Source organism: Lissotriton vulgaris, chromosome 11 (genome assembly GCF_964263255.1).
Source record: "Lissotriton vulgaris chromosome 11, aLisVul1.2, whole genome shotgun sequence".
NCBI classification, from domain to species: Eukaryota; Metazoa; Chordata; class Amphibia; order Caudata; family Salamandridae; genus Lissotriton; species Lissotriton vulgaris.
In genome coordinates this window covers 562,047,668-562,119,756 of record NC_141699.1, presented here as the reverse complement: position 1 = coordinate 562,119,756, position 72,089 = coordinate 562,047,668, and positions in this window count along the sequence as shown.

The window sequence follows — 72,089 nt, the reverse complement described above, 5'->3', positions numbered from 1 at the left end:
TGTGAGATGGAGCATCTATCTATGTAGGCTGTGATACCAGAAACCAGTTTTAATAAATCACTTACAAGCATAAGGAATAAATAATTAAATCAACGCTGGGATGGAAAAATCCTTTTGTTATTTTTTCAAACTATTGAACAGCTTCCCTCCTTACAATCCTTAACGATTTTAGTGTACAAGAAACTGGCTTGTACAAAGTAGGCACTCCTGAGTTAGTGTAGGTGAACAATTTTGTTTTGAATAAGTAGGATACAGAGATGAAATTTTGAAAGTCTGAAACATGTGATTCATAAACATCAGTCAATCGTGAGAATAAACAAAATGAGTAGCCATTGCTTGTGTTTTGTAATAACTTTCGTTTAATACATTTATTTATAAATGCACAGAGAAAATCATTCTTAGAGTCATTAGTGATTGAACTAAATAACTTATGTGGGATTCCAGAAGAAGGACACGAAGCATTCCCATAACAATTCTCATTAAATCACCCAAAAAATATTTAAAATCCGATCGGGTGAAATCACTGAAGTTTGTGGCATTTTACTTATAAAAGAATAGTCTAACGTCATTAGTAGACTGAATGTTACAGGTAAATCACACTATATTTATGAGTGCACAGTTTGTTTATTGTTTTGATATAATATATAGAAATAGAGTAATCAGGAAAGAGACAGATGAGAGATGACTCTGGAAACTTTTTCATTTGGACCACTGTTGACTGGAGTCGCGGTTACAAAATGGACGAGGTGCGCCTTGCTCTGTGCACAGGTCCATAAGAGAGTACATTATCATGAACTATGTCAGTCTGGGAGTTAATAAGATTCATTTTGAATGCACATATGAGCTACAAACCTGCAAATAAAAAGTGATTGACACCTTAAACTCCAGACCTGCTAGGCCAAATTAGAATATTCAAGCAAAATTAATGGCCGATGGGAGCACTACCTGCCTGGTGCAGTGAACGACCTTTGGCCGTAGCAACCCCACCGCTTCTTCGAACGTTCCGCACTGGTGCGGAACGTTGGAAGTAGTTAACGAGTTAAACCACTCAAAGCCACATGGATTAGGAACTCTTTCATTTTATTTCACACAACCTTTGAACCCAGACAACAAGAAAGCACCAACCTCTCAATAACTTTGACAGCTATGAAACTGATTAGGAAGGACAAACACTTTCAAGAGACCCTTTTGTCTACTTCTTGGGCGAACAGAGCTGCGTTTTATTGGTCTTGCAAAAAAATAGTTTGCATCATTCGCTGTCTGTTAAGCTATAAATAAGTATTGGTAAGGTCAATAGATCTGGTATTGGTTGCCAGACCTTTGGCTTTGTCAATGTCTGTTGTTTTTTTTTTTAACGTTCTTTTTGAGGTTGCTGCTGGGCCCTCGCCAATTAAAAAGAAAAAGAAAAATATTGGCTAAAAGCAAAAATATTTTTTGGTCTCGTAATGCACATATTACCATAGTACTCCCTGGCACTGAAGGGAACTATTTTGTGTGCAGAAGTGCTCTTATGAAAGAGCACAATGCGTCACTCCCAGTGAAGTTAGCCAATGATTGAAGTGGGCTGACCTGATGGCCCATGCTGTATGCTGAAGTAGGCAAAAGATAAATGCAAATGACACAACAGCAGATCAATGAATGAAGAGGGCTGCCTGATAGTACCAATAAAAATAATTTATGCATATGATTTTAGCATACTTCTATGTTGGCTAAAGCCAGTGTAGTGTAGTTCCTATATTCCCAATAGGCTCTGCGCATTGGAATAATATATCCTGTAGGTTTAACGTAGGACTTATGTCGACTAGGTCTCTATCGAATATATTAGACGTAATTGTGAGTACCAGCTAGCTCAGAAGTCACTAGAAACATTCTCAAATACATGAGAAGGGATTAGTTTCTGACAACTGCATAAACATGACAACTTTGTATCCCCAAGATAAAACGTATCTTCAGAGTCGTGGAAACAATAGATAGATATTTCACTCAGTCAATTGTGCATGCTTCGTTTCATCAGAGGTGCAGAGAGATAGAGAGACAGGCGTTTTCAATAAAAGGATTTATTGAACAGTCTTCTTTTTCATGCTAAAGAAATGAACTGCTACAATCGTAATACGGGTTGCAAAGTATAATGCGTACAGTAAGAAGAGTATTATAAAATAATACTGTAAAAGCATGGTATGGTTTCTAAACCATAAAATACATACATAAATACAAAGACTAAAAGTACTCAACTGGTGCTTCTAAAATACGCCTACCCCAATGTACCAAACCTAAGTCTAGTATGAGGAAAGAAGTAAGTATGATGTAGCATATGTTTAGTTTCTTTGCCAGGAATCTATCCAAGATTTCTCTTAGGATCTAATCAGCTCCGTACCTAGGTTTTAGAATGAAGGAGGTCTGGTATCTCTGTCTCGGACTCGATTTCCCAACAACCCGCAAGGGGAGCTCAGAAACATTGGAGCTGGATTCTCAGCGAGAGAAAGGCAGCCTCTCTGTCAGTGTGTCAGCTGGAGGGTCGGCTTCCTTCGGCACTTGCTGTAGCAAGCTGCGTCGGGCAAGTAGATAGTCGAACTGCTCCAAACCACCGTGTTTGCTAGAGCAAGTGTAGGCATATTTATACCTTGAAGGTGCCTGGTTTGATGCAAAGTCGGACATAATAACGTCACCAAAGAACCCCAAGGGAATGGTAGTTCTTTGAAAATGACATGATTTCTAGGAAAAATCAATATTCAAGAAACTGGATGTCCCTAAATGCTGAAGCCGAGTTTTCCAAGAAATCGTAGTGGATTTTAGGAACTAGTGGAAGTAGCCATGCCTGTATTTGGACTGGATGGGTTATGTCTAAATATGATTATGATTTCTATGCCTATATAAGGGCAAGGTGAATTACACCTATATAAGGACATGAATCGGTAAATTACGCTTGGATCCTAAAACGCTACACAACACCCACTCCACTTTATCATGTTCAATAGTATTACATTCTTAGCATTCAAAACGTATCTAAAGCATGATGTGTAAAAAATCCCTCCCAAAATACATAAAATGCATTCAAAATGGTTGTACACGAAAAAGAGCATTTGTGCTGTACACATTTTAAAAGCAATATTTTCATTCAAAGCATATATTATGACATTGGAAATGCTATGTGAATGAATCATGAAATTACATTTATGAAATGGCTTTTAATACAGAAGAAAAATTTGAGACCATTCCATGGCAGAATATATATGTTAATTCAGTTGTGTACAAGATCAAATATTGTCTCTTTGGAAGTATTAAAGAATTATTGTTCTCTAAGAATAGTTCTACTTTAAGCAGATTGCTTTGTGCCAAAAAAAAGTTCAATTTTGGAGAAAAAAAAATCCGTAGAAAAATAGAGTTCCAAAGTTAGAGTTTTTGTTTTGGAAAACGAAGGTCGAATTCAGAGTTCATCAGAACGCTGTGTGCCTATTTCAAATGTCAGTGTCATTGTTTGGAGAAAACATAATGGGCCAGATGTAGGAGGCCATTTACCGACCGGTAAATGGGTATTTGTGATGTAGGTGGCCAATTTTACCGATTCAGTAAATTTACCAAATCGGTAAATTTACCGAATCGGTAAAATACAGAATCTGTATTTTTACCGATTCGGTAACTGCCAGATGTAGGTTGGACTCTTCTGAGTCCCAAAGGCCTTACAGATTCGGTATTTTACCACCCAATCCAATTGGGTGGTAAAATACCGAATCCAGGTGTGCATGCACATGTGTGCATGCACACCTATGCCATGTGACAGACAGACATGCCCTTAGGGCATGCCTGTGTGCCACATGGCACACATGCCTGTATTTGGGGTGCTAGAGGGTGTCAAAGTGACACCCCCTGCACCCTTGCAGGATTCGGTATTTACCGAATCGGTAAATACCGATTCGGTAATGCCCATTGATTCCTATGTGCTTCAAGGCCCATAGGAATCAATGGGCATTACCGAATCGGTATTTACCGATTCAGTAAATACCGATTTTTACAGATTCGGTAATTCAATTACCGAATTTACCTAAATCTCCCTCCTTCAATTTTACCGAATCTTAAATACCGAATCGGTAAAATTCGGTATTTATGAGTCGGTAAAATATACTTACCTACATCTGGCCCCAAATCTTCTAAGCTTGAACAGAACTCTTCTACTACTGTAGGTGAAAGTTGGACTACCTCGTTAAGCAGATCAATCGTACACAGATGAGAAGCATCGCCGTGAGCGTCAGTCGCATTAGTAATGTTTCACAGTAGATGGTACCTGTGTGCCTGTTCCACGTATTTCACCGTCAGCTGGTTGTGCCGGTGAGACCTCCATGAATGCCGTCATCAGGATTGGTAGCCGTTGGGGACAACACAATGCATGAGCCGTTAACAAACCAAGCAAAGTATCAACATCCATTGGCATGACTGATGGGAATGTCAGACAGATGTCTAGCACGCATTCTTCTCCACATAGCAGGCATTGTAGAACAGGTAAGATGCAATCTTGCCAGATTGGTCTAAATGATAGAAGCCATGTGGTATTCAGATCTTTTAAATGAGACAAGCCCAAAATTTGGATTATGCGCTCACGACACCTAATCACCAGAAGGGTGTTCTCCATGGTGATCTGGGCGTCGTTAGTGGATTGGCTTGCCATATCGAAGTAGCAAAAATAATATTGCTGCTGCGAGTCCCAAAACGAGAGGCAGTCCGCCAAACACTGAGTGCACGAAGTTTGGAAATATGCAGAGGACTGCTTCAAAAGGTGCTAACAGTCCCGAACAAACTGACTTAAATACATGTACAATACCACTGTTATCGGACATGTTTAAGATAGGACCTAACATTACTGCAAAATGTATGGGGCAGTTTGTTGATAATAAGGCATGTATCTCTGCAAAGGACCTTGCAACTTGCAGATCATACGTCTCTTTGGACCAGGTCAGTGGCACAGTTTTTTGTAAAAGAATGGCTTTCATTCTGCTTAAAGTATCAATTCGTATAGAAGAGACGTTCAGTGAAGACCAAAACAGCGACTTCCTGTCTGTCTTTTCTTTAGGAAACAATACTTGCATACAGCAAGTGACCCTGGCTGACACAGTTACGAGATAGGCTATTCCTGGCATCATTCAACAACAGCTGGGATCATTCAACATTATGTAGCTCCCATTGGAAAGCTGCCTAAAAATTGGATCTACCACTGCTGCCGGAGAACCTTTCAGGTGGCAGGATAAGTTGGTCGAAGAACCATCACAGGCTCCATGTAAATTAATACCCTGACATAAAAGTGTAAGGCTTAGTGTGCTTTTGCAGTTTGTACCACTAAGAAATACTTCTTTTCCCCCACTCCAACATCTGTGTGTGTATGGTAATTCCCAGGTTGACTTTATATATTCCTTATCCAACCTTTCATACATGCCAGCTGGTATATGTTTCAAACAATATTGAAAGTGGAAAATCGTGATTGTCCCTTGTATTATCCATTCCGTTGCAGGTTTTTCTGAAACAGTTAATGGTAATCTTTCCAGTTTTTCAATGCTCAGCACTGTATAGTCTGCTCCTCTTTGTGCTAGAGTGATTTGTTTATCTGTAAGGTTAAATACAGAAAACAATGACGTGGTTTTGATTAGACGCCATGGCACATATCCGGAATGAAGATTTTGTAACGTCCAGCCTAAAAGCATTATAGAACGCAATTGGGACTGACCATGCTGTAGCATGAGCAAGTCTTGTTCCATTATGTCTATGGCAGAGGATACTATGCTGTCCAAAGAATAAATTCTGGATGACAGAGTCGTTAACCCATTGTCAACTACAGAGAGAGCTTTCTCTAAATTAATACCATCAATTTCTCGTATTTATTCTGCAGTCTCTGACTGTGTCGTTTTCCAAGCTTCATTATAAATGACATATATACCTGCGTATATGAAACGTTTATGACGTCGTTTTGCAGGACATTGTAGGAAGTCCCTTAAATCAATGCCATCTTTATGTAAAGATAAGTGTTGTTTAACCTCTGTAAGTGTAGATTTTTGTAGCCACTCAAGGCACAGTTTTCCTACACTGTATGTTGTTACTATCCCTGGATATTGTCTCAGGGTATATCTTCGATCTAGCCTAGTGAATGTGAACCCTTGTATGTTATTCAGGAATCTATCTTGACAGTTGTTTGTGTCTGTGGGCCAGATTAATCATTTTTTCCAATCAGGATCAGTTCTATTTTTAAGTAAAAGCGATTTTACGTCGACCACCCCCTCTGAAGCATTCTTACTATCAGGTGTAGGTCTAGGTATGGACGGTTTGTTTAAATCTTTTATCTTGGCCAGGCCAAGACAGGATGTCTGTTGCACAGTGTCATTCAAAACCATTATTTGTTCAGGGATAATGCAGGCTCTAAATAAAGCTTCTATTCCCTGCACCTGCCAGACTTTTGTGCCCCAGAGAGTTTTTGTCTCAATGTTGTTTTTCCAAAAGTCAAAACCTAATGAGGACAACTGAGCATAAAAGGCTGCAGAATAAATGTGCTTTGTATTAGTTAACATACTTTTCATTCCTGTTTTATTAACATTTTTAAAGTAAAATGTTTCTGCATTTGAGACATTAAAACCTGAGAAGTATGGAAGTTTTTCATAAAATGTTTTTGAGATCCTTTTGGTGGCGTTGGACAATGTTCCCATTGATTGAAAATTTATACATTTCTAGGGTATGCAGGTTTGTGCAAATAATGATGACCATAGTAGTTAAAACAATACATTTGTTCATAATCTGATGAACCTTCTAAGTATTAATGTTTCATAAATTTTGCTGACATTTCTAAGTCTGACATCATATTATTAACAGTCTCAAAGTCCCAATCATCAGAAAACGTGCTGGGTGAAACAAAGTCACTTAAGGAAACCTTGAATTGATGTGGAATCTTCAACAGCTCTGCTGGACCATAAATTTCATAATCAGTCCTGTCCCATGCTATAGCACCAGGTATAGGAATGGCTGTGATGTTCACTGATGTCAAGTCTCTTTGTTCACGTTGAGATGAATTGTGTGGCTTCAGGAGTACGTTGATGTCTTACTTGCTTTGTCCATTGTACTATATTTTCCATTTATCAGCATTCCCACACTTAATACAAGAATTAGCCAAAGTAGGAGAAAAAGTATGCCTAGCACAATCCAAAGTTCAACCCATGGTGAAACCAGATATGTTTTTTCAAATTGGTGAGGAAGTTCTGTTGCTTGTTCCTTAAAAGTTATTTCTGCTGGCGTTGTTTCGGGCTCACTAGGATCCTCAGAAAACGTATCAAAGTTGATGAAATAGCCAGAGGCAGTTCTGTCAATTGTTGGTATTGCATCAGGATTACTTGAAATCACTGGAGGTACTGGATTCCTTGTCATATTAGTATAGTCAGATGTGACATAATTGTAGACAGGTGTTTCTTGACAAATTGTTATTTGGGTCTCAAGAGGCACAAGTTCCATTGCTTTGTTGCTTATTCCTTCTTTTCTTCCTGTAGATTCTTCAAAGGTGATGAGTCTCTTAGTTTGAACCTCTTGTATGGTAGCCAGATTTGGTTGTCTGCTACATCTTTGGGGTCCAATGGGCCTTCTACTTATTATCAGACACATGATGTGGTTTTACCAGATCGATGGATACGATCCTGTTCTCCTTTCTTCCAGCAAGGGGCGGCAGTAACACTGTTCTTGATCCGTGAATTGCTAGCACAGGTACTGGTTTTCTATAAGAAGGCCCAAATTCCTTCTTATCTGCAATCTTTTCTCTGACTAGATCCCTGATCTTTGGAATCCAGACAGGCCTTGCTGGGACAGGTGGTTTTTCTTTAGTGGTTGTTGGCTTCTGTAATGTGTTGCTTAGACTTCTTCTTGTTTCTTTTAAGTCCTGCAAAACAGCCAAACGGTCTTTTATATCAAAAGGTTTTTGTTCTACCACTGAGGTCCTGGACAAGCATTCTTGTACCAAAAAGGATTTCATATGGACTGATTCCACCCAGAGAATTTCTTGGCAGATTATTTAAACTACGTTGGACACTTATTAGATGTTTGACCCACCCGTCACCCGAGCCTAATACCCTAGCTGTTAGAGACTGCTTTATGTCCCGTTTTTTTCTTTTCACTACCGAACTTCCCTCAGGATGGAATGGACTCGAATACTGCAATGCAATGCCCAGATTGGCCATGACCTCTTTGTAAGCTTGAGAGCTAAACGCAGGACCCTGGTCAGAATGTAGCGTGCCGATTGCGTATGTGCCGATAAAGACTCGCAAATCTTTTGTAACAGTTTGGGCGTCAGCCGAGCGCTGAGGCCACATCCAAATGAATCTTGTCCTAATAGTTGTGGGACCGCATTTGTCCATAGTGACGTCTGCATTTAGAAAGTCTAATGCTGTCTAACAATGGTATCTGTACTGGGCTGGTTACACTGTAGTCAGGTATCTGGCGACTTTCTCTGCTACGATCTCTGTTGCAGTCAGGGCAATTAATTGCAAATTTGTGAATGTGGGCATTTATTCCTGGCCACCAGTATGTCTCTTTTAATTCTAGTATAGATGTAGAGATCCCTTGATGTATCAGACCCTCTCCCATATGTGCTTCTTGAATCAAAGCACCTCTCCGCCTCCTGTTTGGAATTACCCTATCCCCCACTCCAGGGATTCGAGCAAAAGGAACGGAGTTTGCATCAATTATGTATGAATATTTACAAACTCTGTTGCCTCTGGACTACAACAAGTTAAAGAGAGCTATGTAACAGCAGTGTAAATTTTACTATAAGACAAATAATGTATGCATCATTCTTTAAGCAGGTTAAGAAAGTCTTTGAGAAAATCACAGATCATTCCGTCGACCGTGCGACAATTAGGAAAAGTCTTTTCTTGAAGTCGCACTTCTGTTTATTTGTTCCAAATATCAGCCGACACGTGTTTCATCGCAGGGAACACACACACTGCGAATCTTCAGGGCTTGTTCTAGGATGAGTATCTAACTTTCAATCGTTTGTAGGTCTATTGTCTATCGATCACACCAGATAACTTGCATAACATCCGGTTAGTAGCACTGTGAGGTCTTGTGCCCTCGTTGCTGAAAGGTATCCAACAATGATAATGATAGGACACGACCCAGCCGGGTTTGTGTAGTTAGGAGCTTTGCAAGTCGCAATCAATGCGTAAGAGAATCTTCTTACTCTTGTTAGTAAGTCTTTACCGGGAGGAGAAAGAGTAATGGAAACGGTGTGTGCGCTGTATCCAAAACTCAAACCAACTGTGCCTAACGGTTGAAATTCCCCCTCCGTTATTTCCAGGTCGCCGTGTTCCAAGGTACGGAATGTATGAATATTTGAGTGGATATGTTAGAGGTAACGCTGCACTGCTGCCTTTGCTTGTGGCATTGACAGCTAGCTTTGTTTTGCCATCTATTTTTGTTTTTGAACGAGTGATTGCAGCTACGGAAGCCGTTTGCACAGCTGCCTTCGCGGCTACATCAACCAATAAATTCCCTGCAACCTGAACGCCATCACGCTGATGACTCAGTGTATGGATCATGTGAGTCTTTTGCAGTTCTTTCTGTAATAGAACTACTTGTTCCCAAAGCAACTTATGCTTAATTGTGCCACCTTTAGCATCTTTGAAACCGTTTTGAATCCAGTTCTGCAAGTATTCATTGTAAGATTGAATGCAATAATACTAATCGCACATTATGAGTGTGGGGAATTCGCGATCGGTATTTTCAAGTGCCATCTTGAAAGTCTGTAGTTCAGCTCGCTGAACTGTACAGTCTCCTAGAGATTGAGTTTTTGTGACCATAGGTCTGAATTTACCATCGTGGCAGCGACCTTAACAATTGCGCTCGCAGTACTATAAGCTTGTTTACCCCCAATTGCGGGCTGTGCTGATACGTCTGTATAAATTATACATTCGTAATGTTCTAGAGGTCGAATCTAAGTGGGCAGAGGACATTCTTGTTCGTATTGTAAAAATTCTCGAGTTTTGAAGTAGGGGTCAAAAACGTATTCAACGTCTGTTGCAGCAAGAGAGTTAACCCATTGTATCCATCTCGGATGTGGAGCTTTCGCATTTGGAATGCTTGCTTTTGTCACTGCCTCTAAGGCAGGTACAGGAGTAACGACCATTATGCGTTTATCCTGAAGGAGAGCTCTCTCTTTTGGTACTGCAGTTTGAACCGCTGTCATAATTTTTTCTGTTGAAGTGAATTTCATTTAAGCTTGTGTGTACAAGTGTGATTTAAAAGCTATTGGTACTTTTTCACCTTCATTAAAGGTTCAGTATGTGAATCCGCATTTTCCTGGGATGATTCAGATTACAAGGTTGCGTACGTTTACGCATGTTTGTAAGTGTGATGTTGCTAACATGTCTGTTTGCACTGAACGCAACATTTCTGTGTGTTTTTGAGTCCAGTTAGTTGTTTTGAAATCAGGTTTGATTAATTCATATAGAAGTTTAACCCTTTCTGCGTAATTTAGAATGTAAATTCTTTTGAAATTCAGGAAACCTAGAATGGACTGTAAGTTTTTCAGCGTTTTTGGAGGTTGGAGCAGAGCACACTTCTCTAAAAAGTTGTCTGCCAGGCTTTTGCCTTCACTTGATAGTTTGTATCCTAAGAATAGGACGTTGAAGTGGGCAATTCTTGATTTTTTTTTATTTGAATTTATACCCTTCAGATGCAAAGCCAAGTATTATGGTGTTCACTCTTTTCAAGTGCCTATCCAAGTCATTGTCTGTAAGATAGATGTCATCGGCATAAGATAATGCCTCATCATCATACGTTTGTAGTAACTCTGTGTCAAGGGGGCTCTGATGACGTCGGTGGACGGGGCGAGGACTTTAACAGCTGTTCCTTTCCGCCCCATTCTCAGGACTCCTACGGCCCCTTTAACATGGCCTGGACTTCTCCAGTGGAGGCGGAGCCCAAAGTCCTGACACTGACTGATATGTATCTCCATTTGCCCAGAGTATGCAAGACATTGTAACATATGTTTACCAAGCAGGAATCCTTCTCCAAATTTACCCCCAAGGAGACGAGTGTGTATACCACTGTGTCTGAATATGTATGAGTCATGTGTGCTGACTCAATGCCACAATGCCACAATGTCAGTTATGATGTTTTTGGAATTGCAGACGACGTGGATATTCAGTGAATGGTAAGATTTACTGTTCCTATAAATGTACTCATTCACTGATGGGGGAAAAATGGCTAAATGTGTTCCATCAATGCAACCAATTACTTGAGGAAACCGGGCTACCTGATAGAAGTCTAATTTGGTTTGCTGCAGTTCTTGTGGGGTTGAGGGGAAGCTAATGAGGTGGTGTTTCCTGCTCAACATGGATTCAATGAATGATTTGAAAAAGCGCAATAGGGCACTTTGTGACAGCCCTCCAGCTCCTACTACTGCACCCTGGAAGCTACCTGACACTAGGCGGTGCAGGGAACATAGGACCTGCACATCAGTGGGTATGGCATGTGTCCTGCGAGTCTGACGCTGCAGTAGGGGATCTAATTCAGCAATCAAATCATAGATCATGTCTGCATTTCACCTATACTTGTTATAGATCTCTTCCTCTGTCTTGCCGAACAATGTAATGTGTACTCTAAAAATGCACTCCTGTATCCTCCTTCTTCTCTGTGCTGCTGCTCCTAGCCTCACCCTCTTCGCCATGACATAGAGCGCTACCATTGTGAAACATTCTGAGGCCTTCTGGGCCTGTTTAAATACTTTGCCAATGTTTCCCACCTGTTTTAATTGTTTGCACGTGGTTACCACCTGCCTGAATTAATCTGTATTTAGCGATGGCAAAATGGCGATTTCCAACAAATTCTCAATTTTTGAATTTTCATGCATTGAAATGCAAATCTCAAATTGCGATCCGCAAATAAAGATTCAGTAATTTGGTATTCGCAAATTTGCGATTCTTTATTTTGCGATTTACTTGGAAATTCTGCAATTTTTGATGATGCATTGCTTATGTTATGTTATGTTATGTTATAACCTATTTGTAAAGCGCACTTTGACCAAGGTTTCATGGCGCTATTTTGAGCAGTTATGAGTTGACTGTTCTGACATGACTTCAGTAGGGACGGTTTACTCATGTGCCTGTATGAACAGCCATGTCTTAAGCTGCTTTCTAAATTGAAGCAGATCGGGGCAAGAACGGATCTCCCATGGGAGTAAGTTCCATAGTTGTGGTGCCAAATATCCAAAGCGACACCCGCCATGCCGCTTGCGTTTGAATTTTGTGCTCACCAACAGATTTCGATGTTTAGAACGGAGATCACGGGTTGGAGCATACCTCAGGATCAATTTGTTAATAAAGATTGGGCTATAACAATTTAGGGACTTAAATGTAAGACAGGCGGTTTTGAAGGTGGCCCGCTGGAGCAGTGGGAGCCAATGCAGCTTTTTTATCAAAGATCTGGCCGATTGCCACTTAGGCTGCTGATAAATCAGTCTTGCTGCCTGGTTCTGTACAAGCTGGAGCCTCTTGATCTGATAAGAGGGGAGGCCTAGATAGATTGAATTCGCATATTCTATATGGGATAAGACTAGGCCAATCACAACTTGTATCAGTGCTGCCTGGGTGAGCAAGTGATGTATCTTTTGGATCTTTCGTAGTTGGAAGAAACATTTAGAGGCTACTGTACCTACTTGAGTGTTTAGAGACAGATCTCTGTCAATAGTCACCCCCAGACTTTTTACGGAAGAGGAGGGTTTAGGGAAAGACCCTAGTTCTGCTGGCCAATATTGAGGGCCCCAGGAGATACAACTATCTCCTATCAGCAGTACCTCTGTCTTTCCGGGGTTCAGCTTCAGATGGTTATGATCCATCCAATTGCGGATGAACACCATAGTATCCTGAAAGTTGGTAATAGATTCAGTGGAATTGTCTATGGTGAAAGAAAGCTGCAGATCGTCTGCCTAGTTAAATGTTGTTACTTTCCTCTGTTTTAAGGCTTTGATTAGGGGAAGTAAATAGATGTTAAACAGGTGTGGGGATAGGGAAGAACCCTGGGGAACCCCACATGTGGTATTCAGCCCTGGCGCTGTAAAATTTGCCAGGCGAACAGCCTGTGTTCGGTCTTCCAGAAAGGAGGTAATCCAACTCAAAGCTCTGCCCTGGAAGCCTGCGCGTCCGTCACGGTCCACCAGGATCTTATGGTCCACCGTGTCGAACGCGGCAGACAAATCCAAGAGAACGAGAGCCTGAGGGGTTCCGATGTCAGCCTCCCTACGAAGCTCGTCCAGGACTGCCAAGATAACCATCTCAGTCGAATGCCCTGGACGAAAGCCGGCTTGATGAGGATCCAGATGTCCGGACTGTTCTATAAAGGCAGACAGGTTTTGCAACATGTGCCTCCAAAACCTTGGCTAAGTATGGAAGCAAGGAGATGGGGCGGTAATTAGATGGTTCTGATAAGTCGGCGCCAACCTTTTTTATCAGAGGGACCACAGTGGCGTCCTTAAATGATTTTGGGACGCAGCCTTGAATGAGTGATGAGTTTAAAAGGGATAGGGCGGGTTGAGGAATAATGGAGAAAACTTCCCTCATTATATGTGGGGGGCAGCAGTCACGGGGGGATCCAGATTTAACTTTGGACATCAAAGAGGTGAACGATTCTGCATCGATTGTAGGGAAACTGTCCATAGTACAGGTACTCCTGAAGGAGTCAGGCGGGATCACAGCTGATGGAGAGCATGTAATGCTAGCTTTAATTGCTGTAATCTTTTCTAGGAAGAATGTGTTCAGTTTATCACATAGTTCCTGTGTGGGAGTTGGTTTAGATGATACTCTATCAGGGTTGGAAAGTTCATCCACAATCGAAAAGATCTCTCTTGATTTATTGGTGGACGTTAAGATCTTAGAGGAGAAATATTCTATCTTGGCTACCTTAATAGCTTTGTTGTATTTTACCTGTTCTTGTCTATAAAGGAGCTTGTCTCCAGGGTCATAGCGAGCTCTCCATTTCCTCTCCTTCTGACGGCGTGATAGTTTCATCTCCTTTAATTCGGGAGAGAACCATTTATGAGCTTCTGCTTTCCGGTTTATTTTGATTTTTTTTGAGGGGGCAAAGTGATCGCTTGCTGTTTTTAACAAATCAGAAATCTGATTATCAGAGATTGCTTAGGGCTTAGGGCTATTTTGCGATCGCAAACACCCTTTTTTAGCGAATCACAATGTTTGCAATCGCAAAATAGCTTGATGCATGTGTGCCTAAATTACTTGCCTTGGTCTGATATAAGGATTATTTCCCTAAAGTCTGGTCATCAACAAAAGTGAGCCTAAGGTTTATCATGAGGCTTGGATGATTTCAGAAATAGAAACTTTTGTATTCTGCTCTGAGCAAACAGAAGCCCTCGCTCAGAGTTTTCACCTATAAAAGAGTGCATTGTGCCATGTGTACTTTGTTCCTACCCATAAGGACAGGCAAGTACCTGTAAAAAGTACCTGCATAGTCAACCTGACTTAATGAAGTTGGGCTGAGAAGAAAGTACAGATTAACCGAAATTCAAAATACTGAATAATGGAAAATGCCCTCACAAACTTAGCCTATACTGACTGAGAACCATGCATGTCTCCAGAAGTTACCAAGATAAAACATGCTTTCACCCCCTAGTTCTGTTAAGAACTTCCATGTTTGTTCAAGTCTAACACAAGTGCCATGCATAAACATTTTCGCAAAAAACATACTTTTTGTTGACCAGTTTAATAAGACCACCACGTCATAAACCGTGCTTTTAAGACAGCAAACTAAGTAATGAACAGCTCATGGATTTCTGCTTAGTTGAATGATGTCCTGTCAGAGAAATTACCATGTTTTTTTTATAAAGACAACAAATTCAAATTTCTTTATGTGGTTATAATAAACAATACCCATAAAAGCACAATAGAATGTATAATTAGAAATAGTTTCTGTGCCGCCAGGGTACATAATTACAAATCACATTATAATGGATTTCCGAAAATGTAAAACATTTTTAAAAAACGCAATAACAGATTCAATAACAAATTCTTTTTCTAAAAATTGCAGTACTAAAAATGATAAAGACAACAATTTACCATGCTTTTGACAATCATTGTTCCAACCACAGCACCATATGGAATAAGTGTCAGAGTCCATTCGGCGGAAATCGATGTTCCCATCCAGTTGCTCAAAGGATCCTTACTGGTCATACCACTGTGAATAGCAGTCTGTAGATGGAGCAGTGTCCTGGCAGTAGATGACTGCTTCCAGAGTTTTGGGATAAAAGCTCTCTTAGTGGCTCTATCATTGTTCTATAGTGCCTCACCAGCTTGGCACTGCGATGACAAGATCATACAGAACGGTTCCCTGCTGAAGAGAGGTCGTTAACCACTTTTCTGTCCCTAATAACCGGTACATAGCTATCCCACAGGTGAACTAAGATAGGACTGGAAATCAGCCAGAGGTCAGAGGAAAGAGCATGCCCTTCATCGAACCGCATAGTGCCAGCCATCGCACGCAACATGTGGCACAAGTCAGTGAAGAAGGAACGCCAATCTCTCTAGCAGACTTCCGAAGAGCTTTTGTTTAAACTCTTGAAGAGCTACCTTACTAGCTGTTAAGGACAAGCAAACAGAAAACAATGTTCTGAGAAAAACAGGCAATGATTATACTGATATAATTCCCCAGAGTAGCCTTTGTCTCTATCTGACCAAGAATCACAGTGTTTCTGGATTGTAGCCTCGGAATGCCACAAACATGCTTTCCTGTGCCCATATATGAGGTATCACCTACCAGAGACAAGGTAGGAGATGGTTCTATCCTACCTTATCACTGCATTAGGAGCCAACCATGCTAGAATTTCCTAAACATCCTTCCATTCCACTTTATTAGATTAGCAATTAAGAAGCTCCGTGCCTCTCAACTTGAGTCATGTTCCTTTATATGCCACCCCCTCTTCTAAATGGGTCATTAGCAAAAAGTGTATACACATAATGCATCCTTTATAACATTCAGACCGAGTTTGGCATGGCAGAAAAGTTATATATGGAGGTGCTGTGATCGGTGAAGTGCCTTTAGTCCTCATGATACAAATACAAGGAAGTGAACCCAGCAGTGTTTGATTTGGGTATATGGTTGCAGGTGGTATCGACTGGAACTCATTTTTAGGGACTGTGATTTATTTTTTAATCCTCAGACCTTGACCCAGAGTAAGAGAAATTGAGTAAAGGGAGAAAAAAAGAAGATAAATAGAGGCAAACTGGATAATGGAGAAAGGCAGTGATTAAAAGAACCTGTAAAACTGACAAATAGAAACAGGAAGTGGAGGGTGAGGGAAGAACCAAGCATTCTGGGGATTAAAAGGTAGGCAGCATTGGTATTCAGCAACCCCATCATTAGCAGTGCCTGCAGCGATCTCCATAGGAAAACGTTGGGCTCCTGCAACTATGATTATTATTATTTTTTTTACAATTTAAGCCCTGGATTTAACCCAGAGAAAACTTTTTGAAAAGTATGATAGCGGTCTCGGCTTTGCATATAGCTTGCGCTCAGGCAGAGTGTGTAAACCAAGATAAAATCATCTAGGACCTAGGTGTCCTACAGAGACGTTTTAACACAGGGGCAAAGTGGGCTCTGGCCCAGGGCCCCAGCCCTTGAGGGGGCCCCCTGGCAGTCAGCTCCATTCTCCAGAGTTTTGCCCTAATGACCTTGAATATTGCTTTAACATATACTGTTTTCCTTTAATTTATTTTTTTATGTACCTGATGTGTGAGAGTCTAGTACAGCCATTTTGCAGAGAAATGTTGTGTTTGTTTCATGCAATATACATAAAAAAAGTTTTGTTTAGATCAAAACAAAGCCTATATAAGAAATGGGAGGGAGTCACAGAGATTATTTGAAGTAATATTGGTGAGCTGCTGCTGTGTTACAATATTGAAAACACACATAACTATCCATGAATATTAGATGTGAACACATTTAGGGCCTTATTTGTGAGAAGTGATGCATCTCTGTGTGAAAACAGTAATGCGTCACTTCTTAGTGCGCCCTCCTTGTGTCATGTTGGATGCATCATATTTACTGTACGAAGCATCATGTCGCAAGGAGTTACAGATACGTCAGTATTTCTGACATATCTGTAGGCGCAAAAGTGGTGCATTGCTGGTGTTTGTCTGAAAATAGACCCAACTCCAGCAATGTGTCATTTCACATGGGGCTTGCCTGCATCAGTCTTACACCTGCTCTGAGGCAGGTGTAAGATATTGATGCAATGGCGTTCTAGAAGTGGCACAATGAGTTCTCATTGATTTCAATGTGCCACTTCTACAAGGCTTTTTGCTGGGAACACTCACCCTGCATATATTATACTTGGCGCAGGTATAATGTGGTGCAGGGGTTTACAAAGTGACGCATCTGCCTAGATGCGTCACTTTGTAAATATGGCGCAAAATGGCACATTTTGTACGCTGCCGGTGCGTCACTAAAAGTGACGCACCAGCGACATAAAAGTGAAGCAAGGCCTCATAAATAAGGCCCTTAGAATTTGAACGAGTGTTCCTTTGCACTGTCAGGGACCTAATGAAATGAAATAGTGTATTTAATAAAGCACGTAGTTACTCAGGCTAGAGTGTTCTGGCACGCAACAGTGGGAGGAAAACATATGTAACAGACCCATCAGTTATTAAAAAAAACAGGTTTTTAAGTTCTTCCTGAAAAAGAGTAGGTCTGTGGTTAGTCTCAGAGACTCAGGGTGGCTGTCCCACAATTTTGCATCTTAGAAACCCGAGGGATATGCCTCCAGTGCGGGCACGGCATATTTTAGGCACGATGGCCAGGTTGGTATTCGAAGATCGGTCTAGATGTTTTGTAGTGGTTAAAGATGATGGCCGATCCATTCTTTTATGGGGAGCCAGTTTAGAGACTTAAGAATAGGGGTCATACTAGATCCGGGTTTAGGTCTCGGGATGGCTCTGGCGGACGCGTTTTGTACCACTTGTAGGCACTGGATAAGGGATTTGGGAAGACTGAGGTGCAAGCTATTGACATAGTCAAGCTTTGATTTCGCCAGTGCTTGCACCACAATCTTTCTGCTCTCAAGTGGTAAAAGTGGCAGGAATTTTTTTTGCATCCGGAGTATGCCAAAGCAAGCACCAGTTAGATTTTGGATTTGTAAGCGTATGGAGTGTCTTGTCTATGACTATTCCTAAGTTTTTTACTTTCTCCTTTTCCGCAGGCAGGGGAGGCAGATCTTTTGGCCACCAGAGCTCCAGTCAGGCGTTTCTGGATTACCAAAGAAAACAACTTCAGTTTTGTCAGGATTGCACTTAAGCTGATTGATCTTAAGCCTGTTAAAAATGTTTGTGAGGCAAGACCTAATCATTGCCCTGTCAAAGTTGGTTCCTTTTTCACACGTAAAAATCAGCTGCGTGTCATCAGCATAGGAAACAATTTTGGCACCCTCTTCCTCTACCAGAAATTCAAGGGGGGATAGATATATATTAAAAAGGGTAAGACTGAGAATGGAGCCCTGAGGGACACCTACATTCATGGCCAGAGCCGGGTATAAGAAAGGGGGGAGTCAGATGTCCTGAGAGCTATTTGCCAAGAAGGATGACATCCATGTTAAAATGGTCTCCCCCAGGACGATGTTAGAAAGTCTCTCCAGGAGCCTCTCATGTGGGACCATATCGAAGGTCGCTGACAGATCGTGCAGTATCAGAACAGACTTGCCTCCCTGGTCCAGCTTACCCTTCAGTCACTTCCAGCAGAGCGGACTCCGTACTGTAGTTAGCCCTAAAACTGGATTGTGACTCATGAAGGAGCTTTCCATCTTCAATGTGTTTTTGGAGGGCCTTGTTTACATGCTTCTCTAATATTTTGGAGAGGGCTGGAAGAAGGGAGATTGCCCTGTAGTTGGCAGGGTCCGTCGGTTTGGCGTTAGACTTTTTATCAGTGGAAGAATCTTAGCATTCTTCCATAATTTCGGCATGTTGCCTGAGGAGAGGGAAGCATTAAAGAGCTGGTTTACCATGGGGTTTATGGTGGGAGCTAATACGTTCAGGATATTTGCTGGACATGGGTCGGTAGGAGAGCCAGATTTAATGCTTTGGAGAAGGGTCAGTGACTCTTTAAGCTGAAACTCAGGGAAAGCTAGTAAAGATGCAGGATCCAAGAGGTGAAATATGCTATTAGAACCAAGGTAGAAGGTCAGTTATTCCTCTGAGATGTTAGTGAAGGCTTGTTGGATCACAGAGATCTGTTTGTGGAAGAATTGAGCTATTTGCTTGGACCATTCTTCCATGCACATCCCTTCCTTTGTTCCTGGCTTTCGGGGCGGTAAAAGATTTAACTATACTAAAGATTTCCTTACTCTTATTTTGTGCATTTTCTATCTTGGTTTGAAAGAAGTTTTTCTTGGCTGCCCACACAAGAATGTAATGAGCTTTTAAGTTGTCTTTAGACACCTTCCTGTCCTCAGGTAGATAGGATTTACGCCATTTCTGTTCCATTTTTCTACAATTTCTTTTGCTAGATCTGAGGCAATCATTAAAGCATGGAGCTGATGGGGCCAAACTCTTTGAGGAGCGGGAAACAACCAGTAGCGCTGCATCAATGTTGGTTCGGAGCCATGAATCTATTGAGAGGGCACTTGAGTTGAGCAGCCAGACAGATCTGGTGAGGAACAACCGAGGGTGTCTGCTAACATCAGGATGGATATTTTATGGAATGTCCTGTAATTAGGGAACCTCTACCCTGCGTTAGCCAGAGGGGCTGTAGCTGAGTTGGAAATGATGAATTTTAAAAGGAAGTGATCAGACCAGATAATGGGAAGAGGTAGGCTTACTGATATGTCAAAGTTGTAAAAGATTTGGTCTAGGGTATGGCCCTTCTCATGGGTGGCAGAAGAAATAGATGGAAACATGTTGCAGGTCTGCAGCGTCTCCAACTAGTAAATTGTTTGAGGGTCTTTTCCATTGTCCGTATGTATATTGAAATCTCCCAGAATAATGCAGTTGTTATATTTTAAGGCCAGGGAGGTGGTGGATGTATTAAGCATAGTAATAAAATTTCCAATTGCATTGGGAGGTCTGTAAATCAGAAAAACAGCAATGCTATATTGGGGGGTTAAGGTACAGCGGAAGCCTAAGGACTCTGGACTCTGTCCATCACGGACGCTCCTCCACGCTTCCTGCTTGCAGACCCGAGCGTGAACCTCCTCCCAGCGCTGTTGGGAACTGCTCTGTGGTATCGTAACGCTTGTTATTGCTGGCGCTCTCTACCTTAACCAGCGCTGAGTCACGCCCCCTGATTTGTGCATTTGTGTGCTTTCATAATTTTTATCGTGGTATTTTCTCGCCGAACTGAAGGTGCTGCCTGATACTGCTGCATTGTATAGCTTCTGCGCCATTTGTTTATTCATTTTGGAACTCCTGTGCCCTCTGCCTCGTCTCACGTTCCCCTCCCATTCCATTTGTTGTGCAGTCTCCTGGCCCGCCTACCCTCCCCGATACCGCCTCCCAGCGGCCCCTCCCACGCTCCGCCCCCTCCACTGTCCATTTATGTCAGATGGTCCCACGCGCAGCGTCCACGAGCTTCGGCCACGCCGAAGGTGCGCCAAAGGTAAGCCCGTCTACGCCCGTCCGCGCCTGGACCGCGCCCAGTGCCAGACCCCCTGGCCCCCGTTCCTCCCAGCCCTCTCGCATTACCTACGATGCCGCCACCCTCCTAGCCCTCAACCCCGGCCGCGCCCCCATCTGCGTCCAAGCCGCTCCTGGACACACCCATGGACCTTTCTCCTGCTACTCCTGCAAATTCATCGGCACCGACAACACCTCCGCTACGACCACAACACAGATTCCCGACCCCAACCACCTACAATGCATCCTTCTCAACACCCGATCGGTCCACAGACACGCCATTGACCTATGGAATCTACTAGACACCATCTCTCCAGACGTCGCCTTCCTAACAGAAACTTGGATGAACGCTTCCTCCGCCCCAGACATCACCATTGCCATCCCTGAAGACTATAAGATCACTCGCAAGGACCGCACCAGCCACACAGGAGGAGGAATCGCTATCGTCCATAAGAAATCAATCCGCATCTCAACCAGCTCTGACGCCAACCTCGCCAACTCTGAACACCTTCACTTCCAGATCCACATCGACCCCAAGACCACTCTCAGAGGCACCCTCCTCTACAGACCACCAGGACCCCGCGCAAAATTCAGTGAAGACATCACGGACTTCATCACCCCACACGCGCTCCCCTCCAAAGACTACATCCTTCTGGGAGACCTCAACTTTCACCTTGAAAAGATCAACGACCGCAACACCGCCACCCTCTTAGACAACCTCGCCAACCTCGGACTTAAACAACTAGTCACTTCCCCCACCCACATCGCAGGTCACACACTCGACCCCATCTTCACCTCCAGCAATCATGTCTCCTTCAGCCACACTACGGATCTCCTCTGGACTGACCACAGCTGCGTTCACTTCACCTACAACAAACCAAAACCCACCAACCACCTCCAACCAACTCTGCAAAGAAACTGGAACAAAATCACCACGGACCAGATCTCCGCATCGCTCCTTCTAAACACCCCAGCCCACTCTTCTAACGCAAACGAAGCCGCCGCCAACCTCACCCTATGGTTATCCAACACCGCCGACACCTTAGCACCACTGAAAAAACGTCAAAGCAAACCTGGCAGCAAAAAGGCCTCATGGTTCAACGATGATCTTAAGAAGTCCAAGTAACTCTGCCGCTCCCTTGAAAAGGCCTGGAAAAAAGACCCAACCGCTAACACCAAGGAGGCCTTCAAAAACGCCACCCGCACTCACCACCAACTAATCCGTAAGGCCAAGAAAACAGCATTCAAGGATCGACTTGACAACAACGCCCACAACAGCAAGGAACTTTTCAACATCGTCAAGGAATTTTCCAATCCCTCGGCCAACTCCAACGACATCACCCCCTCTCAAGCCCTCTGCGACTCCCTAGCCTCATTCTTCCACAACAAGATTGCAGACATCCACAACAGCTTCGACAACCAACCCGGAAACCAACCCACCCTACCATTTGCTGAACATTCTCCCCCCGTGAACACCCTTAACGACTGGAACCCAATCTCCACTGAGGACACAATCCGCCTGATGAATTCCATCCACTCAGGATCCCCCACAGACCCATGTCCTCACCACATCTTCAACAAAGCGGACTCCGTCATAGCACCGCACCTCCGAGACGTCATCAACTGCTCCTTCAACTCCGCCACCTTCCCGGAAGACTGGAAACATGCTGAACTCACCGCCCTTCTGAAAAAACCCACAGCGGACCCCACCAAACTCAAAAATTACCGCCCCATCTCGCTCCTTCCATTCCCGGCCAAAGTCATCGAGAAAGCTATCAACAACCAGCTCGCCGCCTTCCTCGAAGCCAACAAATCCCTCGACTCCTCACAATCTGGCTTCCGAGCAAAACACAGCACTGAGACCGCCCTCATCGCAGCAACAGACGACATTCGAACTCTACTGGACAATGGAGACAGTCGCCCTCATCCTCCTCGACCTCTCTGCAGCATTCGACACAGTCTGCCACAGCACCCTTCTACAACGCCTCAATAACATCGGAATCCAAGGAAAAGCACTTGAATGGATCACCTCGTTCCTCACCGGAAGAACCCAGAGAGTCCGCCTCCCACCATTCAAGTCCGAGGCCACTGAAGTCATCTGTGGCGTACCACAAGGATCCTCACTCAGCCCCACCCTCTTCAACGTATACATGAGTCCCCTCGCGACCATCGCCCGCCAACACAACCTCAACATCATCTCTTACGCGGATGACACTCAACTAATCCTTTCTCTCACCAATGACCCCAGCACCGCCAAAACTAACCTACACGAAGGAATGAAAGAAGTTGCCGAATGGATGAAACAAAGCCGTCTGAAACTGAACTCAGACAAAACAGAAGTCCTCATCTTAGGTACATCCCCCTCTGCATGGGACGACTCCTGGTGGCTGGAAGCCCTTGGAAAAGCACCCATCCCGACAGACCACGCACGGAACCTAGGCGTCATCCTGGATTCTTCACTCTCAATGAACAGACAAGTCAGCGCCGTATCCTCTTCCTGCTTCAACATTCTTCGCATGCTCAGAAAAACATTTCGCTGGATCCCCACCGAAACAAGGAAAACAGTCACCCATGCTCTGGTCACGAGCCGACTGGACTACGGAAACACCCTCTATGCAGGCACTACCGCTAAACTCCAGAAGAAACTCCAACGAATCCAAAACGCCTCAGCCAGGATCATACTAGACATTCCACGCAACGAACACATCTCTGGTCACCTTAAAGACCTCCACTGGCTACCCGTCAAGAAGAGGATCACTTTCCGACTGCTAACCCACGCACACAAATCACTCTACGACATCGGACCAGAATGCCTCAACTCTCGACTGTCCTTCTACACCCCCCCCCGCCAACTACGCTCTTCCAACCAAGCCCTCGCCACTGTACCTCGCATCAACAAGACCACCATGGGAGGCAGATCCTTCTCATACCTGGCTGCTAAAACATGGAACTCACTCCCCGCTTACCTTCGCCTTACCCAGAACCACCTAGCATTCAGAAAGCAACTTAAAACGTGGATATTTGACAAGTAATCCTCCTCCCCTTTCTAAGCGCCTTGAGACCCTCTGGGTATGTAGTGCGCTATATAAATTCTCTGACTTGACTTGACTTGACTTGACTTGCACCCTCGATGTTTTCCATCGGGATGGGAAAGAAGTCTAGTTTTTTATTGTTAATTATGGCGACACCACTCCCCTTCCCACTCACTCAGTCCCTCCTAAGGATTTTATAACCTGTAGGGATGGCTGAGGTGATAGTAGGGTTGGAGGCTTCAGACAGCCAGGTCTCAGTGAGAAATAAAAAATCAGGTTGTTCGTCTAAAAGTAGGCCATAAATGTGTGGTTCATGCTTTTGCATAGAGCGACAATTTAAAGGGTGGTCTTTAAGTCCTCTGTTTTCTTATTGTTTTTATACTTATTGTTGCATGGAAGGATCTTGGGTGTGAGATTCCTGGGCTGGGGGAGAGACCAGTTGTACTTATTGCATCGAAAGTCTACCTCCAAGCTCGGATCAGCCGCTGTACACTGACATAATGGATGCCGCCTAAGGCTAGGCAGTTTTTCCCTATTTTAATATAGTGGATGTAACTCACCGGAGGGGCAGCATGGCTGGCGCCGGACGACTCTGGGCTTGCCTTTAGCGCGCCAGCAGCGCCCCGCTGCACGCGTCCGTTTGCATCGGTAATATATAGGCTAATGCCTCTGATGCAAACTGGATCAATAACGCAGCCGAGGAAGCGGCAACTGCGAGGGCGGAAGTGAGGAGCCCGATAGTAGCCCCAGTCCTCCGTACAATCGGCATATCAGCCGTAACAGACCAGGACTGGAGTAAAAGCGAGATGTAAATCGGAGCAGCTAAGGAGGTGTAGACAAGCAGAATCAAGTAAAGTTCAAGTGCGCGTGGGTAGGAGAAAATGTTAAAAAGCACAGAGTAATTCAGCCACAAATATACAATTTAAAAAATATGAAAAACCTAGTAGCTGGGCAGGAAACACTAAATCCTACCGCTGTCAGCTGCACGCATCCATTTACATCAGGAATATATAGGCTAATGCCTATGATGCAAACTGGATCACTAAAGCAGCTGAGGAAGCGGAAACTGTGTGGGAAACAGGGGCTCATAGTGGATCATAAATTCAAAGATTGTTCTGAACAGGGGCCCCCAAAATATGTTTGGCCCAGGGCCCCCAAAATCCTTAAGATGTCCCTGGTGTCCTAAGGGGTACACCAATTGTCTTTACATGAAACATCCCACTGGTTACCCTATTGGCCGAACCGTATTTCTATTTTTTTTTTAATTTTTGTTAAAAAATATCCGTGTTTCGCAGGGCAAGAAAAGAGGCAGGGGTACACATTCTTTGTAGGTGGCTTTTGTCTTTCCCTGGAGATGGAATAAACATGTGACTCAACGCCTGGCCCGCATTTTTGCATTTAGAAAAAAAACTGGTTCGCCGTGAAAGCAGACCTTCGTCAATGATTGGGAGGGACTTCCCATGGACTCAGCCGCCTAAACCTTTCAGCAGAGTGTAGCGAATTCCCCTCAGCGTGAAGGCCCCTGACAGAGCTATCAGTAACGTCATAAATCCACGTGCTTGTCCCGTGCTGACGGACTGACGCTGAGCCCCTCACAGCGCGCGCTCTTGAGGCGTGCTGGGCCACACCGCGCGCCATTCCTGGGGGTGACAGCGGCTTCCAGCGCCGCTGCAACAAAATGATATGTAAACACACTGGAAACCCTACCCTGGTGAAGGGTTCAGCGAGGGGCAGCCAGGTCAGGCAGTCCCCAGCTGTGGGGGGAGGAGCTTTTCAACACACGCTAATCTGAACGATAAAGAAAGGATGGCAAAAAAAAATCGACCAGTAGCCTGCCACCCTCGGAATACCAAAAGGAGGCCAGAAAGCCTTTTGGTGCGTCTATGGCGACCTGGGGAGTTAACACATCAAATGGCTGCTAGAATATCAAAGGGCTGACCCCGGGACACTTCCCATGCCCAGTGTCTGTACACAGGCAGGCCATGCTGATGTCGTTATAACAGCGAGGCCTGGGGCTACCAACCAGAAACATCTGCCATTCTATCTCGTCCATTCTCAAGCAGTTGTACCTAAAAACTTCAAAGTGCAGCGGGACGCGCGCATTTCATGGAGAACAGGCGGCATTCACTACAAGATTTAGTGAGCGTTGCCATTTATTTGACTTCTTTTTTCCAAGCAAGGGATACAAGTCTACCCCCATAATCACCCTTGCCCCATATCTCAGCTGCTGCCTTTTTATCAAGGAATATTAACCAAGGAGGCACGAGTCGGAACTCTACAACAGCAGATGCGGACATCTAAGGATTTCAAGCAAAATCTCAGTATAATTCTACACTCCGGAAGCGCTGTCTCTTTAAACAGTACTTATCAGAGAAAGACGGCAGCTTCAAAGATCTCAACAGTCACAGACTTGTTTTGCTCTATTTGAGGTGCGTTAGTGGGAGGCATCTAATAGGATTTGAGAGTAAAGGCCCCAGCACAGACCATTATTGTCAGTGGCATACTAACGCCATTTTTGGTGGAATGGAAACCCTACTTAATTATAGCTGTTTCTATCTAGATCGAATTATGAAAGCGCAGAAATATCTGCTATTCCTAAAAATCACCTGGCACCTCTCAAAGTCTCACTGCATACCTCTGCTCTCTTGCCCTCTTTTAAGGGGAGGACGTTCTGGCCATATCGCTTTGGTCCTCCACTCTTTCAGTTTGCTCCTATTTGTCCCACCTGCAAAACTAAGTGCGTAGATCACGAGCTAATCCAGTTTGACCACTCGCACTATCTGGCCAAGAAATTGAAGATCTCTGGCAATATTTGTGTACTCCCTGACTCCCTACTACTAGAAACACAAGTCTTTAAGAAAAAGCATAGTTCTAACCACTTCTTCTCTGGTAGTTATCCAATGTTTGGAACTCTCCTTATCTTGCCCTTCACAACATCACCTCCTGGCCTGCTTTCAATAGGGCCCGGCCCCCCCAGCATGCTCCCCCGCCCCGCCCGCCAAAACAAATGATACATCCCACAATCAAATTCAATACTCCAGAGAGTGGGTGTGAAACAGCCATGTTTAATTATCAACATTCATAAACATGACTAAACCAGTACATATTAATATTGATAAAATCAATAACACATTTTTAATATCGACATTCAAATCTTTCTCTATTATACTAATTGCTATTACCCCCAGCACTAAGGGGCCCTCTGGCTCGCATCTCCAAATCTGAGTACCCACTCAAGGCGCAACCCACCTGCGTCATTGAGTGGTGGGCCCCTGCCCTCTGGTCCTTGTCCACCATATTCGGGGCCCACCTCTCGACCACCAGGCTGCCCAGGATCCCAGGAGACTCGTAGGGAATACCAAGGGGCCGCTGCCCCCTGCCCTAATTCGTGACCTGGCGCCCATGCCTCACCAGCCGGTGGCCTCGCTCTCCCTGCGGAGAGCTTACCGTCTCTCCCCTCAGTGCTGGCCTAGGGAGTATGCAAGGAAGACTCCCGTTCCACCTGTAAATACATGTCACTGTTCTGTGGCCTCTTTTCAGCAAACCCCCCCCTAAATCTACTAATCACAGGAACGGGTGGGTGGGAGGCGTCAAACAGGAGAGAAATGGAAAAGTCAGGCATAGTCATGTCCAAACTGCGAGCATCACCAGGGGCGTAGCTAGAGCTTGTGGCGCCCGGGGCTACCCCTCAGATTGCCGCCCATGGCATCCGCATCCCTGTGATTGTGCGAGCTTAAGTCTCGGACTCGAATTTTGAATCTCACCTCACTGTCAAATTTTGGGCACAAATATTTCTCACATGTATCATTGGAATGCTAGTTTTACATTGGTCTATTTACTAGTGCAAGTAAGTGTTAACTATTTGAACTCGCAGTTGTAGATGGTTGCGCACAGCACCCCGCTTAATTATACTGGAGTGATTTTTTAAAATACTTTTAAACATATTTGTCATCCTTCTGACTGTGACCGCTATGTGAGTCTCACAGGCTCTCCCGAGGCTTGCCCAGCAATCATGCTATCATGCACATGTTCACTGTGGCGGCCGGAGTCCGTAAGTCAGCTGACTCTTAACTAATTTAAGGTATAGGGCTGAGGCAATTGAGATTTGTGTTAGGGCCTCTCACACACTGTTATAGTCTGGGCCCAGGTCCCATGTGGGACAGAGAGAGCAGCATGGAGTTTAGTGACTCTTCTCTCCTGGTTTATTATTTGAGCTCTCTCCAAACAGCCACAATGCCACATGTACACAGACAGCAGGCCCGGACTCGCCGTTGCGGGCACTTTCCCGGTGCGCCGCAAGGGTGGGGGCCGGTTTTGGGCCCCTGGAGGCCGTTTTTTGTTACAGGGCCGTTTTTGTAGCATAGCTGAAAAATCGGCCCTGTAACAAAATCGTCCGAAAACCGGCCCCGGCATAGAGCTCGGCGGCACCTCCAACGCCCCCGAGTGGGGAGGGGGGGCCGGCTGAGCACTTTGCCAGGGCCGGTTTTGGTTCCCGGTCCGGCCCTGACAGACAGGTGCTCTCATCAGCGTGCGTCTTGACTGTCCCTCGAGACAGTCTACTTTTGCACTTACCTGCGTGCATCTGGTTCTGAAGGTTGGGTGTTGGATTTAGGGGTCTTTAGACACTTGCTGTGCTGAAGGCTTTAAACAGCAATGCAGGGTAGACTGAATACCCGACTGAAGATCAAGCTGCTTCTGTGCCACGGGCAGAAAACAAACTGTAAACCTTTGCTTGAAGTGTCGTCTGGTGTATTTTCACTTGGTGTGTAACTTGTCACTCGCTGTGCGACACTAGTGATATTTAAGCTAGGACATCAGATCCTTTCCTCCCCTTGTGACAACTGTTTAGCTCTTACCTTGCTCAGGCTTCAGTACTCCACAGTGGTGACAGGGTCTCTACCGTAGGGGTTGGTTCTGCTGAAGCCTATTGCCCAGCACTACCACTGCCCCAGACTCGACTCATAACTGCCAAGGTTTCAGATTGCCATGTGTGACATATTCATAATTTTAGTGTAATTATGAGTGACACTTCAATATGTATGAGTGACACATTCTCCCGAGCAAAATCAAGCAATGAAGTCGAGGGAAACATATAATTATCAGAAATTACTCCCATTTGAGCAAAGAGAAACTCTAACTGCTGCAATGGAAGGGAACTACCTTAGTGCCCATGTAACCTGATAGGACAGTGGCTTCAGACACTCACCTCAGACACTCTGCATCGGGCAAGGCTCAGGGGAGTGAGGGTGAGGCACACATAAGTTACAGCCAGCCAGGGCGGTGTTGTGTGTAAAATGGAATGTCCAGATATGAGAAAATCCAAACATGGCAGATGCTGACACACCAAAAGAGGACAGGTTAATGTTTTGACATAGGCAACAAAAGGGGTGTGCAGTTTCATTGTTTTTTTTTTATTAATCTACCATACGTGTTGGCAGGAGGAGCACTTCTTTATCTGTTTCCCAGCTGATGATGGATGTCCCATTAATGTTAAACACAAACGCCTGGAACAACTATTAAAGTCAGAAAGACTAATGGTAATAATGTGGAAAGTGTCTAGACTAATGGCCATTCAGAAAATGACATTCCCTATTTGTAATGTTGAAGAGACATCACGTCATGAGCACAAAGAAAGCTATATATATATATATATGTACTGTAGCACATAAACAGGTAAGCGCTTTCAGCCAAAACAGAGAGAGAATACAAGAGAGCTACATTGGAGACACAGTGAGTTCAGGTACCTAATGTCTGTGGACTGATGCTGGGCTGCATGAGTTGCCCTAGGTGATAAAATATAATGTGCACTGTTTTAAATCGCTTTCTGAGCATGTATTTGGCAAGAATAACTTTCTGAATTATGTTGCTCAACGACACTAATGTATGTTGCGATTTTCAGTGCTACAGGACGGTGAACGCAAAAGCAGAAGAGGTAACAAAACATAATACATATCGTGCTTTAAATTAATTTAGGAAGCAGTCACTGTATGGGACATCTAATCAGGAAAAACACAAACCTTTCCCTCCCATAGCTAGAGGTTAGCACCTCTCAGTATGTAAGTCACAGTGTCAATTTATGAAAAAAGTGTCTTACCATCATGAAGTATACAGGTCAAGTGCCTGCTGACCAGACCCTAAACACCGTCCATAGCTGCCAAGGTTTCAGATTGCTTATGTGTGACATTTTCATAATTTCAATGTAAATATGAATGACATTTCAATGACAATGAGTGACACTTCCGGGTGAGCATAATCAAGCAATGAAGATGACTGAAGCATATAAATTTAGGAAATTGCACCCATTTGAGCAAGAAGAAACTCTTAAGAAGATCTGAAAACTGCTGCAAATGACGGACCTGTGGCTTTGCTGTTGCTCAATATTTGTGATTGCTGTAATTTATATTTTTATGCTCTTTGTCTATCATATATGGTCCAACGCCATTGTGTGGTATCATTTATATGCCTTATATATTTATTTGGAAAACACTGTATTATCTTTCAGCCCCTCTCACACATTGTTCATTTGTTTTCTAGTGCTGCTCATACCAATGTAGGGTGCCAGAGCAGCTTACATCAGACACACATTACACCAACACAATGACTCTTTCGTAGCTATTCCAGTCTAGCAAAATGTTATTTGTAGCACATGTCCCCTGGCAGTAGCTGAAGTCGTTTCATAGGTAGTTAATTATGAAACGGAAGTGATTTGCAGTGTTCACAAGCATTTGGCCTGGTGTACTGCAAGAAATATAGCACATATTTGAAAATAGCAACTGGGGGTACAAAGGTCAATTCAAATGATGTCATCAGTATCCTAATGACCATTCCATTATTAAAACTTCATAAAGCCTTTCTATTGGAAATTTTGAACGTGACAAAAGCGCGCCAGATATCACACACTGGCTGAGAAACAGTTTAAACATGTGCCACCTCACAATGATCTCGCTGCCTGACCGCACGCTGCCATTTATTGTGTAAATCACAGAGGCCTGTGGCACTTACTTGGGCAGTGGTTGCAGAGTCCTGAGGAGTGTGGCGGTGGCGCTCCGTGAATTTCTTGACGCTCTGTCTTTCAAGGCAGTGGCTGCAGGCTGTAGAATCGGGTTTGCAGACCGCCTCATTTAACAGTCAGCCTCGGGCTGGCAGGCCGTGAGTCCATGTGCGGGCGGGGCTGTCTAGTGACAAGCAGGCTATGTCCTGGCGGCCGCTGCCCCCCCCCCCCCAGGCCCCCCCCTGATTTCTCTCCGGTCTGGCATTATTACATTGGGGGGGGGGGGTGTTAAGGAAAACAAAACGGCTGGTGATTATAGCATTCGGCGGGGCCGGTGTGAGTGGCATGCAGTAGGCGTGACTCTGCAAGTGCAAGCACCACATTTGCGGAGCCCTGCAGCAGGTTGGACGCCAAGACCCCATAAGCGGTTAACCCACTCCAGTCAACCAATTCTGGCCTTGCACTTTCAGCCTTCTATAATTGAAGCTATCGACTCAGGTCTAAAGACGTGCAAGCAAGGCAGATTCAGGCCGTGAGTTTCAGCGGGCCGCGGCAATTTGAGTTTGCCGCCTGGGTCCGGCCCGCCTCCAGTGACAGTCGTACTGCAGTGGCGGCCGCTCACAAGAGGCGAGCGCGCCGCGTGGTGATGGAGCGCGTGACTCATCACTCGTCACGACTGTGCTTCTTTTCAGCGAGGGCTGGCCAAACACGTAATGCCCAGGGCCGTCATTGGTAGCGCTTTCGAGCTCTAGAAGATTGACGGCCCTGGGACGGGACTCACAAGCAACAGTCGTAGCGCATGCTGCACTGCAGGCAGCATTTACAAGCAGGTGCGTTTGCCATGCTCTTTACACGGAGGCAGGCCTTTATAATTTATTGGCCGCCGGCACCGCCTCCAAAATAGTGCCGCCTGGGGCGGACCGCCCCCCTCGCCCCCCCCTAGCTACGCCGGTGAGCATCTCTTCATAGCAACTCTGGCCGTACGTATCGCTTAAAACATTCTGATGACCAACGCCCCACCTTCTTCACTGTTTCAGCTGGTAAGCCAGCCCCCCGCCGCCAATGTCGCCGCTCCAATTCTAAAAGAGTGCGAAGAATAGCCTGCTGACTTCAATCCCAGTTTAGCTAATGCCAACCCAAAGACTGCCTTGAATTGGTACTGTAGTGAACAACACAAAGTGTCCAAACCACAGTGACTCAATACGTTTTTTTGATACAGGGTAAGAAACCAATTTATTGTCGCTTCCCTAGACACCATTATTTTGTGTCAATCATTTTGTATTTTTTATATTTTCAAAAAATTGCTGACAGAAAAAGACTGATTGCAAATATTTACAAGGCTAAACAAACTTTAACAAACATTAAAGGCAAAGACTATTTACACATTTAGAAACCATTATGTCACAAATTAGAAAGTATTCTCACATCAGACATTAAATAAAACAATTATTGAAAAAATAATACAAACATTTTTATCACAAACAACAAAAAAATTGCAAACACTGAATGAGAGAAACTAGGGGTTGGGAGGATAGAATATAAGTAATTAAATGACTTATATATATTTTAATGCTGGACCAGCCGGTCCTAGCTTTTGTACAACAATGATACTTTGTATCTCCCAAACAACACTGCCGACGCGTTTCTAGACCAGACTGGAGTCACTGGTCTGTCATCAGGGCTGTATGTGTCTTGTATATGTAGGATACAAAAGCAATGTTTTGCTTAGTCTAGTGTGTGGACTCCTTATTACCATGAAGTAGCTATAATGACGGTGTGCGCTACATACCAAGGTTGCTCAATGTAGAATTTCACAGGGGGTCTTTTGGAGGTCCGTTTAAATGAATAGCGTGGCCGAACAGAGAAGCCTAGAAAGATTTTAAGGATGTCTTTTAATTACATGATTGAATCATTCATTATGCTAGTGGCTGAGTCAGTTTGGGGAAGTGAAAGCGTACCTTTTACTTTGGGTAGTGCCGAGTGCTGGCAGGATCCATTAGGAGCGGCGTAACCATCAATTTTGATTCTGAGATATGGGAGAGATTGACATTCAGAGGCTTGGCGGCGTGCAAATGGTCTTTCACACTCGCTTGGACAATTCAAAGAAAGGTTGCCTACCTTGATTTGATCTCTCGTTTGCGCATGAAAGGGGTTGTTAATTTCAGCGATCTAAAGGGAAAACAAAGCACGATCTTAGTGGGATGTTCATGCTAGTTCAGCGCTAGGCGAGCGCGTGTTAGTGCAGGGGGGGCAAATACCTGTAGCTGGAGCTGCTGCTCTGTGCTGCTGGATTCGAATTTCTCTCAATAAAGATGGCCGCTGCCATTTCCTGTTTGTTATATATGCAGAAACTGTGCTGATGCATTATGGGGCATGTAGTCCCATATATCGCAATTACTTAAACATTTTTTTTATTATTGTCACAAAAATCATGAGTGGCTGCTGGGCATATTATCGTCAACACCTAATCGTAGTTTGGAAGTAATGGGTACATCACTCCCAAATATTTGATGTATTGTTTGTTTTAAAGCAAAGAATGACTCTGCTAGGATGTGCTAGCGTTTTGGGTGGCTTCTCGGGGCCAGGGACCTATTCGCATGAGATAGAGGACCAAGACCAGCGGGCAAACCAGGGATGTCTAACCGGTGCAAATCAGGACAGATGTAATTAGATATGCGCTATCTCAGACAGGTTATTCAAACCAGTCTGTGCACTGTTAAATTTTAAAATCAGATACGCTTCTTTTTGTAACAGAACGCGCTCGACGTCGTGGCATTTTGACCTGGAATTCATAGTGTACAGAACAGACCATTTGAATTCTTGTTCATTGTGGGACTTCTCACAGAAATGCTCCACCATTGGAGCAGACATCACCTTTTTCTTAATTCGCAATCGGTGCTGGCTTATTCTTTGGTTGACTTGCTGACTGGTTTTTCCAATGTAAATTAATTGGCACGGACATAGAATCATGTACACAACGTTCTTTGTTCTGCAATTAGAAAATTCTTTGTGCTTCCACTTGATCGCATGATGTACAAACTCGTCGCCTTCTATTGTGCTGGAGCAGGCGACGCAGTTACCACACTTGTGGTGGCCCTCGATAGGCTTGATATTCCATTGCGCCAATAAGTCGCTCTTGGGCTTAGGAATAACCACATCAGCTCGGATGAGTTCCTGGCCAATGCTGCGATTTTTTCTGTAGGCAAAAATGGGTTTGGGGAACGGGCAGCTCAACCCCTCCAACAAATGCCAATTCCTTGATACAGCCTGTCTTAGTTTGTGTGTGTCCGGGCAGAAGGTGGTGACGCACACGAGTTTCTCCAAAGGTGCGCGCTGTTTGGTTTGTAATAAACATTCTCTAGGTGTATATTTGGCACGCTTAAGAGAATGTTTGAGGAGCTTCCGTGGATAACCACGCTCTTGCATATCACAGCAAAATGCTTGGACATGCAGATATTAGTCTTGTATTTCTGAGCAATTCCGTCTTATTCTTAATAATTGCCCATATGGTAAATTAGCTTTTAGACTGCAGGGATGTGCACTTCTGTGGTGTAAAATCGTGTCCATTCGAGGACTCCAGCCGGATGAACTATGCACACCAGCTAAGGAGAAGGATTACCGCCTTGCTCCCTCTTCGAAAAGGAGCGGCCGCCCAAGAAATTATCAGAGCAGCGAGTCTGAAGCTGCCCGCCCGCGGCTGCTGTGACTACACCTATTGGGAAATACGATTCTTTTTGGAAACCCTCAAGTTGTCGGTTTGACTATTGGATTGAGAACCAACACGGTCCTGAGGAGAACCCCACCAATTCCTAGGGGTTTGAAACGCGTCGACCAGCTTTTCAGTCCCGCATCTGGTTACTATTATCATGTTGGAACAGTTATTGCATTAATTTGGGTTCACGAGTGATCTCGTGATAATTACAACGACATTGCAAAAATATGAAAATAAATATTTTCCACTGATTTATTTTCCGATGCCTGGACACAGTGTTTCTTGTACTATCATCTGTATTGTATGGTTTGTGTATGAATGTATGGCCAAGTGTGTATGAAATGGTGTATTTACATGTTTGTATATATTGTATATAAAACGTATTTCATTGTTTATTCTGTATTTTCCATGCACGACGAATAATGTGCTGAAAAAAGAAAAAAAGAACGCTTGCAATAATTAAATAAATTTGCATGGTTTAATAAGACAAACGGTTGTTTTTTGCTTCAATCAAAGCAACCTTCATTTAAACCAGTTCGTTGAATTATTGAAACTCCAGTATTGGCTCTTGTGTTGGTTAATAGTTTTAAATTGGTACTGTGACACGCAATCCCCCAGCTCATGTTTGAACAGGGCCGGCCCCATCCCTGCAGGGCGAATGGCCAAATATGACTGCATCAGAGCTACCGGGCAGATTGTTATACCGGGAGCAGGACACAGATGGATCGGTGTCCCCTTTCCCATCTGGTCAGTTTTTGATCTCTTAAGGGACACCACTAAACTCCGGTATCAGCTTAGTGTCCCGAAACTGAAGGCCCCCCCCAACTGATCAGCTCTGGAGGTCCCAACCATTATCCCCAATCGAAACGCCCCATAAAAAGCCAGGGAAAATATAGCCCCAAATAATGTGCTCTCTAATGATGAGCAGCAAACCGTAGGGAGTGACCTGAGGATGTCACCCAGTGTCTCAATATCTAAAGGCCTCCGGCAATCCTTTCTGGGTCCATCTAATCTAGCCCACCCTGCCAAACTTTCTTGACCACAAAGGATGCGCCCGGGTCGCGCTCGCCCGCCAGTTTAGCGAAGAAACCTACTGCTGTCGTGTTGGACAGGCCTCGTGGCATGCCCGACCCCTCCCTGGGCGCTGGCTCCACCCCACTGCTGGGTGTCTGGACTCCCTCATCCCGGACCCCCCGACCTCCAAGTGCGAGGGTCCGGACATCAAAGGGCGCCAGACCTATAACTGGGGCAGCTCCAGAGCAGGAAGGCAGTTGTATCCTGGAGTCGAGAGACAGCGAGACAAACTCATCCTTGAAGGCCTGCTGGCGCTGCCGCGGCTCATCCTCGTGAACCATCTTTGAAGGCCTGCTGGCGCTGCCGCGGCTCCTACTTGCGAACCCTCCAGCTCGAGGATTGAGAGCTATATACCAGCTACCCCTGTACCGGACCGGTACTGAGACTGTCCCGCTACCCCTTTTTCCCCAGAGACTAGAATTGAAGGGATCATCGTATCCTGGTCCTACTGTATCGTCACGTTTAACCTGCCTAAGAATACCGATAAAAGTGTACAGAACCTATCTTTGTGTGGCGTTTGTGTGGCATCCATCTGTGGGGGGGTAGTTGCTCGTCTGTACGATCTAAGGAGAGGGCCCTTGCCAGGAGGCCTCTCCCCCTTGCTCGGCCGACCCTCCGGGTCCCCGTCTAACATTGGTGGCAGCGGTGGGATCCGAGCCGACGCATAATCGTACGGAGAGTAACTCGCCCCACGAAGCACCGCAACAATGTCGACGAAAGAGACCGGAACAACTGCAAAATTCCAGATGGAACGGCTGGAAGAGTACAGCCACAAGGAATTGAAGCAATTCTGCATAGACTTGGGCATCGCTACCACGGGACTGAGCACCAAAGACGACCTCAAGCACGCCTTGGAGTCTTGGGTGGAGACGGGAGCGTCCCCACCCCAAAACGAAAGCATCGAGACCACGGAAACAATTGCAACCCCCGAAGAAGAAAGACGAGAGGGCCTCTCTTCCGAGGAGGCCCGAGAACGGGAGAGGAGCCGGCTCCACGAGTTGGAACTGGCTCGACTCCGCTTAGATGGGGAACTAAAACTAGCGGAAAAAAAGATAGCCCTCGAACACTTACGGCTACGGGAAGAACGAGAAGAGAAAAAAAGCCAGAGGGAGCTGGAAGAGAAGAAACTAGCGTACGAACACGAGCGCAGTTTAAAAGAACTAGAGATTCGACGACAAAACAAGGATCTCGGCGTCCCCGAGAACCAGAACTCCGCTCCCCCTACGGACACCAAGGTCCACATTCCCAAAGACGTCGTCCGAGAGTACTACCGGAACGACGATATCCAGCAATGGTTCAAGGCCTACGAGGTAGCCATGATCTCCCACCGTATTCCGCGAAAAGACTGGGGAGCCGGGTTGTGGGGGAGATTCGTCAACGAAGAGATGCCCTGCTACAACTCCCCGACGCAGAGATGTCCTCCTACGAGCACATGAAAGCCGCCCTCCTCACTCGCTATGGGCTCACCCCCGAGATGTACCGGCAGCGATTTCGAGACTGTAAAAGAATCCCCGGTACCACCTGGGTGGAATATGTGAACTTTTTTAGCCGAGCCTTCGAGGGGTGGATCAAAGGCAGCCAGGTCACCACCTACGAACAATTATTCGATCTCATCTTGTGGGAGCACCTATCCAATAATTGTTTTGTTGAACTAAGGCAGCATCTCCTCGATAGCAAGCTGACCGAACCCCGGAAACTCGCCATCGAAGCGGATCGATGGGAGAGCACCCGGGTCCCCGTAATTGGCCGGGCGAACAAAACAGAGCCTCCCAGGGGTCCCACTGTCCGCGAGGGGGAGGAGGAGGCCAGGGTCGGGGCAGGGACACCGCCACGGTGCCCCCCACTAGCAACCCCCCGTCTCCGGCCAGAAGAGGAAGCCCTCCGACGCGACCAAGATTCCTCTCCAACATTGTCTGCCACAAGTGCCAGCGGCCCGGTCATTACGCCAATGACCCCAACTGTCCGAGAAACCAGTCAGTCCAGGCCCCGGGTCCAATGAACCGCCAAATCACCGCCGTCGCCCTCGGAGAAGAGCAAGGCGAAAAAGAAGCCGAAGAGTGCGAACCGTACCAGACCGAGTGGGAACCTGCAGCCATGTCCCTGGTATGTCTAGGAGAAAGGGACATGGTCCCACGGGCCCCCATCCCAGCCAACACGCAGAAGTACAGCCTGTGGGTCACCATTAATGGACACCGTGCCGAAGCCCTCCGCGACACGGGGGCCAGTGTGACCGCAGTCCGTTGCCATCTGGTGACCCCCGATCAAATCTTGCCCAACGTACTTTGTCCAGTACGGTCTGCGGACAGCTCCAAAAGCCTGTGCCAGATGGCCCGCGTCCCCTTCGAGTGGGGGGGAGTGTCGGGCATGCTGAAAGTGACCGTCCGAGACGATGCCCCCATTGACTGTCTCCTGGGGAACGATCTCGAGAGCTCCCCCTGGGCAGCCGTTGAACGAAGAGAGCACCTGGGGATGCTTGGCCTCCCTGAATGGGTCTGTGCGACGACCCGATCCATGGCCGCCTGCGCCATCCCATCCACTGAAGAACCCGAGTGGCCCGAACCTCCCCCGCCGGTCATCATGGAAGAGACCACCCCTGAACCTGGTCCCCCGGGGTCCGACAACGAAGAACCTGACCCACTCCAAGACCTCCCGGAGCTGGCCCAGTGGTGCCAAGAAGGTGGCCCCACTCAGGAACAGTTCCGCTAGGAACAAAGAGCGTGCCCCTCCCTCGAGGGGCTCCGACAGCAAGCCATAGCCCAGAGCGCAGGGGATGCCTCGGGGGCCCACTGGATCTATTGGGACAACGAACTCCTCTACAGTGAGCAAAAGATTGCCAAACTGGGGGCCAGCCGGGTGCTGGTGGTCCCCCTCCGCTTCAGAGACTTCCTTTTGAACCTGGCACGCGATGTGCCTCTTGCCGGGCACCTGGGGCAGGACAAGACTTACAGCCTCCTGGTGACCCATTTCTACTGGCCTAAGATGTGGAACGATGTGATAAACCACTGCCGGGCTGCCCCACCTGCCAGGCCAGCGGGAAGAGCGGCCGTAAACTAAAAGTCCCCCTGCAACCCTTTCCAATCGTCACCACTCCCTTCGAGCGGGTGGGAATCGACATCGTGGGGCCCCTGGAGCCCCGGACAGCGCAAGGTCACCGGTTCATTCTCGTCCTGGTGGACCATGCCACCCGCCATCCCGAGGCCATCCCTCTCCGGACCGTGACAGCGCCCGTGGTGGGCCGAGCCCTGATGGGGATTTTCTCGTGGGTGGGCTTTCCCCGAGAGGTCGTCAGTGATCGGGGCACGAACTTCATCTCCAGACACATGAAGTCCCTATGGCAACAGTGTGGGGTCACCTACAAATTTACGACCCCCTACCACCCGCAAGGAAACGGACTAGTGGAACGATTCAATCGCACCCTCAAGGGTATGATCATGGGCCTGGAAGAGCCCCTACGCCGCCAATGGGACGTGCTACTACCCTGCCTCCTGTTTGCCTACCGGGAGGTCCCACAGAAGACCCTGGGATTCAGCCCTTTCGAGCTCCTGTATGGGCACCCCGTCCGGGGTCCCCTCAGCCTGGTCAAGGAAGGGTGGGAGGTGACCCCCCAAAAGGCTCCCCCCGATGTGTACAGGTACCTCTTGGCCCTCCGGAATCAGACCCAAAGGTTCCGGGAACTCGCCAAGGCCAACCTCGAAGCCAGCCAAGAGGACATGAAACGCTGGTATGATCAAAACGCCTCGTCTATTGAGTTCGAGCCGGGACAACAGGTCTGGGTCATGTCTCCGGTCAAACCTTGCGCCCTCCAGGACAAATGGACCGGGCCCTTCAAGGTGGTGGAACGCAAGGGCCCCGTCACCTACCTGGTAGACCTGGAGTCCCCCAGGAACCCCCTCCGGGTCCTCCATGCCAATAGACTTAAGCCGCACTTTGTGCGATCAGAACTTAGCCTCCTGATGGCTACCGACAGTGGGGCTGAAGAGGACTCCGAGCCCCTCCCTGACCTCCTGAAAACTCTAGCCCAAGGCGGCTCCGTGGAAGGGGTCAACCTCTCTTCTACCCTGACCCCAGCACAACGCCACAGCTGCAAAGACTTGTTGCAACAATTCGCCGATTTATTCTCCCTCACGCCCGGGGTCACCCCCTGGTGCCTCCACGATGTCGACACCGGGGATAGCCCCCCTATCCGGCACAGGGCCTACAGAGTTCCCGATCGGGTACACGCCTGCATCCAATCGGAGGTCTCCAAGATGCTGGCCCTAGGAGTAATCGAGCCCTCCGACAGTCCCTGGGCCAGTCCAGTCGTGCTGGTCCCCAAGGCCGCTGCCCCTGGCGTCACCCCAGAACTCAGATTTTGTGTGGACTACTGGGGCTTGAACGCCGTCACCCGAACAGACGCTCACCCCATCTCCCGAGCTGATGAATTGATTGACCGTCTGGGGCCGCCCGCTACCTGAGCATCTTTGACTTGACCGCGGGCTATTGGCAGATCGGCCTCACCCCAGGCGCCCAGGAGCGATCCGCCTTCTCCACCCCGGATGGCCACTACCACTTCAAAGTGATGCCCTTCGGAATGAAAAACACCCCCGCCACCTTCCAGAGGCTCGTGAACAAAGTATTGGCGGGCTGGAGGAGTTCAGCGCCGCCTATCTGGACGATATTGCCGTGTACAGTCGTCACTGGGCAGAACACCTCCAACACCTCTGGGAGGTCCTGACCGCCCCCCGGCGGGCAGGACTAACAATCAAGGCCAGCAAGTGCCAAATCAGCCAAGGGTCCGTGACCTACCTGGGGCACCAGGTAGGAAGTGGCCAGGTGGCCCCTCTCCAACTCAAGATCGCAGCCATCCAGGCGTGGGAGCCCCCGGTCACCCAAACAGAGGTCCGAGCCTTCCTGGGGCTCACCGGATACTACCGGCGCTTCGTGAGGGACTATGGCAGCATTGTGGGGCCCCTCACAGAACTCACGTCCAAGAAGAACCCCCCGAAAGTACACTGGACCCCTGAGTGTCAGGCCGCCTTTGAGAACCTCAAGTCCGCACTGTGCACCACCCCAGTGCTCCAAGCCCCTGACTACAGCCGGGAATTTATAGTACAGACAGATGCCTCCGATCACGGCGTTGGGGCCGTCCTCTCCCAAATCAACACAGAGGGAGTTGACCAGCCAGTGGCCTTCATCAGCCGACGCCTGCTGGCCCGAGAACAGCGCTGGAGCACCATAGAGCGAGAGGCCTTCGCCGTGGTGTGGGCCCTCAAGAAGCTCCGGCCCTATCTCTTCGGTACCCACTTCCGGGTGCAAACAGACCACCGACCTCTGCAATGGCTGATGCAGATGCGGGGAGAGAATCCGAAGCTGTTACGTTGGTCCATCTCCCTGCAGGGGATGGACTTCACTGTGGAGCATCGCCCAGGCCAAGACCACGCCAACGCAGATGGCCTGTCCCGCTTCTTCCGCCTCAGCGAGGAGATTACCCAAGAGGATGGGTGACTCTCCCTGCCTTCAGCTGGGGGAGACGCGTGTTGGACAGGCCTCGTGGCATGCCCGACCCCTCCCCGCACGGCGGGTCTCGGACTACTGCTACCCCTGTTCCCCGGATCAGACCCCCACCTGCAGCTCTCCGGGTCAACCCCCAGCTCTTCCCCGACGGAACCCAGACTCGTAACTACAACATTCTCGGCTGGCCCGGGCCCTTTCCCGAACCACCGTCCCCGGCCCAGCCGCCATCTTGGACCCGCCACGACCAGGCCTCGTGGCCGCGGGTCGACCTCAGCCTCAGGCCCAGCCAAGCCCCGACATTGAGGCACCACCATCCACCCAGGGGGTAAAAGAGACCACTTGGCGAGTCAATGGAAGAAGAAGTGTCGATGGCTCCCCTCCGCCTGGTTTCGATCGCCCCCAGCCTCCCTGGGCGCTGGCTCCACCCCCCTGCTGGGTGTCTGGACTCCCTCATCCCGGACCCCCGACCTCCAAGTGCGAGGGTCCGGACATCAAAGGGCGCCAGACCTATAACTGGGGCAGCTCCAGAGCAGGAAGGCAGTTGTATCCTGGAGTCGAGAGACACCTAGACAAACTCATCCTTGAAGGCCTGCTGGCGCTGCCGCGGCTCATCCTCGTGAACCATCTTTGAAGGCCTGCTGGAGCTGGTGCGGCTCATCCTCGTGAACCATCTTTGAAGGCCTGCTGGCGCTGCCGCGGCTCATCCTCGTGAACCATCTTTGAAGGCCTGCTGGCGCTGCCGCGGCTCATCCTCGTGAACCATCTTTGAAGGCCTGCTGGCGCTGCCGCGGCTCATCCTCGTGAACCATCTTTGAAGGCCTGCTGGCGCTGCCGCGGCCCCTACTTGCGAACCCTCCAGCTCGAGGATTGAGAGCTATATACCAGCTACCCCTGTACCGGACCGGTACTGAGACTGTCCCGCTACCCCTTTTTCCCCAGAGACTAGAATTGAAGGGATCATCGTATCCTGGTCCTACTGTATCGTCACGTTTAACCTGCCTAAGAATACCGATAAAAGTGTACAGAACCTATCTTTGTGTGGTGTCCATCTGTGGGGGGGTAGTTGCTCGTCCGTACGATCTAAGGAGAGGGCCCTCGCCAGGAGGCCTCTCCCCCTTGCTTGGCCGACCCTCCGGGTCCCCGTCTAACCCCGTCTAACATGTCACATGTGCCCTCGCATAAGAAACTGGCCAACCCTGGTCCCTCAACATTTGCCGGAAACTGTATATTGCGTTGGCAGAAAACAGGCCCGTTATCCCGGCCCTCTGCACAAACATCCTGTAAGAGATAAATTGTTGTTGATAAGATCTCCTATTGCGAACACTCAGTGAGGCACATACCAGCCCCGGTAGAGCGGGGCTCTAATCCTCCACAGTGATGTTGGAAACACTGTCATTTGCTCCTCCCCCTGTGGGTGGTACTGGTACCTCCGGAAATCCTGCAACTTGGAACGAGACAAAGCATCAGCAGCCTGATTGTCTACCTCTGGTATATGTGCCGCTTTGAACAGCAGGTTCAGCCTCAAGCAGACCAACACTAAGTGTTTCGACAATCTCAGAACATGTTTACATGTAGCTCCCTGCCTGTTGATTGCCTCTACCACTGCCATGTTGTCTGACCAGAAAATAACTGACTTGTTCTCAAAGTAGTCCGCCCACAGGGTCACTGCTACTATAATCGAGAATAACTCCAAGAAGGCTATGTTTCATGTCAAACCACTCTCATGCCAATCCGCCGGCCAATCGCCCCGCCCCATTGGGACCGCAGAATAGCTCCAAAGCCAATGCTACCTGCTGAGTCTGTGAGCAAGCCCAGCTCAGCACTTGACACCAGCGACGCTGACCAGACCACCTTACCATTGAAATTGCTCAGGAACCTGCGCCACACTCTCAGATCCTCTTTCACCTCTGCCTGTAGGCGCACATGGTGATGCTTCTGAGTTAATCCTACCATTGCCCTAGCTATGGACCTTGAGAAGGGGCGCCCCATCGGGATGATACGTAGGGCAAAGTTCAGCTGGCCCACCAACATCTGTAATTAATTGATGTAGGGTAACCTTAGCCCCAGCCAATGCTGTGTCAATTGCTAGGGAAAAAGCCTGCACCTTGTCTAAAGGCAACCCGCACTCCTCCGCCACTGTGTCAATCTCAATTCCTAAAAAGGACATGCATGTGTCAGGGCCTACTGTCTTGCCTGGCGCCAATGGTACCTTAAAATCATTAAACATAGCCACCAACTGCCCCAATGCCTGTGCGCACGCATCTGATCCTGCTGGGCCATGACCATAAATTCATCTAAGTAATGCACCACTCCCCTGCAACCTGTCCTGAGTGTGAACAACCACGTTCAGCGTAGTGCTAAACGTCTCACAGTATCTGCAAGAAACCGCACACCCCATTGGCATGCACATGTCATAATAGAACTGGTGGTTCAACTGGAAGCCCAGCAAATGATAATCCTCAGGGTGTACCAGCAAGAGGTGAATGGCGTTTGGCCCAAGGTCACGCACTTTCTGCAAAGCCAAGTCAAAGGAGGAGTAAGTTACAGAACACAAGGACGGGTCAATGGCGTCATTCACTGATGCCCCCTTTGGCGCTGACAAGTTGTGTATCATCCTGAATTGACCTGGCTCCTTCTTAGGAACCACCCCCAGTGGTGAACACACATAACCTGGCAACGGGGGAGCAGGGAAAGGGCCAGCCACCTGGCCGAGTGCCCGCTCCTTTTCAACCTTCTGTGACACTACAGTGGGATGCATGCGCGCTGATAGCAGGTTATTGCAGCGATCTACAGGGGGGACGCCTTGTGCCGGGATGCGGAAACCCCTAGAAAACCCCTGATACAAAACCCTGGCTGCTGTCCTGTCTGGATACTTATTCAGCCCAAAAATTAGTCTCCCAACATCCACTGGCGTGAGCAGCTTATAGCTGTGGGGGTTTGTTCTCCCTGCCCCTTTCTTTTGATTTTTTATTGCACTTGAACTCGGGGTGGGAAGGATGACCACAGAATGAACAGGCATGTTTGAATTTACATTGGCCTGAAGGCCAGGTGCACACTTTTTTGTTAAACGCCTAGCAAGTTCCCCTCTTCTCTCTAGGTCCCCCCTGAGAGGTCCGGAAGGGCTGCTTCGTGTGGTGTGTTTTGTTATTAATGTTTTCCAGCCGCACATTGACCTCCACCTGATCCCACCCAATGTCTGGGTCTTCTACTTTTTCCCATCTGAAGTCCCTGTCATAATCTAACCATGCTGTACCCCCATGAGCTGTGTCGGCCTTCAGGATCTTATTCATGTAATACACCAAAGATATTACCAGCTCTGGCTTCTTCTCCAACATTACAGTTGTAAAAACCTGGAAACCAAACAACCAATTGGTAATGGACTCTTCCACCCTTGGTCTCCTATCTCTGAAGGAACCTTCCCTCCCTTCCTTCTCTCTAAATTCAACCTCCCTCCTCTTTGGTCTGATCAGCGAGAAAATATCCACATATTCTCCCTTCCAAATCTTTTCCTTTGAGTCCAGAGAGACATGTGTTGCCAGTTTCCCAGGTTTAGATAACAGTGTAAGAGCAAAAGAAGGGGACTTGGGGCTAGTATAAAGAGGTCCAGTGTACAGGCCCGTAAGACTGAAATAGCAAGACAAAAATACAAAGTTCCTCAGATTGAGGGAGGTAAAAGGGGGATGTACTGAACACGGTCTGGTAAAGAAATCCAGAAGGATCGCTAATGTGTGTTTGCAGGAGAGGGAGTTCTCCTTGATGGAACTAGGGCTCTCACACACCTAGCAAGCTAGGTGTCATGCTTCATCATTTTAGCCTGCCCCCTCATCAGGTCGGCGCTGCAATACCTGATGGGCACCCGGAACCGGGGCTCTTTATCGGGATCTTTTGTTCCTGTCGGTGGGTGCAGTGGGGGTGAGAGGCCAAGAGAGTGTAGTAGGAGTAATGGAATTAAAATAGGTCAGTTAGTCCTAAACAACCTTTATTATGGAGGTAAACTGACTAGTTAAAATAAGGAGGAGAGGACCCAAACCTAGTCATTAGGGGCCCGATTCACAGAATGAACTTAAGACTCAATCCTAAACTTACTACTGTTTTGGTATTCACAGATTGCACTTACTACTTTTGGTATTCACAGAATGAACTTACTACTTTTGGCATTCACAGAATGCACTTACTACTTTTGGTATTCACAGAATGAACTTACTCATTTCGGTATTCACAGAAGGTAGGACTCCTAACTTTAGGACTCCTAAATGCCTTCTGTGAATACCGAAAGTCTTAAAATTAGGATTTTTCTCAATTTAGTAGTAGTAAAGTTAGGACTCCTAACTTTAGGACTCCTAAATGCCTTCTGTGAATACCGAAAGTCCTAAAATTACGATTTTTCTTAATTTAGTAGTAGAAAAGTTAGGATTACTAACTTTAGGACTCCTAAATGCCTTCTGTGAATACCGAAAGTCTTAAAATTAGAATTTTTCTCAATTTAGTAGTAGTAAAGTTAGGACTAACTTTACTACTACTAAATTGAGAAAAATCGTAATTTTAGGACTTTCCGTATTCACAGAAGGCATTTAGGAGTCCTAAAGTTAGGAGCCCTAACTTTACTACTACTAAATTGAGAACAATCCTAATTTTAAGACTTTCGGTATTCACAGAAGGCATTTAGGAGTCCTAAAGTTAGGAGTCCTAACTTCTGTGAATACCGAAATGAGTAAGTTCATTCTGTGAATACCAAAAGTAGTAAGTGCATTCTGTAAATGCCAAAAGTAGTAAGTGCAATCTGTGAATACCAAAACAGTAGTAAGTTTAGGATTGAGTCTTAAATTCATTCTGTGAATCGGGCCCTAGGTGTCTAATGGTAGGGTTTCTACTCTCTTGTGATTGACATGTTTCGTGTCTCAGAAGTCAGTAAAGATCAGGAAACTTCTTCAGGATCGAATTGTATGCTATCTACACTTAAAGCGAGAGGTATGTGTATGAGTACCTACCCTGTCTTGTCGTAGTAGAGCGGTCGATCCCGGGGTCGGCGGCAGGGTAGGTGTATCTGAAGCTCATGCAATGCACGCTGGACCCAATCGGTGTCCTTTTCACCGCCGACCGCTGTAGCACACGGTTTGTGCAGACAGTTTAGGTCTACTACGTGCTGCACCAACAAGTACTACTATCGGGCCCAATGTCTCAAAGGCCAATGCCATGCGGCGCTGCAGGGGCAAGTCACGCTGCCGCACCTAATGCGAGTAACATTAACTGAAAAGCACTGTAAAGCCTCTCTGCAGCACCTAATGAGAGTCACCCTACTGTGAACACCCCCCTATCAAGTCTGATGAGCCTTGCTACCTCTAAGGCTCTTTGTGCAAACAGTCAAACATGCCCCCGTTTCCCGCCCGGGCTCCAAGTCGGGAGTCAAGGCGCCGGAGTCCGGTGCGCGCCAAACAACGTGGGACACTGCAGGCAGCCGCGGGCGGTAGGAGGCGCCCCCAAGCATAGCGGCCTACTATCCCAGCCCCTCACCGCCTCCCACGGCTGCCCAAGGTCCCCGGGACACCTGACACCTTACCTGCCGAGCCAGCCGCTCGCGAACGCTGATCCGGGGCAGCTCTCCTCTGCCACGCGCTCCGGGATTGGCGAGCGCCTCACTCCGACACCGCTCGACTGCGCCAATCCGGGTAAACTGCTCGGCAGGTTCGCCAACAATCCCAACTTCGATAAATCCAAAGTCAACAAACAGGAGGGGTGGAGTCCAGGGTCCGTCCGGTGCAGGCGAGGAAAGAGACCGAACCACAGTTTCAGGGGCCTAAATAGGCCTGAGTTTCCGCCCTCTCCCTCTCCGGACGTGCGTCCCTGCTGCCCCGGAAGTGATTCCCGCGGCCGGTCGACCATTGGTCTAGCCCGGCCGCCTGAGTTGGTGAGGGCGTGGCGAGGGGCCGGGAGGCCGGGCCCTAATGGCGTGCTCCTCGAGCCTCGCACTTTGAAAAAGGAACTAAACAACCTCTTCTTAGCCTCTATTTCTTGCCTTCTTCAGTTTAGATCCCTGTCTCATCTGCAGAGTTAGCAGTGATGGCTCTCTTTTACTCTGCCTCTGTCATTCTATGTCACCTGAATGTGGACTATATAGAAACATGAAGTTCACATGAGTGAGTTACAACCTTTGCTTTATTTGCAGGTACGGGTCATTCATACAATTTTTGATTGATTGCAACTCTTTGTCCTTATGGGGATATGAAGTATTTGGTATCCTGAATCTACCTGTTTGTCTGCTATCCTGGATATTTTGTTCCTGATGTCTATAGATTTGTCAAGTTTCATGTGTCTTACGTGCAAAGACCCAGACATCAAGTGATTGGTGTTTGGATTCATGACTTGTATTGGCATTTAAGCAGTTTTTATTGATGTTTCAAAGTACAAATTCTCCTCTATGTTTATTTATCGCTGTGAGCTTTCTGTCGCCTTTGGCTTTACTGACCTATTCTTTGCCTTTTGATGTAGTTACTTGCACTCGGTTCTATGCAAAGTGCTCTGATGCTCTTGGGCCTGGTACATACTATAAAAACATTTGAAATATATACATAAAACATTTATATGAGTTTTTTCCCAACATAATATTATTGCTTTAGCAGTATTCTGGGGACAAATCCTTCAGGTCAACCTGAACAAATGTTGTTTCGGAAATGGGCCTAGAATTACAGGTTCATATATTGTATTGTATTGTATTGTATTGTATTGTAATTGCATTTATGTAGCGCTTACTACCCCTGACGAGGCGTCGAAGCGTTTTTTTCGGCGAGTAGCACGCTACTCCGGGACCCATAGAGGATTAGTGTTGAATTAGTATAGTGAAACATGCAAGTACATTTTAAGTGATGGATAGGTTAGTCAGTTAATTGTATTTGGAATGATAGCAGAAGGATAGAGGAGGACAAAGGTTTGTATTTATATAGCGCTTGTTGACGCACGCTATTCAGGAAGCCTACAAAGGATTAGTGGTGAATTAATATGGTGAAATATGAAGTAATTTCAGTAATGGATATTAATCAGTTACTTGGAGTGAGAAGGTTAGCGGAGGGATAAAAGGGGAAGAAAGATTTGCATTTATATAGAACTTGTTACCACTGATGGGTGATGAAGCGCTTTTCTGGCGAGTAGCACGCCACTCCGGAACCCATAAAGGATTACTGTTGAAAATTAGTACAGTAAAAAAATATGAAGTAATTTGAGCAGTGGAAATATTATTCTGTTATTTGAGTAGTATATTAGTATAGTTTAATATGGAATTTGAGAAGTGAACATGTTAGTCTGTTAATTTCGATTGAAAAGGATAGTGGAGGGATAAAAGAGTAAAGGATTTTTTTTTAGGTCTTAGCAGTAGGAGGAGGCTTTTGGGTGAGTAAAAAGGAGTTTTGGAGGGGAGGACTCAGAGGGAAGAGTTTAGAAAGGTTTGTTTTAGGGGATCGGTATAGTAAAAGAGGTGTCAGATGATGCAAGGAGGGGTAGAGTAAGAGAGAGTCTAGAAAGATTTATTTTGGCAATCATAGTAGTGGTATGGGATTTGGGATTAAGAGAGAGTGGATGTAGAGGATATATTGATAGATGTATAGGATGAGAGACAGGGTAGTGCATTGGAAGGAGTAGTAGAAGAAGTTTGCGATGAGTCAGAAGGTTGGGCTAGAAGATATATTGAGCAAAGTATAGGCTGTGAAACAGGGTAGTGCATTGGAAATGCTAAGTTAGAAGAAAGTGATAAATATATAGATCCATAATTACATTGAAAGTATATAGATACATAAAGGAGGTAAGTATATGTAGATTAAAGATATTGATAGAAGCACAGGATGAGAAATAGGGTAGTGCATTGGAAAAACGTTTTTTCAGGGGAAAAGTAACGGACACAGATCCAAGTACATGGAAGGTACATAGATGCACAATGGAAGTATGTACATGTAGACCAAAGATGATTTTTTTTTTTTTCTCGCAACAACATAAATATTTTACATGTTTATACAAAGTAAAACACAAAGATAGGTATATATCTATTGTGAAAAAAATGCTTTATACAGAGGGATATGCTGTAAATTTCGATTTGCCTATGGTGCTTATGTGGGGAAGAGCCAAATCTTGAGAAGTTTTCTGAAGATAAGGTGGTTGTCGGTGGACCTTATGTTGGGGGGGGGGGTAAAGAGTTACATAGTTTGACTGCTTGAACAGAGAAGGATGTGCCACCCATGTTTTTTTCTTGTATGGTGGGATTTTGAGGTGAGATGCTCCTTTAGAGCGGAGGTTCCTTTGTTGAATGTGTTTGATGATTTTATTGCTGATGAAGAGTGGTCCCATTTCATGTATTGCTTTGTGGGTGATACAAAGCAGCTTGAATGTGGATCTTCTGGCAACCGGTAGCCAATACAGGGCTTTCAAGGCAGGGGAGATGTGGTCTCGCGGTTTGATATGCAAGAGTAGTCTGCAGCCGAGTTCTGAATCCGTTGTAGTATTTTCAGGGTCGTTAAAGGTGAATCGTGGTAGAGGATATTGGCGTAATCGAGTGTGGACATAACAAGGGAGATGGTAGCTTGGACCTTGTGTGGAAATCCCAAATGAGGGGAAATTTGTTGCAGTGTTTTCATAGTAGCAAAGCTTGATCTTGCTAGTTTATCAACGTGGGCAGCTTGGAGTCCATGGTCATTCTGAGGTTTCTGACTTCCTTCGATACTTTAGGCAGTGGTCCCAGTTCACCAGGCCATGCGGAAAGCGGGTTGTAATGTTTCTAATCGCCATACATGAGTATTTCAGCTTTTGAAGCATTCAATTTGAGATGGCTCCAGGTCATCCACTGATCCACAGCTTTGAGACAGCTGAAAATTGGTGATTTTCCAATGTCTTTGGGGCATTCCAGTTAAAGGAGTATTTGTGTGTCATCTGCATAGTTATAGGGTGAAATTTATTGATCAGTACTGGTAATGACTTCATGTAGATGTTGAAAATCATGGGCAAGATGATAGAACCTGGAGGGACCCCTGCTTTTGTGGTGTACGGTTTGGACGAGAAAGTTGGGGTATGGATGACATTAGTTCTGTTTCAAAGGTAGGACGCAATCCAGTCTAGAGCAGTTCCCTCTATGCCGGCTTCATAGAGTCTTTGTTTCAGAGTGTCATGGTCAACCGTGTCAAAGGCAGCTGAGAGATGCAAGAGGAGTAGCGCAGCAACCCCATTGCGGTCAAATGTATTTTTTAGATCATCCTAGATGGCAAGGAGGGCACATTCAGTGCCTCTTCCGGGACAGAATCCTGTTTGGAAGTCTGAAAGTATATCATTCTCTTTAATGAATTGTGACATCTGGGGGAATGCTGCTCTTTCTATCAGTTTGCCCCGGAACGGTCCATTTGTAATGGGTCTGTAGTTGACAGGGTTCAGCGGGTCCAAGTTTGTTTTCTTCAGTAAAGGGCGATGTATGACTTTTTGAGTTCTTCTGGAAATATTCCAGTAGTTAAGGAATCGTTGATGATTCTTCTTACTGGAGTAGCAGCAGAGAATGCTAAAAGAATTGTCTTGTAAGTTTGTGGCGTACAAGGGTCAGAAGGGCTGCCGGCAGGCCTGCTTGCTTTGACCAGGTCCATAAATTCAATGTGTGAGATGTGTTAGAAGGAATGGAGAGGCTTGATTAGAGCATTCTTGGATTATTGTTTTGTACAAGGGTTAGTGCTGGTGCTTTGTTTCTGTTTTAAGTACAATTCCAACGTTTCTGCTTTGTCCGTGTAATGATTTGCCACTTTGTCTGTGAAATCTTGTGTAACAGGATGAGTTCCTTCTAGGCAAATTGGTTTGCGAAATTAATTGAGTATTTTATAGATTTCTTTATTTGCACATTTAGCATTTTGAATTCTGTCTGAATAGTACCTTTTCTTAGCTTTTTTGATAGCAGACTTGTATAATCTGTTAATTTTCTGTAGGTAAAGTTTGCCTTGTTTGGCGTTTGTTTTGAGCCAGGTACGTTGCAGCTTTCTAATTTGTTGTTTTATGTCTTTTATTTCTATGTTTCTCCAAGGCGCTTTTTTTTCTTTTGTTCTGTTGTGTGGTTTTTAGTGGTATCAGGATGTCACAAGCTTCCTGCAGCCACTCATATAGATTTTGAACAGAATTTATGGTTTCCAGATTTGTACTGGATGTTAGTTGTGTTCCCAAGTGGTCCAAATGGAGTTTGTTCCACGGCAGATAGGTGGATGAATGTAAGGTAGTTTTAGGTGAGTCGCTTAGCCTTGTTTTATGTTGGAAGGCAAGCAAGTGGTGGTCTGACAATGTGACTGGAGTTATATTTTGTAAGGTAACTAGTTCAGTATTAGCAAAAATGACATCTAGGATATGTTCAGCGGTGTGTGTCAGATTGTGGACAATCTGATGCAAGTTCAATGCGTCTAGGACAGTGATTATAGTTTTTGGATGGGTCATATTGGGTTTATCAAACCAAATGTTAAGGTCACCCAGAACGCATAGGTTGGAGTGTATTGTTATCAGGTTTGAAACTGTGTCTAGAAGTGCGTCTGGGAATGTTGCCTTGCTAGGTGGAGGTCTGTAAAGGAGCAGGAAGTTACAGGAGGATTGCATCTTGTTAGAAGAGCCTCAAAATTCTTTATGGAGATGTTGTCAATTTTAGTGATATGTATTATTTGCCTGAATACAACAGGTAGACCACCTCCTTTTTTGGCTACACGATTTTGGGTGATTATTTGATAGCTGAGATGAATGGCTTCATGCAGGACTGGAGCCATAGCTTCTCCCAACCATGATTCGGTTATGAATAGTAGGTCTGGTTTTGCATCAGTCAGAAGGTTGTAGATGTGATGCTTGTTTTTAGAGAGGGATTGAGCATTTATTAGTAGACAGTATAGTGAGTGGCCTTTGGTTATAGTGGGTCTTTCTTTGGTAGAATAGTGATCAGTATTGTGTGGGTTTATAGCAGGTGTGTTTTTAGTGCTGGTATTAGCTGTATTAGGATAGCAATTGTATAGCTGTTCTGTATCGTGTGCCTCATCCAGCATGCTAAGAAGGCATTTTGATGGGTCTGCATGAGTATGTGTTGGAAATGGTGTTGGACAGTCAGTTGTAGTGCTGTGTTGCTTTTGTGGTGTAACATTGTTGTGAAGTAGACATGGGGAAGCAAAGTTGTGAGGTGTGGCATGTTGCTTATATTTTTTGCGTGTGTTTAAGGCGGAAGGTGTATGAGTCAGGGGAGGTGGTGCAGCATGTGGGTCATGTAGTAATGTTCTAAATTGTCCAATGGATGAGAGGCGGTTAGAAGAGAGGTGCTGTGTTGCTGTATCTGTGTTAGGTGTGGTGGAAGAGTGAAAGCTTGGCATTGGAGTTTGTTCCTTTGTGTGGTTGGAAAGGTAGGTATATGTTTGTATTTTGTGATGGTAAGTATTATGAGGTGTTGCACTTTGAAGATCTTGTTGTGCTGGTGTGTGTGATATGTTTTGCTTTTGAGGAGTAGTGAAAAAGGGTACTGATGTATATGTTGCATGCAATGGATTTGGTTGTGTAGTATTGTTTGTGAGAGGAGGTTGTGACATAGAGGGGATGGGGATGTGTTAATGAGTAGAGTGTATGTTGTGTGTAGGAGGGAATGAAGTAGAGGTGAGAGTGTTTATCTTAGACTGGTTTGTTGCAAGAGTTACAAAGTGTGGTGGTGTGCAGTGTGTGTGTTGTGCATTAGTATTATTATGGTAGAAGGGAGAGGAAGGTGTTTGTTCGACAACTGATGGAAGGATGATTATATGTTTGTAAGTGATAAAAGGTGGTCTGTTAGGTGTAATTACAGCAGGGAGCGTGTCTGGATGCGATGTAGTTATGAATGGTATTGATTGGGGGTGTGTTAGTGATGAGTGTATTGGTTAGTGGTATAGGATGGAGTAGTGTACTGTTTGTAGGTGATGGTGGATATGTGTGATAGTTGGGATAGTAGGGTGTGTAGATGTGGTTTGGTTGGGTTTGCGGTGCATGCTGGTACATTAATCTGTGCATAGTGTTGTGCGTGGTGTACATTTGGTGTGAGTGTGTAGCTCTGTGGATGTGGATGGTGTGGGCTGGGTATTGCTTAATGAGAAAAAGGGCAGCATTTCTGACCCTAGTCCTGACCAGTCTCGAACAGGCTCAAACAGGCAACTTCCCTTGTCCTCTCTGCCCTTAACAGGCTCAAACAGGCAACTGCTCTTGTTCTCTCTGCCCTTATCCTTGACACCCGGGCTGAGATGCCCTAACCCTGGCCTTTATTATAGCCCTAGTAATCAGGTGACCCCTTCAGCCAATGGGAACCCTAGCCCTAACACTATCCAATCACAACACTAGCCCTAAAACCTGCAACCAATAGGAGACCAGGACCTTACAGCAAATCTTATCCCTAGTCGAAGCACCCAATCAGTTCAAAAACCCTGATCTCTACGTCCAATAAAGGCCCTAGCCCTACCAGTGGTCCCACAACAAGTACATGCAACCAATGGCACAGGTAGCCTTAGTCCCTACTTCCAATAGAAAGCCTAACCCTACTCTAAGTACCACACCTAGTCCAGCAACCAATCACACCACAAACCCTAATCGCTACTTACAATTAAAGGTCTAACCCTAGCCCTAGTCCCACCGTACTCCCAACAACCAATAACACAGGAAGCCCTAGTCCCTAATTCCAATAGAAATCCTAACCCTAGCTCTAATCCCAACCCTATAATGATTGAATCACAGACCCAGAAACCAATCAGAACCCTCAAATACACAACCAATGAGTACATTAACTCTAATCCAATAGAAACACCAGATACAACAACCAATCACTGTAGACATGTACCAACCACTAGCAGACCATATAAGGTCCCAGCGACCTCAGACCAGGTTTGCTAGCCAGGGAGTTGGAAGCTGCTACTCCTGTTCAGAATCTTCTAGGAGACAGACAGGCTCAATCCACACTTTGGACTGCAGCAGGTAAGGTCCTCACTAACTGGAAATCTAACAATACTGTTGCAATAAAACTTTACTCCCTCTGCTAGCCATAAAACTAAGTGCGCAGGCCCTAGTAAACACAGTTTAAACAGCTCACTGAAGCACCCTCTGATGTAGAAAATCCCTGTTGCAGGGGGGGCGGGGGGAGGCAGAGGGGCTGGTTTCACTGGCTTGTGAACACAAAATGGTGGCTGGGAGTGCACTGTTTTAACATACAGGTCTTAGCACAGAGCAAAGGAGAAATTTGGAGGGAAAACAGAACTGTCACCAAGGAATGAGAGGGACAAACTACAGAGGTTGGACTGCAAATCCCACAATTCAACACGCTAAATGGAGGCAATCATAAGCAGGGAAAAACACAAGTTTAAAACACAACACAGGTGATTAAATGTGCAATTACAGGCAGGCTAAAACTACAATTTTTAACTGTAACAACCACAGGCAAAGACAGTAGAAACAGAAAGTGACAATCGTTTTTAAACAACTTTTTGTCTTGGGAAGAGACAGCACTAGTCTGTCCCCTTACCCCTTCCTGGACTCTGCTCACTGCAATCTGGGGCACAGGTAGGCTGCAACTCACAAGATGGAGGAGAATGATTTGGGGTGCACCCAGCAAGGCCTTAAGGGGCCTGGGCAGGTGTGAGAGGAGGGCTCAGACTTACCTGGTAGCCGAATAGCCAATGGTCTGCTGGCCTGTCATTTCATAGGGGCTTTCTGGGAATGAATCTCAGGCAGGAATAACAGAGGGATTATAACTTAATCCCCCATAGACTGCAGTAGTGATTGTGCGCCACGGGGCAATAAGAAGTCGAGCAGGAGAGGATGTTCAATTGTGCCGCAACCCAAAAAAAAAAAAATTGAGGTAAGGTACAAGAATATCATGAAGCCATTAAAAAAAAACATTGGCACAGCCATTAGGTCATGCCTTTGAGACATATTGGCTTTGCCAATGGTTTTTAGTGATGCTGTACAGCATCCCGACTTCAAGAGACATTCTTTATACATTTTGCACCACTGCATGAATACAGTTTTCCGAGGGTTATCAAGAAGACTGGATTAATATGAGGTGGCGGGCGTGTGTTCCAATGGACAACATTGCAATATATGATGGCATTAAATGATCAGCAGTGCTTCTTTTTTGTGTGCTTCTTGTCACAAAATGGTTGCATGTAGTGAGGAAGCATGCTATTTCTGGAACATAGTGAGTCACCGCTGAATAGTGTGTTGTGGCGGTCCTCGTCAGCTCCACAAAGCAAAATCTAAACGGCACTGCTCATCGCTGAGCCCAGCGATGAGCAGTGCCGTTTAGGATTTCTTGACTAGTTCACAATTTCTTCTGCCAAACGATTCGGTCCTTTAACCTTTACGAATTACAAACCGCAGAAGAAACCAGCGGTCTTCGGGGCAAACCTCCACGTTCCGTGGTACTCCTGCGTTTGCTAGATTTTGCTTTGTGGAGCTGACGAGGACCGCCACAACACACAATTCAGCAGTGACCCACGCACGTCTTTGTTTAAAACTACAGTTGAACCCCAACCCTTCCCTTTTTTCTGATGAATCTCTGCTTTTGGCAGATTCTGTTTTGAGCTGACGAGGACCGCCACAACATACGATTCAGCGGTGACCCACGCACGTCATTGTTTAAAACTACAGCTGAACCCCTTTTTCTGCTGCATTTCTGCTATTGGCAGAGTCTACATTCTTGTGTTCAACTACTCACAGTTCGACAGCGACTAGTACCCGCCACCTTATACATCTATGTGTGAACCCCCTATTGTCAACGGCAGTTTTTATTGAAAGATTCCGAGCCACTCGCACCACTTCATTCCCCAATTAGGCATTGACGTAAGACGTAACTTTACTTCCGCATCTTCAAGAGTCTACCACTATTGAATCATACCCACTACATTACAGTATCAATTTAAGATCCATTGCCCCACCTCCCGCAACCCCTGTCCTGATGAAGACCCTCTAGCAAGGTTTATACCACGCCTTTATCTATTTGGGGCGAAACGTCGACACTTCCTCTTGTGGTCAGCCTCTTCCCTGATTTATCATTTGTGATTTTATTTGAGGCATGATTGTTTACATTTATTGATGAATTAATTGTTCCATTGTGTTAATTTATCATTATTGCTGGTGTATCTTGGTCTTAGTGACCCATACTCTAGTTTCTATACTTTCACTATCCCAGCACTACCCTTCCCTACTCCATTCTTTTAGGGGCATTATATGTGATTTACTATGTATTTATTTGTATGAATGAATCTTTTCCGATACACGTTGTGATTAAAACCAATGTTGTTATAATTCATCTTTGTATGTACCTATTTGTTGTTACGATTGAGTTAATTGTGTGTCTATCTGGGACCGCTTTGTTTGTATCAATATTTCGCCCAGGTCCCAGTGACTTCTTGGGTTAACCCGTGTTTTTGTAGCACGTGTGGAAGCTTAGGACATTTGGTTCAGTTTGTACCATGGTCAAGGCCGTACTTGTCGCAGCGGAAAGACGGAAAAGCTAAGCGGACGAAGGAAGTTTTTGCTTTAATTAAATGTTACTTTCTTCGGAAGCTGCTGGTGTCATACTCTTGAACAATAGTACTCTTGAAAAGTGACTCTGGCTATGTGAGCAACGGATGATGACCGCATCGTATGACATCTAACAGCCAATGAAATTCAGTTCTGCTCGAATATTTGTATTCTTTCAGTTAGTTTTAGATAGGAAAATACTATAAAAATTGCCTCCTTGCTAAGAGCACTGTTCGATCGATCCTGTGCTCCAGAGACGCTGCCAGATTTCCCTTTCATGTAAGACTCTACAATTTTGCTTTACTTACAGGTCTTTTCTTTAGCTAAGTTAGGGAATTAGGCTATGCAGAAATAAATAAACAACTGTTTGAGCAATTCTCATGCTGACGTTGGTTTTGAATTTTCATGACCCTTTGTGCCATTAATGATTAATGTTTGAAAATAAAATTGCTAATAAAAGTTTGAGCTTTCTTTATGAAATAAAGTTAATAAAATAGGTTTTTAAAATGACAAGCTGGTCTTGATCGTTTTCTTATGTTACCATTAGTTATTCCATTGCCTTTAAATGTGACTTAATTAAAGTGTTTAATAGATTGGATTAATTATGTCATATGATTCAGTAGGTCAAAATACAGATTTCTGCTAAGAATGGGCCTAGTGATAATTTTATAATAATGGTGAGAATCATGGTGTAGAGTTTATATATATGAGACTAAATTTCTTTAGACCCGCTGGATCAGTAAGTGTTAAGAATTGAGCAAAAACAACAAATACAGTGACATGCAAGTCCAGTTTATTCCCAAATTGAGTTACAGATGTTAATTGTGATACACGCACCAATATAATGCACATGCATACAAAATTACGGGAGGGGGGGCTTTTTTTTCCTTTATATTTACTAATCCCAGTTAGTTCGGTAAATACAAAATAAAAAAGAAGCATGACAATGTTTTTTTCTCTCTTTTGAGGCATGGATGAGGGAAGGAATACAGAGGGCACGGTTGAGGAAAGAAGCAATAAGTGGAAAAACAACATCGGGGCAGAAACAAATCAGAGGGAGTGGCAGAAGTAACATGGAGGGGGCAGGCGAAAAAAGCAACATGGAGGGCTACGGATGAAATACAAGTGAGAAGCAGGAATGTAGAGGGTGTGATCCAGAGAAGCATACAGGCTAGAGAGAGGAATGTGGAGCTGCTGGGGGAAAAACCTAGGTGAGAAAAACATGTAAGGAGAGTACATGAGTGTGGTCACAACACAGAAAAGGCCCGGGAGAAACAAAGAGGCAAGACTGAGCAACACAGCATGGCAGAGGGAGGAAACGCCATGCATGAGGGATGCAGCTGGGAAACCTATGCAAGTGCTCAACCAAAAAGAAAGAAGTAGTGCTTTAAAAATGACTAATGGAAGGGCACAAGTGATGCACCCATGTTTCAAGGGAGGGACAAACACAAGAAAAGGAAGTAAAGCCCACACAAGTTGATAAATGGAAAGGAAGCAAATGAGAGTGACAATAAGTCAACCAATGGTAATCTATGGGCGGGCTCTGGGCTCACTCTAAGCTGATAATAGGTTTTTTCACCAACAGATAGCTTGCGCTGTCTGGTAAGCAAGACCTAAAAATAAAGAAGAAAAAAGACAGAAAAGGAAACAAAGCAGGAGTATTATTAAAAATAGGTGATAGGAGCAAATGGCCCCTTATTGACCGAGTGAATCAAACATATTGGAATAGGCAGCACCACTACAGCATCTAAACTCAAGGCATGAGGAGCACCTCAGAGCTCAGCCCTTCCACCGCTATTGTTCAACAGTATTGCAGAGATTAATTCTCATCATCACCTATAGTTATAATGGTGTATTGATGAACTTCAAATTGATGTCTAATTTGAGAACAATCATGGCCAGTGAATGAAGATCTTAAATGGCCCTAAGCTCATGTACTTCTGGATGAGGGCTCACTTCATATGCATAATTGCTCTAACAATGAAGGCACCTTGAAACTCCAGCGCCTCTCCTAACCCGTCCCTAGCTTTTTCATTCCTCTGACCCCACGTGACCTCTTGCCACCGAGCCCCTCCTAGGTAACAACTCTTCCCTCTCTAACCCCTCTTTCACCTGGCCATTGCCTTTCGATATCATCTCTCACTACCTCACCTCCTCACTTTCCTACATTTCCATTTTTCCCCCATGCTTCTCAGTCTGCTTTATGTGCCACCACTAGCACCTATTTCTGGACACTTCAGCATACCTGAACCTCCCACTTCACCTTTCCTCTAACCCACTTTGCATGATCTCTTACTCAACCTAACTAAAGAAAGAGATAAACCATCTTTCTCTAACACCCTTCCTCTGACTAACCCTTTCTGCCCTATCATCTATTTATCTACCCCTCTCCATCCTCACTCGTTCTACCCCTCCGGTTTATGGCTTCCAATACTTCTTTTCTGAATCCCTTCAATAACCATCATCTTGTTACTTGTTGCCCTGCCTCCCTTAACCATGCAGAGGGCATTTATTCTAAATCTATCACAGCACGACAATGCTTCTTCCACTTCCACTTCTACCTCAACTTATATTTCCTCCTCCCCTCACAGTCTCAAATTCTCAACAATCAAACTGCCTCTTCACCTCGAGCTGGGAATAAGAGTAGCCTAAATAATTACAACCTGATCTAGGATTCCCCTCCATTATATTTGATCAACCTAAACTCACTCAAACAAGATTCCTCTAGGTCTTCTAAAGGTGCTGAACTACTTCCATATTGGGAGAGATCCTGCACATGTAGCTGGTCACACCTTAAATGTAACATTCTTGCAGCAGCAGAAATTTTCAGAATATCAGGAAGTCACAAATTATCTGGAGCGACCATCACTACTTCTTCTGCGTCAACCTCTCAACCCCATAACCACCACAAGTATAGAGATAAGCAAACCTGCTTACAGATATTTAAGGAAACTTAACTTGACAATATTTGATAACTCCATCATTAAGGGCTTGATTAACAGTTTGGCAACTGGACTACTCTGTTATAGTATTCCTTCCACTTAAGGGTCCTCAAAGGCAAAGACCTATTGTCCTAGCTAAATTACAAAGATACTCACATAACAGAACACTCAGTCCTTGAGTAGAAGATCACTTGTCCATCTCACTCTTCAAGAAGGCCAACAATGGAACCTCAAGAAATTACAAAAACATCTAAAATGTAGGAAGGAAGCAAAGATCTGACTTTTCCCTAACAAAGGATCCAGAACCGCTCCAATATATTTAGTAGCGCAAGCACAACATCTGTTGAACTCAATCCTGACCAAGAGAAGAAGAAAACAAAAGGAATGCAAATAGGACAAATACCAAAAAATGTAAACAGATGAGAGTGTTGGGAGGGAGGGGTGGTGATTGAAGCAACACAGCGTACTGGGTGGTGAAGATAATGGTGGGTGAGAACATGGGTAAAACCAATGTGGAGCGCATAGGAGGAGCAGCACACAGGTGAGAAAGAGCAACACAAATGCAAGCAGGGAGAGAGTAGCACATGAAGAAGACATCAGGAAAATCCATGTAGTCTCATGGACGCTTAAACAAAAATAATAAGTACATCCATAAAAGCGAGAAGAGGGAGCATAGAAGTCAGCCATGGCAAGATGATAAAGTGAATTTGCTCCATGAGAGGGACAAACATACAATGGAGAGGCTAAAGTAAGGAAGGGTATCCAATAAAAAGCAGGCAAAGGCAAAGTCAACCAGTGGTAAGCAATGAGCAGCCTGCAGCCCCTATATGCTCTTGGTTGTCCCACAAAATTGTTTTTTGCAACCAGGCAGCAGGGGCTACTCAGACACTCGTGTACCCATTCGCAGACCCACTCAGACACTCACAAACCCAGTGAGACACTCATGCACTCACTCACATACCCACTGAGACACTCATTCACTTACTCACATACTCACTCTCAAAGCTTACAGGTTAGAATTAGGATTTTTTATTTGCTTCAAAATTCACTGAAAAAACAAAGGGTAAATGTATGTTTTAGTTAGCAAATAGCACAAAAAATACCCTAGAAGTTTACTAAAAAAATTCAAAGGTTCCAGGGACATAATAGTTAGGAATTTGAATTAAAACAATCTTAAAAATTCACAGAAACATCAATCCAAATGTTACAGGGATGTTATAATTAGGCTCAGATTTCACACATACAAAACCGTTCAGCAGTTATAGTTGCCTGAGCTAATTTACATCCCTGCAATGCAATGCTTATGAGCTCACATATTACATCACTCATGACATGGTCAGTGATATCACAGATAACATCACTGATGCCATCACTGATAACATCATTTAGTGATTGTTAGTGCTTTCTAAAAGTTTCTGAGTGTTAAACATAGATACAAAGGCAACACAAAAGTTGAATTTGTTTGCTTTGTGTACTACTGAGGGATTCTATTTTAAAACATAGATGATGTGAGTGTCTGTGTAACTGTGCATCTCCATGTGTTCTGTGGATGATGTCATCAGTGATGTCATTTGAGATGTCACTGACCATATCATGAGTGATGTAATATGTGAGGTCACATGCAATGCATTGTGGGGGCATAAGTTATAGTTAACTCAGGTAACTATAACTGCTAAATTTTGCTGGTTTTGTATATTTTTTAAATGTTATTTCCTAACTGTAACCTGGAATCTTTGAGAGTGTGTGAGTGGTTTTATGGATCTATGAGTGGGTGTATAAGTGGTTTTGTAGGTATGTGAGGAGGTGTGTGAGTGGCTGTAAGGGTCGGTGAGTGGCCTGATGGGTCTGTGAGTGGGTGTGTGAGTAGGTGTATGGGTCTGAGAGTGGGTGTGTGGATAACTGTATGGGTCATTGACAGGATGTATGAGTGGCTGTATAGGTCTGTGCATGAGTAGCTATGCAAGTATATGTCTGTTTTTTTGAGTGGCTGTATTAGTCTGTGAGTGGGTGTGTGATTGACTGCATAGGTCTGTGAATAGGTGTGTGAGTTCCTGTATGGATCTGTAAGTGGGTGTGTGAGTGGCTCTATGAATTTGGAAATGAGGGTATGAGTGGCTATATGGGTGTATGAGTGAGTGTGTGAGTAGTTGTCTGGGTGTGTGATTGGATTTATGGGTCAGTGAGTGGGTGTGTGAGAAGTTATGTGGGTGTGTGAGTGGCTTTATGGGTGTGTGAGTGGGTTGGCTATGTGGGTATGTGAGTGTATGTGAGAGTGGTTGAATGGGTGTGTGAGTGGGTGTCTGAGTGTCTGTGTGGGTCTGTCAGTAGGTGTGTGAGCTACTGGGCCAGAACAGAACCTCGCCTGCCCCTTTATCTATCAAGAGTCCGCAGTATTGCAGAAGAAGTCTACCCAACTGGAGTACTCTCTACTGACTAAGTAGTTAGTGCTACATCATTGGGTGATAATAACTAGTGCATATTCTACACTACAGCTGCATAAAGGACCATGAGGAAATGAATCCAGTGGCCTTGTGTACATGTAATTTTGGCAATGTGATTGTTCCTCTAGCATCTTGTCCACAAATCTGTGATAACAAAAGTCCTTGTCTAGAGAAGAGGACGAGACTACAAAGAGGTGATTCTTCACCAAATAAGTGTACTTCCTCTTAACTATATGAAGTAAGTGCTTCTTTACTTGCTGGAGATGTCCTCAGAATTCCTCTGCATCAAGAAAGCGTCACTAAAATCTGCAAGAAATGTGCTTGGAGGCATTTTGGTAAGCTGTCCATCAACGTGGAAAAAAGCAGGAAGGCATTTACATACGACTAAGGAAAACGGGGTGGGGTCAAACAGGCAGACCTTGCAGATGATTTTGGGCATTTTGCATACTCAAGATAATTAAAAGGGAGAACCACTCTGCTGGGGGCGCTAGAGAGTGCACAAGCGGAATGGCTGCCATTTGATGAGGCTCCCGCTGCCTGGATGAGTTATCCTTTATTTATCCTATTTTAAATAATTAGAAACCACTTGTCACAGTCACTATAGATCAGATTGCGCTCCAGTAGATCAATGATGCATGCACCTCCATTAAGGATTTCAGATTGTTTTTCAGCATGGAATATGAGAGGAAACACACTTGCTTTGCCTTCATCAACCCAAGAAGTTAGGATAATTTGTGCTTTATAGAAGTGGCGCTTCAACTGGGGCACCTGCTGTGTTTACATTTGTCAATGCTTCCCATTGAGGTTTCATTTCTGTGGAATAAGCATCAGAACATAATGGAACCTCACTTATTCATTTATCATTTTTGCCGAAAATGTCTACCCAACTGGAGTACTTTCTACTGGTTAATTAGTTAATTACCTTGTTGGGTAATTGACTTGTTGGGTAAATGTCTAGTGCATATTCTACACTACAGCTCCATAAAGGACCACAAGGTAATGTCTCCAGTGACCTTCTATGCATGTAATTTAGAGAATGTGATTGTTCCTGAGAGTCTTTATCCACGAATGTGTGATAACAAGATTCCTCATCAAGAGAAGATGAGACAACTACAAGAAGAGGAATCTTCCCCTTTTGAAGTAAATGGGAGGGGTCTGTGGGCCCCCTCTCCCTGGGTCGATTTCAGCCATGGGTACCCAATTCTCCGGGGTCGGGCCTCTTGATCCTGTATACATTGGAGCCCACCCAGGGCACCCACTCTGCAATGTATGGGGACCGTGGGGGAGCCTCAATGCACCGCAGTCCCTGCCAGATCCTTGCCTCCAGCAGGAGCCAGCATTGTTCCCACAGGCAGGGAGCAGCCAAAAATGCTACTCCCTGCATGTGGGAGCAATACTTTTGTCTGGTTTCCTGCCTTCCTAACAGATGGGCTGGAAAACAGATTAAAAGTCCACTCCCAACAAGCGGGAGAAGTTCCTGGTCCAGCCCACTGGGAGCAGATTTACTGTTTACTCTCACTTGGCTGGAGCTGTCAAACGTCCCGCCAAGAGGTAGCCAACAGCTATGTCCAGAGGGTGGGCACGCTGGGACATAGGGAGGCAGTAGCCCCAAAGGGTGCCCCTCTCCTTTCAATTTAAAGGGCATGGCCCGAGAGAAGTGGTAGTCCCCAGGGCCAATTCAACCTGGAAGATGGGCCACATGGCCCCCCTCCCCCTTTATTTTGTATTTGTGTTTCTGGCCCCAGGGAGGTAGTGTTACCTGGGACCCTACTGTGCCCTCCAATTTACTATTATAGTCCCGGGGAGGTTGTAGTTCCTGGGGCAACTAAGGGCCCTGCGAAGGGGGTCTGCACCCCCTATTACAATAATTGAGCCCCTGGAAGGTGGTGGTCCCCAGGGTTCTTGTTAAGACAGTAAACACCAGTTGATTGGAGAGGCGTTTATTTGTCAATATGTTACACCACTAACTTCAGCTGCCAGCTAGTCAGCCCCCAGTCTACAACTGATACTCAGAAGCATCACCATTGAGACCTGGAACGGTACTAGCACGAGCTACACTACGTAACCATAAAGGAACAAATAAGTCATAACAACACATCCCCCTTACTCAAAATACAAAAATAACTTTGAAGAAAAAGTGAACATGAAGAGTTAAAGGAAAATCATGTTACAAGGAAAATAATGAAGGAAAAAGAGACAGGGGAAGATGAAAGAACAAAAGTACAAAAATGGCAGCAATAATGAAGATTGAGAAGAGGAACAACAATCAATCAATAAATCAAAGACATTTATAGAGCGCACTACTTACCCGGAGGGTCTCAAGGCGCTTGGGGGGGGGGGGGTTGCTGCTACTGCTCGAGCTTCTTCCTGAAGGAGAGGTGGTCTTGGGTCAGGCGCAGGTCGGGAGGGAGGGAGTTCCAGGTCTTGGCGGCCAGGTAGGAGAAGGACCTTCCTCCTGTTGTCGTTCTTCGGATGCGGGGGACGGCGGCGAGGGCGTGACTGGCTGATCGGAGATGGCGTTTGGGAGCGTAGAAGTTGATGCGGTTGTTGAGGTAGCTCGGGCCTTGATCGTGTAGGGCTTTGTGTGCGTGGGTGAGGAGACGGAAGGTGATTCTTTTGTTGACGGGGAGCCAATGCAGGTCTCTCAGATGTCCGGAGATGTGGCTGTGCCGTGGGATGTCGAGGATGAGTCTGGCTGAGGTATTCTGGATCCGCTGGAGTCTCTTGTGGAGCTTGGCGGTGGTTCCAGCGTGGAGGGCGTTGCCGTAGTCCAGTCGGCTGGTGACGAGGGCCTGGGTGACCGTCTTCCTGGTCTCGGTGGGGATCCACCGGAAGATCTTCCGTAGCATGCACAGGATGTTGAAGCACGACGAGGAGACGGCGTTGACTTGTCTGGTCATGGAGAGGGAGGAGTCCAGGATGAAGCCCAGGTTGCGTGCGTGGTCTGTCGGTTTGGGTGCGGTGCCCAGGGCGGGGGGGCCACCAGGAGTCGTCCCAGGCGGAGGGCGAGGAGCCCAGGATGAGGACTTCCGTCTTGTCTGAGTTCAGTTTCAGGCGGCTGGTCGTCATCCACTCGGCTACGTCTTTCATCCCTTCGTGAAGGTTGGCTCTGGCGGCGGGGGGGTCGTTGGTCAGGGAGAGGATCAGCTGGGTGTCGTCAGCGTAGGAGATGATGTTGAGGTTGTGTTAGCGTGCGATGGCCGCGAGGGGGCTCATGTAGACGTTGAAGAGGGTGGGGCTCAGCGAGGATCCTTGAGGGACGCCGCAGATGACTTAGGTGGCCTCTGACTTGTACGGTGGTAGACGGACTCTCTGTGTTCTTCCGTCGAGGAAGGAGATGATCCATTCCTGTGCCTTCTCCTGGATTCCGACGTTGCTGAGGCGCTGCACAAGGGTGCGGTGGCAGACAGTGTCGAATGCCGCGGAGAGGTCTAGGAGGATGAGGGCCGCTGTTTCTCCGTTGTCCATCAGGGCTCGGATGTCATCGGTGGCAGCGATGAGGGCGGTCTCGGTGCTGTGGTTGGCTCGGAAGCCAGACTGTGAGGGGTCGAGGGATCCATTAGTCTCGAGGAAGGCGGCCAGCTGTTTGTTGACGGTCTTCTCGATGACTTTGGCTGGAAACGGGAGGAGCGAGATGGGGCGGTAATTCTTGAGTTCGGTGGGGTCCGCTGTTGGTTTCTTTAGTAGAGCGCTGAGTTCGGCGTGCTTCCAGCTCTCCGGGAAGGTGGCGGTGTCGAAGGAGGTGTTGAGAACAACAGTATCTTCACATTAAATTTTTATTTATTTATTTATTTACTTGAGTTTTATATAGCGCTGGCTAGACCCGGAGGTATCAGAGCGCTTTACATAAGGACACAGCGAGTTACAAGTTACAAAAGTTTCAGAGTAGTTACATAATAGATAAATAAACAATACAGCAGTAAATTAGCAAAAACGAAAGTCAGGATAGGAAAGACCAGGGACAGCAGGAAATCCACAGTAGCGGGTAAGAAAATGAGACAAATGTCCGTGATTCGGCTGGGTAGGCGACGGCCATAGTGGTGTGCCAGGGCCAATCTCCCCTATAGCTGTTGGTGCAGCTCCACCAGGAAGCGGCCATGTATGCATTTAATGCTCCGCCAGAGAAGAGTGAAGATCAGTAGGGGTTCAGAAGGCAAGAAACCACAGACGGGTGGTAGGCGCTGGCGAGGATGGCAAGGTAGGAGAAGGAGTGTGGTTTTGGCAGCCATCTTAGAGTCAGGCACATCAAGTCTTTCAGTCTCCATTAGCATACCACTTATCCTGGTAAATATCAGCATGCTTCAGATAAAGGCAGACATATTGTACATGTAGTAAGTTGCACTCAGGCACACTTGCTCTCCGAGCAGTCCAAGCTTAAGTGTAGGCTCATCAATAATCGTCACCTTGCTCTTGCAGAGGAAGGTGAGACTCAGTATCAAAACATCCAGGGAGGAGCTTTGATCAGGTTCTGTAATGTCTCGTGTTGGCAGGTCTAATAGGCTTATAACACGCTGTGTGCACCACCAGGATAAGCGTAAGTGCAGCTGCTGCCCGTGAGAGATATTGCGGGTGCCTCAAGATTCAACACACCTCATACCAAAGGCCATAAAATTGCCCAGGAACAGCTCTCAGCAGCTCTGTGCCTTTCAATCGGAGGACGGGAGACGGTGAAAATGTCTCTGGGTTCACCACCATGACAAAGCCTCTGGGGCGCCCCACATATCGGTAATTGCTGCCAGATACAATTCCCAGGCCGGCGCTCGTTTTCCAGGACAGTAGTATGCGGCCCAGACTGGTACAGAAGGCTCAGGTCATGTGTCACATCTCTCGTCCCTCACCTTATTTAAATTCTCTGGCGCGTCCCGGGTCTCCGCCTCTGTGGTCCTGTACAGGAGTCCGGTTCAAGGCATAGAGCATCCGTGGCTCAAAGCCAGAAATCCGCCTATCTATCAGAGCAGTAAATCGTTGTTGATGTTGTCAGGGCTCATCAAAGGGTTTCGCGGTGGCCTCACGAAAGGCGCATCACAGCCGGAGGAAGACTGAGGTAGCCATCTTGCCTCAGAGGTGAACTTGTTTCTCTTTGTCTCATGGAAACTACTGCTGATATCAGTCAGATGCAGACAGAAAAAGGAAAGTACTTCCACAGTGTGATTGGCGACTGAGAAGGTATGGGCATTATGGGGGTGGGCCCTCTCCATTTCTTGCAGGGAGACCCCAAAGGTTTAGTTACGCCACTGTTCATACCAGTTATCCTATATTTCTTCTCCTCCTTTCACCTTTTATGCACTGGGTCAAAGATTGCTGAAAAAAGATTCACAAAAATGCTCTCCATCTGCAACCCCCAGCACAAATTAAGCCCTGAAAACTCAGAAGCCAGGCATTTTAGAGCTTGTAGCTGGACAGATCTGCACAGTGGTCTCGACCTTGTGAATATCTCAAGCTCCTGTTGTTCTCTGAGTTGCCAGACCTGCTCATTAAAGTCTGGCCTCTTTCCTCGCTCTTTCGATTTTAATACAGAGCTTCTCTCACTCTCTGACTCCCTTCCTCCTGCAGTCGGGAGCTCTATTAATACATCACATAATCTCGGAAATGTTCTGGAGAACGGCTAGACCTGGAAGAAAAAACCTCTCGCATGAGGATCAGAGGGCAACTTTGCTCTTGACAAGTTGGCTGCAGGCAAACTAGCCCCAGAACATGAGGGGTGCAGCAACTTGTCACCACCAAACTTCACAAGACGTGACATACTCCACATATTTCCAGTGTGGACCGTCACCACATTCCTCCTGATAGAAGTTATGACAAAAGGACCCATACATTCAGGGACACCCTTCCTTTGCCACCTTAGTTTCTTAATCAAAACCCATTCAAAAACAGAATGTGTTGCACTTTGGAGGGGTTAAATTTACTATTCCAAATCCAATCTCCACAGCAAAAGGGAAAGTGTTGGACTTTTGGAGGGGTTAGATTTACTATTCCCACTCCAACATAACCAAAATCAGGGAAAGTGTTAGACTTTGGAATCGTTAGGTTTATTATTCCCACTCCAATATAAGCAAAATCAGGGAAAGTGTTGGCCTCTAAAGGAGTTAGATTTATATTCTCACTCCAGTTTAAGCATCAGTAGGGAAACTGTTGGACTTTGGAAGGGTTACATTTTCTATTCCCACTCCAAACTTATCTAAAATCAGGGAAAGATTTGGACTTTGGAGGGGTTAGATATACTATTCTCATTCAAATCCAAGCAACAGAAGGGGAAGTGCTGTACTTTGGAGGGTTATATTTACCAATCCTTCTCCAATGTAAGCAAAATCGCTGCAAGTGTTGGAATTTGAAGGGGTTAGATTTACTGGTCCCACTCCAATCTAAGCAACAGTAGAGAAAGTGGTGAACTTCAGAGGGGTCATATTTATAATACCTGTTCAAATCTTAGTAACAGTGGAGAAAGAGCTGGAAAGGTAAGATTTACTTTTACAAATCAACATATGAAAAAGAAGGCAAAATGTTGGACTTTGGAGGCGTTAGATTTACTATTCCCACCTCAGTCTAAGCAACAGTAAGAAAAGTGTTGGACTTTGGAGGGGTTAGCTGTACGATTCCCAACTCAAACGGAATAAAATTCAGGGGAACTTTTTTGACTTTTGAGGGGTTAGATTTACTTATCCTACTCCAATCTAAGCACCAGTATGAACAATGTTGGACTTTAGGGGTGTAGATTTACTATTTCCACTCTAACGTATGCAAAAGCAGGGAAAGTGTAAGACTTTGAAAGGGTTAAATACACCATTTCAATTCCTAATCATTGTAAACAAAACTTTTAAATACCAAAAAACATAAACTCATGAAAACATATTTATAATATAAAACATATTTATAAAATAAATAATTTTAAATGTGTTTATGTTTTTAGGTATTTATAATATAAGGACTTCTCTCCTCGTGGTATCGGCAGGGAAGGCAATGGGTGAACATGATGCGCTGCTGCTGAGGCGTGTCACTCCTCCCCTTCCTCTCTATGTGCGAGGCAGCTTCTGGGTTATGCGCGAGCCAAGAGCCAAGAGCCAAGAGCCTCAAGAGCCCCAAGCAGTGATGAGGATAATGGTTGCTGCGGGTGCAGCGGGTGCAGCAGGTGCAGCGAGTGCAGCGGTTCAAGAGTGATAAGAGTGAAAAGTGCTGCCACAGAGGTCCCGAGTTGAAAAGAAAAAATCCTGCAAGAAGATTGTGGCCTTTCTGGTGATCCTAGAAAATCTCTGACCCCCGGTAGGACATGGCAGTAGCTACAGGGTACTGAAAGACTCAAGTGAAAACTGGCCCTGAGATAAAAGGTAAAACGGGGCTGAGCAGGAGCTCCTCAAGGCTAACGCTGCTGGTATTGAAGCCAGAGGAGCCTCTTTTGGAAAGGGAAGGGCACCCTTTCTATCTGGATATTGGAGTAGGTGGCATTGTGCATTTTTCTGGGAGGTTCTGTGGCGGTCGCTTCTAGAGTAACATACCCTGGAATTAGCCTGGACATGTGCTGGGCTTATATGTTGTCTATCTAGCAGACCTACAGTTTCCCATAGTGACCCATAGTGTAAAAGTGAGAGGCACTCACTCTTGGGCTTTGGACAGTGAAGTATGCAGCAGATGGTCCTAAGGGGATCTGTAGTAGGTGCGGAAGCTCCAGCTACAGCTCCCACCCCTTCATCGTTGTCTCAGAAGGTTAGGAGAAAAGCGGAGCAATCACAAATTCTTGCAGCCAGAAGAGGAAGAGCTATACAGAAGAAGAGTAGGGTGGCAAATACTGTTTTGGAAGTCATTCCCTACTGTAAAACCTCTCAGGCCCAAGAACTTTCTTTACTCCATCAGAGATTAGACAAAATTGAAAATATGGTACAGCAAATACTAGAGCAATTAAAGAATTGGAGCAAAGTTTATCTGACATTGAGGACCACTCCCTGTCATGTGACTCCGATATTGCATCTCTCCAGAAAGAATTGCAGGACTCACATTTGAAGATGGATGAGCTGGAGAATTGCCTAGACTATCAAATCTGAGCTTTACAGGGATACCGGAGGATAGTGATGCCTCAATGGTCAGCCTAATCCTTTGGTTTACATAGAGTCGCTGATCAGAGAACATATACTTGGGAAAGCACCAGAGGACCCTACTATAATGAGGGCTCCTAGTTCCGTCTCAAAAACGTCCAGGGACCAAGTATCCTAGGATGATGATTATACATTTTTCTGATTACCGCATTAGAGAGGCTGTTTGAACTAAGGCGATTCAAAGGGGGGATATTTTTCTACCGGATGGAGCCATGGTGAGAGTGTTCTCCGATATATCAGCATTAGCAGCTCATCGCGGAGGGACTTTGTGGGCATGATGGGTCAAGTCAAGAATGCAATAGCACAGGTCTCTATTGTTCAGCAGTCCAAAATGACATCTTTATGGAGAAGATAGTTCCATCTTTGCTCCTTACTTAAAGAAACTCAAGAACTACTACAAAAGATATCCCAAGCAAGCGGAAAATAGTGAAATGTGTGGCAACTGAACAGAATGCGGTCTCCAGGACTCTAGGACTGTATATAGTTACTAGCAGCCCGTCCCGACGTTGTCCGGGTATGAATTGCTGCCGGCCAGTAGAATATTGTTTTGTAGGATTTCGTTTTGATAGCATTTCTTATCTGTGACAGGCCTGTGAAACGCTCCGATTCACAGTGCACTGCTTATGCACTTAAGAGTGCGCGTTCAGTAGTGTGTGAACTCGAGTTTCCCTACTTTATTTTTCCTTGCAATATTATATAGCGCAAACTCAGCAACATGGCATGAGCACAATTTACATTACAGAAGAACACATTCATTTGTGGTAGGCACAGGAGACAAAGCAATTTGCCTGGAATCACAGGATGTTGAGCTGATGCCGAGATTCAAACGTAGCTCCCCAGCTCTAAAGTTCGCAATTCTAGAACTTGTGGCGGGAGGTGTGTCTAAAAGTGTATGTTGGTGCTGGCCATCAATAAGAGAGACCTGTGCGTTTTTCAAATGGGTGGTGAAAAAATATGAGTATGTTGCTGGAGATGTGGGCCGTCGTGCCACCAATGTACTTACCGGGGGAGGGTAAACATCCATTATTCCGCAACTTTCTTTCCCCATACCATCACTCCGCATACTTTCATTACGAAAGTACCATGACTCCGCAATGCCATTTTAATGCCTGGCATTACATTTTATATGCTTTTACCACGCATACATTTACAACTAAATTCGTTGTAAATGCATGAAAGGTAAAAGCATGTTTTTTTTAATGTTTGGATAAGGTAAGTATGGGTATAGGGGTATATGTTTTCGGGTACTGAGGTATATGTTTTGGGGTGTTTGGGTATTTTAAGGGTTCAGATATCGTTTTTGGTTATGGGGTACAGGGGTAGTTTTAGGGTTTAGGGATAGGTATGGGTTTTGGGGTACAGGGGTATTTTTAGGGTTCAGGACTAGGTTTGGGTTTTGGGGTACAGGGGTATTTTAGGGTTCAGGGGTAGTTTTGGGTTTGGGGTACAGGGGTATTTTAAGGGTTCAGGGCTAGGTTTGGGTTTTGGGGTACAGAGGTATTTTAGGGTTCAGGGGTAGGTTTGGGTTTTGGGGTACAGTGGTATTTATAGGGTTCAGGGCTAGGTTTTGGTTTGGGGGTACAGGGGTATTTTTAGGGTTCAGGGGTAGGTTTGGGTTTTGAGGTACAGGGGTATTTATAGGGTTCAGGGCTAGGTTTGGGTTTTGGGGTACAGGGGTATTTTTAGGGTTTAGGGATAGATTTGGGTTTTGGGGTACAGGGTATATTTATAGGCTTAAGATGGGTTAGTGTTTAAGGGTATTGGGGTATTTTAAGGAGTAAGGGTGGGTTGTGATTATGGGGTGCAGGGGTATTTAAAGGCAGCAGGGTGGGATTAGCACACGATATGAGACATGGCATGAAGGGCGGAACGTACCACACGTCCCCAGCATTTGTCACTCCCCCAGCACACGCCCTCAGCAAAACGCAGACACTACCACAAGGGACTACTTTGCTGGCACGGTTCTTTTACCTTTTAAATGTATATAGTGGGTGTCTGCATAGCCTATGTCCTTCTGCTGCAACTGCCCTTTCCAACGCTGTATTGGGTGTTGTGATTGGTGCTGTGGTTCCTGAGATTACCCACCTCAAAGGTTTGGGCTCTCTCTTTATTATATTAGTATAGATAACATTTTTACTGGATAATTTCAAATCGGTAGATGACTGAAAGCCAACATCTCATGTACAGGCAAGCTA